The sequence below is a fragment of the Sipha flava genome, unplaced genomic scaffold (assembly GCF_003268045.1).
Source record: "Sipha flava isolate LNK unplaced genomic scaffold, YSA_version1 134_pilon_pilon, whole genome shotgun sequence".
NCBI lineage: Eukaryota > Metazoa > Arthropoda > Insecta > Hemiptera > Aphididae > Sipha > Sipha flava.
In genome coordinates this window covers 2,419,471-2,481,313 of record NW_020271760.1, presented here as the reverse complement: position 1 = coordinate 2,481,313, position 61,843 = coordinate 2,419,471, and the positions used below count along the sequence as shown (strand labels likewise).

At 28.8% G+C, this 61,843-nt stretch overlaps 2 protein-coding genes across 2 annotated transcripts in view; both read left to right on the top strand.

The window, feature by feature from the left end:
- Positions 1–7,427: 7,427 nt before the first annotated feature.
- On the top strand, positions 7,428–49,137 carry LOC112679338 (pancreatic triacylglycerol lipase-like). The gene is made up of 12 exons (XM_025549107.1): positions 7,428–7,804; positions 24,340–24,387; positions 33,931–34,059; positions 35,973–36,127; positions 39,024–39,143; positions 39,587–39,733; positions 43,465–43,690; positions 45,312–45,556; positions 46,350–46,476; positions 47,031–47,157; positions 47,235–47,441; positions 48,736–49,137. Exons 3-12 carry the CDS (start codon positions 33,936–33,938, stop codon positions 48,857–48,859), a joined length of 1,602 nt encoding a protein of 533 aa, XP_025404892.1. The 5' UTR covers positions 7,428–7,804; positions 24,340–24,387; positions 33,931–33,935; the 3' UTR covers positions 48,860–49,137.
- Positions 49,138–57,617: 8,480 nt separating this feature from the next.
- LOC112679301 (heat shock protein 70 B2-like) overlaps positions 57,618–61,843 on the top strand; it is a 9,945-nt gene continuing 5,719 nt past the window's right edge. Inside the window, exon 1 of the mRNA XM_025549051.1 lies at positions 57,618–57,791. Coding sequence (XP_025404836.1) covers positions 57,618–57,791 — 174 coding nt within the window. The remainder of the gene's footprint in view (positions 57,792–61,843) is intronic.

The window sequence follows — 61,843 nt, the reverse complement described above, 5'->3', positions numbered from 1 at the left end:
ACACACACACACACACACACACACACACACACACACACACACACACACACACACACACACACACACACACACACACACACACACGTAGATGTTTGTAAACAATAGGAAATATAAATAAACGTGTTTCGCATTTTTTCCCCCCTGTGCTATATTCTTTAAACGTCCCATAGATCTTTATAAACATCATATTGTACATCACTTTACATACTAGATGATAACAACAGATACCTAAATACATTTGGTATAGTTACACAATTGGCTCCTACATTAAGTCTTATGATTTAAGACGTTTGAGATGTCCTTAAAGTTATCTAATAGTTGTGTGGCCAGTGACGTGATACGCATGAACAATAAAATCACTGTGTAATTACGTTTGTGCATGGCGAACGAATACCGCGAGGTTCCTAACCATCTAGTTGCGTGTATTACATCGTAGAATAACGGTGATCTAAATGTTTGTTATAACGTATAGATGTACCATCTAATTAGATCTCACCGCAAATATGCATCGATATGACTTGATTACGATTGATTTCTAGGAAATAAAAAGCGTAGAAAGATATCAAAAATTGATTAAATTCCTACATTATACGTATATGTATTATTATAATGTATACGTTAGAATTTTAGAGTTTACGTTGTTTACGACCTTTTTTTATCGACGCCTAAATGTCAATTTAGAATATGATGATAGTTATATCACATCCAAAAATTAATGCATAAATGGCTTATATTCTGCCTGGAAAATATTTGATTAAAAATTTAACCCAACTCGAAGAGCATTAATTATTAACAATCAAAAATATTTTTTTTTTGGTCAGTGTGTTTTTAAAAATTATTTTTGTATAATTTTGAAGTTATTCCTACATTCAAAATTTTATCTTAAATCAGTATTTTATTATAGTTTTTTCGTAATACTTTTAAGGTTTTGAACTGGAAATTAATATTACAAATTGCATGTTGTTAACACTTTTAAAATTAAAATTTGAGACAGTAGCAAACTGTTTAAAAACATTTTAAGTTTAGATGGGTAACTATATTAATCTATACGATTGTTTATTTATCAATATTTTTTTAGTTAAATTACGTTCTAGAATACGAAATCGAAAGCACATTTTGCCATTAAAAAAGATAAAAATTAAAAATGACTACTAATAATGTTCACCTATTTTAAATTATATAAAAATAAAATTTGGTTAGGTAGTATAAAAATTCATTACAGAAAATATACATAAAATATATTACTATTTATTACATTGGTAAAATAATTAACTAAGACAATTATAAATGGTAGTTATTAACTATTATGCTGTGCTAAGGATTATTAGTTTAGATAAAATGTCATTACAATTTGTTACCAGAGAACACTATGGTTAACAAAAGTTGTGAGATTTACGTAAATAATGAACAAGAGACGCATTAGGTTTAAATTTAAATTATATATATTAGTTGGTCGTCCGTAGTGATATATTTCGGTACATGATTATTGAATAGAAAATTCGAAAATAATTAGGAGAAGTAAAGGTATTCGTTGGTAATATTTACAAGTTATATTTATTATGTATTATTATGTATTACGTACGTACCAATATAATTTTTTGAGTATTATGCTCGAACTAATATTATGCATAGTTTTAACTATTTCAAAACTCAGCAGGTTCTATGATTAAATAATAACTATTGAAGCGTTTCGAATTTGGATTTGTCAGTATACTTATATATTAAGGAGTACACAGACATACACATTTATTTTTATCGCTTCATATACATATATATATATATATATATGATCACACACGTAGGTATAATTATTATTGTTGTTAAAGTCTCTACGAATGTTCAGCGCAGCCATCCGGTAGTATTTGTGTTATGCTCGCCTATTTCTGTAATATAATAGTCTTCATTGTACAGCCAAAACCGTAATGACACGGTGAGTGATGGCATAGAAATCTACTCATATATTTATTTTTTATACAGAAATATGAGTGTATAATGGTTATAAAATGTATAATAATAGTAATGATGTGCTATGGGTAAACATGTAGAATTTTCCGCATTGTGAAGTAACGAGAAAAGTATATAGATATATATTATAAAATGTATTATATCATTTGAGATGATAGTAGCTGGGAAATAACTGTCTAAATACGCAGAACTTATCTGTTCACATAATTGATACGTTCTATATTTTGATTTTGGATCAATTCATAACTAATTTTTACTTAAAATTTGTATTACATTTGGAATAAAGTTCCTGATATACGACTGATAAAGACTATTTAAAATATATTTTTTGAAAATATTAATTAAATATAAATTTGAAAACTATTTAGCTTTTAAATTGTAATATTTTATTTCAGTCGGTTGATTATCCTGCGCACAATTTATTTAAAATTCGAAACCTATCAAACTATTAAACATCTAAGCCGAATAAATTAATTTCCAGAATATCGCAGAAATTTATCGTTATTCGATCTTATCCATTTCACGTTTTTCGCGGTCGGTCGTTGTTCGGTTTTAAGTTAATCTATAAGTTGCACGACTTTTTTATACGATTTGTGATTAACCGTACATCGTTCGATAATTATAATAATCAAGGTGTGTTGAGTATAGTACATTGTCTTTGTAGCATATTACCACCTACGAAAATCAAAAAATTAACAATAAACTTGCAGATATTATGTTATATTTAATATATTACATGAAGCGTTTCTTCAGGAATTTATATTTTAGTCGTACCTACTCGTTCTCCTTTTCTGAAAACTTTTTCGCATTACAACAGCAACTCGTCTTTGATGTTTTCTTCGAACCTTAACAAAGGTGTCAAATTAATTATTTATTCCAAGTAAACTATTTTGCAAACTTTTAATAGTAATAACTATATTCTTATGTATTTTGCGTTTCCAAACGATGGCAGTACAACAGGCGTACTATGGCATTGTAGTGATTTTCATTATGTACGAGAATAATAAAATAAAATAAATAAAATGCAAGCATGGTATATAAAGCTTGATCATTCGGAAGTTCTACTGACTTCTGGTTAATGTTCCTAAAAATTTCCTTATCCATGCGCATTTATTGTAATTTTTGTTTCATTATTCTTTCTGACCTAATTGTTGCTTTCCATCACTCTGATTTCATATTTTGTCGATTCCGTTCTGATGACATGGAAATTAAACTTAGTATCTGGTTAATTTTGTATGAGAGTGATTTTATGTATTAATTATTAAATTAGGGATCAAAGTAGCTCATGGGTTGTGCAGATGAACACGATTCGCACATAACATTTGTTTGATTCATGACAAATAATATGTTTCCACATGGCCTCTATTTCGGGTGCTGTCATCCGATTGCGTTACTTTACTGAGGATCAACTCATTCATGTTTTCCCATTGATATAAAAGTTTTTAATTACTTAAGAATTAAACATTATCAATACAACGAAAGGGAAGGAATTTCTATGTTCTGTTAAAATTTATCAATCCCAATAATTTATTAATAATAATAATGAATATTAGCGATTTGTGTAAAACGTAAGTATAAGTTAATATACGCAAGTTAATAGTTGTGTATGACAAGTTATAACATTATAGTTATAAAAGTACTTATTAAATTTTTTTTTTATCTTTTTTTACCAGAAAGTCTGTAAAATTTAATTTTTATATATTAGACACAAATAACGTAGTGAAAATATTTTAAAAAAATAACAAAATGTATGGATACCTATTGAGTACTTATATACTTTATTGTGAAACTTATACAAATAAAAAGCTTATTTTAATAATGACTTGATAGATATTAAAAATGTAAAATTAAAATTAAAAACTAAATTAGTTTTTTTAATTTCACTAAAAATTAAACGAATTTTTGAAACCTATTTATTTTATAAATTATTTTCATCTGCACTTTGATTTTGTTATTAATTTATGGATAAATGTATATTAGTATTAAACAATCATAATTATAATATAATTTTTTTGAATTTTTAATATTTATTAATTGGAATCGAAGAACAGAATGACTTACTTCTTCGTTGCAATAAAAATAGATTTTAATTTAATAATTTTAAAATTAGAGATTAAGATGTGAGCTTGTAAATATTTAGGTACCTATAAATTAATTTAACTGATGTATAGCAATAATATATTGTACATTGCAAAATTACTATATTTTAAAAATGTTACAGTTTTAACGTGCATCAGCATCAAAGGTTAAATTTTAAATAATTTTTTTATTCAGTAATAGAAAATATTCACTTGAAAATCTTAAGCCTAAGCATTGATATTTAATACTTGGAAGTATCCAATTTGAACTCAACTCTTCAGTTTTCTCAGACTATAGTTTACAATCTTATTTTGGTTTAATTTTTATATAATATTCCAAAAACAATTATTGTTCACATAGCTTATTACATCACTAGTTTAAAAAAATATGAAAACGTATAAATATGTGTTTCAACATTACCTTATAAAATATAACATATAATTTTGTATATAAATGTATATTTGTTGTAATTAGTTCCATCGAATTAAACTTTACATCTGTTGATTTCGATTTGAGTTTTGATTATGATGAATACGTAGTATACGTAACTTTCATCATGCAATATAATATTATATATTCCTCAAATGTTAGAACTGTTACGAATATTAAGATTAGCGATTTGCTTTAAATATGTTTAATATAAAATATTTTTACCTATTATCATTATTTAAATATAATTAAATTTAGGAACTTAGATCAATTGGAATAATATTCAGCGTGTAGTAGATACAACCTAATTTAAGTTATTTTTTCTATTTTAAATGATTTTATTTAAATTCTATTTGTTTATTTATTTTTTACTGTCGATAAAACGAGTTTTTATTTGTGTAAACTGGGTCGCAAATATTAAATTGAAAATAGTGAATCGTATCCCAGACTCTTAATAAAATGTTTTATTTTAACTCAACATTATATAATGTTGTTGATTATTGCAAGTAACCTACATTAGAACGGTGACTTTACGAATTGCTCAGTTCATGATGTCGTTAAATATTTCGAAAAAAAGGAATTGTTGTATTTTTAATATGTGAATAACCATCGAAAATAAAACAAAATATTGATTTTAGTGATATTTTAAAAACGAATATCATTGTATTATAATCCTAATCTACACCGTAAAGTGTTAATAACATGATTATGGTTATTGTGATTAGATTCCATTCATTTTTGTGATTATGTACGAAGTATTACTTAGCAATAACTTTCATTGCTAAAGATTTTATTGCGATTGTGCGAGTAATTAATCCGAAGCAATAGTAAATGTTAGGAATACTACAAATATACAAAATAATGTATTGAGGAAAGACTCCAATATAATTAGGTACAACGTTACATAAAATATTGTCACTCATTTGCATTTATAACATAATATTCCACATTTTTCTTAAATAAAATGTATTAAGTTTTATTTATTTTAAACAGTGTAATAAATAGAGAATAATTATTAGATTTCATGGTTTCAAAATATTATAAAGCTATATAATATATGAAATTGAGTACATATTGTATCGATGTTTTATAAGAAATTAATCCGACGTTAAATATATTTAGAAGAATATCATTAGATTGTTATTTATGTTTACTGTTATAAAATTATTTTGAAAAAAGAGGATTACAAATCTAATTGTTTTTTTTCCGCTATCGCGAATACATATGTAAGATATTGCATATGATATTGTGCCTCTAGTTTGTAAGTTATTTATTGTTACACAGAAAAATTATCTTTACAAAATCTTTTACGGCAGTTATTTCAGCAGTAATTTCTATCATATTATTATTATTTCACATTTATCTATTAAATATTTAAATTATGTTTTCATACAGTAATGTTTTATTTTTAAAATAATGGTTAGCACATTTTAAATAGTAAACAATAATTCAATTTACATATTTACAGTCAATGTAGGTATATAGTCATAAAGTATAATTATAATTTAATAATAGAGGTATAATTAAAATTATATTTATTAAACTATGTGTCACGTGTCACCTACACTAGAAGGAATCGAATGCATTTTATATTCATAGACAACATTGAATAGTTTTTATTTTTTAGTCAAACAATAATTATTAAATCATTAAAACAATTTAAATTGTTACAAATTATTTATTTTAATTCAATGGATTGTACTTGCATTGCGTTTTGTTAAGCTTAAAATAATTTTACAACTAAAAATGAATAGATAATTGAGTCACAGAAATATACTGGACTGTTATGTAGATTTCAATTTTGATAAAAATAATAATTTTCACAAAATGTTAAATTCATTATTGTGTTATATAATAGTTTGTAAATACATTTTTAAATATAAATTTCCAATTGTTCTATTCAAACCTGAGTCTACAGGTATGCATTGTTAAGTTCTCTAAATAATTATCAAATTAAATTGTTTATTTTTTAACTATACTTGATCAGTGTAGTTGAAATATTAATTGTACCACAGTAATATCTTAAGAGTTTCATCAAAACTTAATTTTTTTATGTTTATGCAACATTAAGGTTTCATTTTTATTCTTTAGTCAAACACGAGTATTGTTTTCATGCAATGTTTAAAAGTAACTTTTGAACTGTTATTATTTATTATTATTATTATTATTCACCAAAATCGATGTATAGTTTATGTAAATTAACATAACCGTATTCGTTCATAAATTATTCTACTCATCCTTTTAAAAAAAAAACTATATTGAAAACCCTGTAGCAGTAATAATGCTTTAATTTTCAAATTTAAAAGTCAAAGTGGGTAAAACAAATGTTATTATTATTATGATATGATAATATATAATTTGAAAATGTGTATTTAATTTTTTGTGTAAACATTACAGGGTACGATGTTCGAGTTCACTTTATTCACATAATAAATTCTATAATAATTATACGAAATCAATTTGGTTCGTTGAACAAAGAGCATCTGAACGGATCATATTCTATCTGATTGGGATAACAGTTGTGATGATTTGCAAAATGAATTGTTCAGAGATTCCAGTCGACGTCTGCATTATATTTGATAAAATATGTCACGATTGAGGGGCGGCGCCTCCTACTATACGTGTGACCTACCTTAAATTCTAGTCAAATTTCATAACAAAAACAAAATATTACTTTTTATGCCCCCTGCCTCCACGTCCAAAATGGCATCGTTATGTTATGTGCAGTATTTTTCCGGGAGCATAAGAGAATAACAGTAATAAAAAGAAAAAAAAAACATCAAAAACAAATCAGATGATCGGCTAAGCGCGCTACACCGTTCACCTGACCCAACCCAACCGGTCCTCAGCATTCAAGTCACGGTACTCTTGCACACAGACGTAATCCAAACGTACGAACGCCGTACCGTTGTTATAGTGGGGCGGCTGAAATGGAAAGCGATTCCGCCGTGACGCTTCAGTATCCGAACAGACATAATGTTTGATGGACAAAAGCAAATTAGATAATAACGATATAAATATACCGTGGCTCGTAGTCGTAATCAGTCGAAGCCGTCCGCGTGGTTTATCCGTCGTTACCAGTAAATTTTAAACTTTTTTAAAAAAAATAGAAAAAAATTTTTCCGCTCTTTTTCCACGGAACCGTTTTCGAACAAAATTAATTATCGGTTCAACCGTCGACCGTGTAGTAGAGCCGGTAGAAAATCAATAAAACAAATACCGATAATGTTTGACTATCTTGGATTCACGAGTGGGACGAAAACTACGAACCCAGAATCCTAGTAATATTCAATCGGGTGAAAAATATGGAATTTGGCATTCACAACATCAGGTAAAGTACTGCAGTCAATATATGAAATAAAATTTATGAAAATAGGCATTTAAACTGAGTATATAATAAAATACCGAAAGGTATACGATAATTTTGTATAAGTTATAAATCTTCCCGGTAGCGCATGAAACATAATTATTTCTAAAATACTTATTTCAAAATACCATATGTACCATAAAGATCAACATTTTATTTAACGAATTTATACAAATTTATTGAATACAATTTTTTCCTTTTGTCTATACTGTATTTTAAAAATAATTTTAGATTTTAAAAATTTGTTATAATATTATGTTTTCTCGGTTATGATTCCACTCGGTTATCATCATAACTATGCATTCAATTCGGTTTATTTATTTTTTATTTTTAAATATCATTGTCAATTTATTTAATACTTACTATAGTGAGTGTTTTAATCGGTATTGAAAATAAATTATAACAACTATAACATATTATGTATTCACAGAAATAAATAATTAAAAGGCTAACATTTATTAATATTGGATAATATTTACTTAAGTAAATACGTTTAATCAGGTAAAAATAATTACTATCGGTTTTTCGACAATGTCAAATTTATTTTAATTGAATTTATTAATCTGACGGCGCACGATTAGAGTAATATACTGGTAATATTGTATTATAATGTAAACTTTAAATCAATCAACGATCCAATAGTGAAAATTGTGTTTCTGCGAAAGTTATAATAATTTATGACTGTTCTCAAAATATTATTTATGAAACACGATTTACATTATTAATAAGCCACAATCGTAAATAGCTGCGAGAGACTGCGCAAGTGACTATTTGTAGTTGAGTAAATCTCAGTTGAATACCACATTAAGGACATGTGTGGTCGGGGGTCGGGGTATGGAGTTACGAAAAAGAGTGAACGCAACGATGGACACTTGACACTTGCACAGGTGTATAGTATTGTGAAAACGGTTTTAAATTTATCCCATCAGCTGTTAGAGTGCTCCGACCAATTCGCTCCGAGATAACAGACTGCTTATATCAACACTTATTCGAGAACGGCTTGTTCGGGAATTCGCAAACAGAAAAGAAGGTCGGACGTGATATGATGTAAACCGGCCAAGATAAATACTGTAAATCTGGTTACTGATCCTCAACAACTTTTATTTCGCATAATATTTTTTCCCCTCTCCGAGTGCAACATATCAACAGTAATAATAATACGATCGCTGTGGACGAAAAATTACCTACTCTCACTACACGTGACCAGGTGCAGTGGCCGTTGCGCAACGCCATATTATAAAAAGTAAATTGAATGTTTGACGAATTATATCCGGGCAGGAAAATCATGCATAATTATTTGTCCGTGCGCGCATTGAGTTCTACCGTACAAACTTAATTTCCGATTCGGCGCAATCGCGTTCGCATGGACATAGGTCACGGGCGTAGGTCTACGATAATAATTATGTCTTCGATTTTTCAATTCGTGACCCGTTCATAATTCATTTCCATGCGATCATAACACCGTATTCACTTAATGTCGAAAACCATTGAGAATCGCGGTTCCTGCAGGACGTTCATATTTTATTTTATTTAGACTTCAATTTTGAATACATAGTACCTAATGAAGAATACGAAAAATATAAATACATATAATATACGTTTAATTTTTATTGGTTACGAACGATGATTCATTAGAATTTATTTATATTATGTTGGGGAACATTTTTTTCTCCAATACACTCGTATTCAAAATGTTTCGACGTATTGACCTATTTAATGCTGTAAATTAATATTACTCGTATCATGTTTGAACTACTAACCGAACGCTTAAATATTATAATCCATTAACGTATAAATTATAATTTTTTCGTCATATCTAATAAAAATAATAAATTCCAATTCAAACAAACATAGCACACTGAGAACAGATACTTGGAGTAAAAAATAATCAATGCTTAATATATAAGTATATATATATATATATATATATATATATATTTTAATGGCTTTGTGAAAGAACTTTGTTAAATGTACTCATATGTAATTGAATTAATAAAAGGTTTCTTCACAGTTTGTTGAAGTCTATTACAAAGATGTTGGTTCTTTACAGATGGGTCCTAACCTACATAAAACTATCTTGTAATACGCGAAAATCATGTTTACAATTTTATAAATTAATATAAATTGTATCCGTGACAATGTAATTCAATTGTACATAATGGAAATGCACTAAAAAGTTAATTTGCGGTGCATGATTAATTGTTATGATGTACTAACTACACGTATATGTTGTATACACGCAACGTAATAATTTAATAATATATCGTGTCGCTCATCAACTTCTTCAAAGTACGTTTAAGTGTCTTATTTAGGAGTATCATTTCATAAAGTTAGTTCATGACTGTATATAACTTATACTGACATTAAATTCGTACCGGTGCACGTTATGTTTCAATTTGTCATAAAATATTGTAAACGTCGTTAACGCTTGAAACCTGATAGTATATAGTGGAAGATTATATACAGTTAACGAAACGAATTGTAGAGATAAGAGTAGTTAAAAACACGATTTTTCAAGAGACTTAACCAAGAGCACTTCCGTCCTTGCATATTGCAGTACTCACAACACGTGCGAATTTCGTTCTTATTATAATAACGCATACAATTAGATAAAATTCACATTATACAACTTCATTGATAAAATATAAATAAAAATATTTCGACCGGTATACCCTGCGCTAACGGGTGTTTTCACTTTCAAAAACAATTTCGTGGTCGAAGGTCGATCGCCTCCGGAAGTTCATTAACGTCACTCATAATTGCCCTTTAACGCCGCCCATACGTGTAGACGTAGTATGTGTACACTTCCACTTGAAATGCGGTATTTTTTTTAATTTTTTTTTTTTTTGTTTACTTTCTCTACTCTGCGGTTACGGAACAAGGGCACGTGTGAACCGAAGAAATTTTTTATTATTTACCATAATTATTTTACATATTTTATTTTCGAAAATACTGTATATTGTTTTACAGTTGTTTATTTTTATTGTATACAGTTCAACTGTGCATAATTTCTCGTTTTCTTATATTTCTGTACAATGGGTAGACATACTGTACTATGTACTAGTGATGGAAGTATCTTGTAAAAACATGTAGTCCGATAACGCTTGAAGGCAATTCTAAGTGTATTTTATAATCATAGTATGTTCAGGGATAGTAAGTATATAGACAGCCATAACGGTTACAATCTTCTTACAATTTTATATATACATAACTTGTTGTTTTCCCCTTAGGAAATTCATATAAAAAAAATATTTACTTACAAATAATTACATGATAGCGGTATATATTTTTTTTAAGTAATTGATTTAATTATAATTAAAAACTATTAAATAAGTAATTTTAATTAGTATTAATATTTATTAATTTAGTGTTCTTGTGCATTAATAAATCAAATACTTAATTTTTTTAAAGGTGAATTTCTATATTTACATGTATTGACAACATTGTGAATAAGTTATTACTACTGAAACTTTTAAATGATAACAACAACATACCCGGTTGTTTTTTTGTTGCAATTGAAATCTATCCATTAAAAAGCATTTGAATAATTCCACCAGTAATTTATTGTGAACTGGGTTTATTATTAATATTTTACCATTCGTTCCTTCGTTTTTAATTTAAAGTTCTTTTACTTAATGAAAACGGGGTTTAAATGTACCGTCTAAATATTTGGGTCCACCGCTTTCTGAAATTTTGTTTATAATACTTTAATTGATAAATAAAAATTCTTATATTATTTTTAAATTAAAAAGTATTAAATTCTATTTTTAGTAAATACGTATTTAAATACGAATTATTATATGAAATATAATGTGCTTTGTTATCATAGTTCAATGCTTTCATACTTTCACGGAAATCGTTTTGAATCAAAGCCATTATATTGTCCGTTTACCATTAAATTTCGAGAAAAAATGCAAGTATCAAATTTTACTATATATTCGAATACTTGTTGATCTGATAATCTTAACAATTAAACTAAGCTAGCTAAGCTATTTTAGCGATTTATAGTCATGGATTACCATGGGACATATACAATATTATGGATAGTAAATATTATCATATTTTATAAATTTATAAAATGTTGTTTTATGTATATAAGTATTGTACTTTTTACAAGAATACACAAAAAGTTGTTGAAGTGGAATGTAGATCGATTGCGAATCAGTATTTGTAAAAATACCTAATTATACTTATGCATATCAACAATTATCAATTTTGATTAATCAGTGTCGAATAGTCAATGGTTCACTGCAAATAGTAAAAAATATTTTTTATTTTGACCGACCGATTAACAAATCACATCCTTGAATCTCATCGAACCACCCTATTAATATTGTACGTCTTACTATATGTTATACAATTATATAATCTAATATATGAGACTATCATAGTTCAACTTATACATAATTTATGGCGTGGCAATTATGAATAAATAGTGTACTTGACCGATTTTTTTATTTTTATGTAAGCAAACTGTTTATAAAATGCACGCACGCTCATCATAGTAAAGTTCTTCAAAAATATCCAAAAATAATTTGTCTGAAGAATGCATTTTCGGTCAACAGTTGAAAAGTGAAAACTCGTTTACACTGCCGGTATACATTAACTATTGCCTTATAGCATGCGATTTACTACCACATATTATTTGAATATTTAATGTCGTATATTATAACGTTATAATTATTAATTATTACTTTTTTTTGACGTTAAATTATTGTACTCGTATAAATAGAACATGTATAAAAATAAACGTAATAAATGCAATACAACGATATAAACGAATGTATCATGTTTCTTATGTACTATAATTAACATTGCCTGAAAAAAAAAATCAGTATGACGATAATAAAATTGTATTACTACTCGTAGAAGCTATTTACTCGTAGATTTATATGAGCACAAATAATACACATTTTTTTATTATTATCCTTTTTTTTTTCCTGAGATCTTACGTTTTGATCAAATACAATTTTCTTATTTATAACGTGTCTAGTTTCTGATAATAAAATAACATATCTACAACATCTTGACAGGTTATTACTTATTGTTATGTCGATCTTTTTCTATCCGTACAGGTATAGACGGATTACATCATGAAATAATATAGTTGTTTTACAATTGTTTAAGATTAGAAAACCATGATTTTCTAGCATTGTATTTTTAAAACAAATACAGCTGTATTAGCTGCGAGGCACTATAATATCTTAAAATATTCCGTAAATTGAACTTATGAGATTCAGTACGGATAGTTTTGCTATCATTGAACGAAGTGAACGAAGGAGATAAGCCTATTTTCAATTTACATTACTTTTCAAGCTATATAATTTATTTCAATTGATGTTTTGTTTTAGAATTTCGAACCCTCTTGGGTAAGTTATTCACTTTAGCTTCTTAAAATTACTCGACGTTTAAGAATTCAATAGATTTACATTTTAGTTTTTACATCGTTTTTGAATTAAATACTTTTAATTTGATTTTATACATAACCAATAGCAATTAATTTATAGAAATACATTTCTTATTATTAATTAGATACTTGTAATAATAGTGTTTATGATCTGTGTTTTGTTTATGTATAATGTATAAGTTTTTTTTTTTAATTTTGCTGTTAGATATCTAGAAAGAAGAAAGATTAAATTGTTCGAACATACCATTATTTTCGATGTAATATTCATAAATCTAACCAAACTGATTAATCAAATATGACTTTAATAGAGAAATAGTGAAATAACGATTAACAATGTTAATTAATTATTAGGCATCATTGCATTCAATTAATTAAAGTAAAATATTTTGAAAATTAATTGTATTGATTTTATTCATTTGTGGTATTTAATTATATTTTAAATTTGGTATTTACGTATTTCTTTATATTTATTAAAATATAATGTAAAATGTAATTCTACATTATGAACAACGATGATGAATACATTTTTATTGAACGATTCTTTAATTATGATCTGAGAATTTCCCTTTGTTATTTAAGGAATAGATTGAATTTAAAATGTTAATAACGATAAGTATCTTAATGCCAGGATTGGTTATTTAAAGTGAAGTACCTTTTGTTTATTTGGTCGAAATAAAGAAACACTGAAAACAAGTTGACATTTAAAGTTTTTAATAATAAGTTTCAGAAGGAATTAAACGGAACATTTTTAGCTTGATAAATTCTGCATTATATAGTAATTCCAAAACAGTTAAATTTTTAGTTTAATAGTTAAAATAGTTAAGTTATATCGATGTATATAATATTATATGGTTAAAAATATTATCGATATCATAAATTAATTAAATTAAAAAAAAATGAATTACATTTTTTTAACAAAAGGAAAATTATAAATTGAAGAGTTCAATTTATTTTGATCCAATTTTATTAAAAAAATATTGGCTGTATTTACTAAAATTTTAATCTATTTTGTTATCCTAATTATTCGGTACATTTTAATACATTTGTAGGTGTTTCGAGAATATATACGTATTTTTTAGTTATGCATTTTTTGTTCCTTAAGTTGTTGAGTTTGCATGTAAATTTAAATCGCAATATTATATAGTGAATTTAGACTATATTTTTTTCAAATAAATCATATAAATTTGTTTTCATAATATTTGTTTTCTTGGCAAAGTATTATAAAAATATAAACTGTTTTCCGTTATGTTACTTGAAGACTTCTAATTCAAAACTTTTTTATCAAAATTATGTTTACCAATTGTGGTGGATTAGATTTATATCACCGGTTAATACCAAGCCTTACTCTAATAACACATGATAAATTAACAATCCATTTTTCGTTTGTTATACGTAAGCGTGGAAAAGGTTTAAGTTATATCTAAAATATTATAATAATAGTAAATAAATTAAATAACAGTTCGTTGAATAACTGTCTTTTGTATTTATCAGAAAGATTTTGGAACCGTTTAACTTTTGGCACAAAAAATGCTACACGCGTTATTACACAACGATATTGTGCGATTCAAGCGATTTAATCTGAAATCATCACCGTCGTTCTTTCAGTGGTCTTTACTGCGCACATAATAATCGATAGATATGATTATCATCTCGATAAAAGTGTTTGATGCGCTTTACAATGACAATCGATTTTTTTTATCGATTTTAATGACCTGAATTTTTTATTTCAATCATTCTCCTCCCACCTTCTCTACTCATCCCATGACCCATATCGTTTCATTGACGCGTGCACGTTTCGCCGTACGCGTACGAAGTTAATAATAATAATATCATCTTGCAACTACCATAAGAGTTTTTGCAACTGTCTCTTAAATTTCACATATATATATATATATATTAATACAATCAGTGTACTAATAAAATAACTTTGTCCTATTGATTGAAAAACAAATCGCAATACGTTCTTTGGAAACAAAACGTGCATTGATAGGTGTATGAGTTCGTGTGTCAAAAAACGAGCCAAGTCACCTAACGAATTCGTTAAAGTTCGCACGTATTGGTGAAATGTTGAAATGTTAGTTTTGAAAGAATAAAAATCGTTATAATAATCCATATTTGTATTGAGCAACTATTGGGCATCCTTAACAGGTGCATATTTTTAAAACATAAAAAATAATTTTTTTATCAATTTAAAAATTTACATTTCAGAACTGTATAATATATACGTTTAAATAGGAATGTAATATACGTAGTCTATTGTGAACTTAAATTGTTTCCATTAAATTACGAAGACGTAGATGTTCACGAACATATTTTTGAAGTATCTACGAGTATATTTGTATATTCAAACTGAGTAAAATTGATAATCGAAAACTATAGTTATCACGGATAGTACATGCACTCGTAGTATAATAAAACATATCAAACTTAACTTAATTGTATTAAAATCAAGAATCATCTAACAGTATTGTAATTACAATCACATATAGTAAATAGTTAATGCATAGAGTCAGATTATTATTATTTATATATTCACGAAATCGTTTTTATCGGTTGATCGATTTATTATTGTGTTCATATCAAAAACTTGTAATACATATATTTTATTATATTACTAAATATTTATTTAATTGAAAATATAATCCGTACTAAAAGAATTTAAAGGAATCATGCACGTGGGCATTAAACTATTCAAATTTACTGTTAAAACGAACTGTCTTATACTATTTCCGATGGCTTGATGAATATACATTTTACTATTTCCGTTCGTCCTTATGAAAATAACGACACTGGTGATATGAAAACAACTGTAAGTCCGTGTAAATCTTATATAAAATATAGTAAATAACCACATATATATTTGAGTAAAGCACGTGGTATGATAATTATTACTTGAGCAGATCAACAGCTTTAAATAGCGTTGATTAAAATATGCATTCAATTACAATTACAAATGAATATTTCATCAAATATATGTTTTAATCAAAGCTAATAGCGTACGATTAAATCTGATATTTTTGTTATTTCATTTTTAAAATGAAATCACTAATTTTTACATTACACATAACGCTATATATTATACACGTATAAAATGTTATCATAGTGTATGGTTGTGATTTGTTCATGCCTGGGAATCGGGAAGCGAAAGAGAAAACTACTCGCCCCCGGTGTTCCATCATTTTGAAATGCCCACGGTGGCCGCTGACCGTAGGTACACTGTATATATTTAAACACGCTCGTAATACTTTCTAACCGCTGCCGCGTTAGCCGATACAGCTGTCTTAGGTCTTCTATACCCGTATTACAATACCCCTCAGGTCCGCGGCGCAGAGGCGTATAAGGCATATCGAGTGCCGCTGCAGCCGGAGAAAGTCATCCAACTGCAAGGTGTTTGGGTCCAAAAGAACTTGTCATTTGAATCGATCGGTTTTCACGGTAACATAAAATGTAGATATCGTTCGGGCGTTACGATCTCACCGTTTCGGCGTCGAATCATCGGTCATCGCAAATCGACATTTTAACAAAAAATGAAAATAAAGAAACCGACAGACCAAGACTAGTGAAAACAAATCCGAACAAATGGTATTGTATTGTTGCAACTAAATCAGTTCCATCGCCGATCGACGCTTTGAAATGGAAACATAACGTTTTTGTCAAACGAATTAATCGTCATCGCGTGTAATGCGGAGATGACAACCCATCATTCGAAGGACAATTGTTGATTGCTATCATGAACCATGGTTCGTAATGTCTAACTTATCGATATCATGTTGTTCCCGGTTTCGTACGAGAACGACGGTCTACCGGGTTGAATTACGCTTTGCAATTATTGGACTATAATGTCAACCGAGATAAAGCGCGAAAATTTTCTGCCCATATCCGTCATCTGTACACATGCGAAACGCAAACCCGAGATCGACGCTCGTTGCACGTCATTCCGAGTTCATTTTTACGCGTAGATAAAATTGTATTTTGGGCTTCGACGTCGGCACACCATATTATTCCGTCGAACATGATGACAATACGATTTCGTTTGTTACGGCGCGGTGCGCATGGTATACCGTTATCGTGTTCCGAAGCGGCGAAGGGGTGTGGTCTCCGTCCCTGCCACGCACCCCTATCCACGCGGTGGTAACGAAAAGTCGCACGCATCCGACCGGTACAATCCAGTGCACACGGGCACACATAAACGTGTCATGAACGCGCGATGAGATACGAATGGGCCGCGTATAACATTCCCGTACTGTGTTCCACACGCGCGTGCAGCGAGCGGGAATTTCGTCGAGCGACGCATACTGTTTTCGCGTACGGTCGCAGAACGCGTTGGACGGGAGAGGGAAACACTGTTATTGACGTTGTGCCTGGGACTCGCGCGAAGAAAAAAAAAATAAATCGAAAAATAATAACAAACGTGTCGACGGTAGTGCGGACAATGTGTGTAGGAAAAAAAAAAGCCAGAAGAAATTCCAAACGCGTTCCGGACACGGTGAGGTACGCGCGCGCGCAGTGCCTACGCCACCGCTGCTGTGTTTACGTCGGTTACGCGCGCATGCTCGGCGTATTTGTAAAAAAAAAATCGGTTACCGAAACAATGGCCGTAACGTCGTTAGCCGACCGTCTGTCACACGCGTGGACCGCGACAGAAAAAACAAAAAAAAAAAAACGGAACCACGTCGACCTTCGGCACGGACAGTTTGCCACCGATACGGTAACGCAGTACCGGTAGTTGTTTCGATCGCGGTAACAACACTTTTCGGTCCGTCCAGTTACCCGGCGAAAACGCATCGGTCTTGCGCGAGCCGTAGTACGGGCAAGTACGTGCACGGCGATTTTTAAGAAAAAAAAAAAAAAAAAATTTCGCGAATCTCCGGAGCGCCCTTATGCCCACAACTCACCCCACCCCCTAGGCCAGACGATGTAATTCCGGACTTTTTGCCTTTTTGACTAACGCTTTTTCCACCCGTCCACCCGTCTGTCCGTGCGCAGTGATCACGGCACGGGCGCGACGAACGTCTTCCGAACACCGGAAACATACGTAAACGGTCGGCCAACGATACCTTTTTCATCAGCTTATAAATGTCAACGGAATCACTATTTGCGTTATACGAGAAAAGACACGAGTTGAACACTCGCCAAGAGTAAAATACGATTTTCGTTCTCGTAGGAATAACAAAATAATTGTTAGAAAAATGGAAAAATGCATTGTTGATCGAATTGTTTTTTTTTTTTTTTTTAACGCAATGAAATTTTTTTCTATAAAACACCGATAAAATATTATTTTATGTTTAAACTGGAATGGTGGATGCGAGTCAGTCTCGAACAACAGTATTTCGTGATTGTAGAGGGTGAAAAAATTACCCTTTTACGCTTCTTTCGCTTACGACTGGACTGTATTGTTTCGTTAGAAAAAGAATCGTTTTGAAATATTATTCCCGCGGCGCGACCGCGCACGTTATCAGACGTTTGCTAATAAATGGTATTAATTGATCGTTTTAACTTTCACGATCCTAATAATAATAATAAAAAAAAAAGAAAATTTGAATAACTACATCGGCTTAAACTATTTCGACTACTTCAAATACCGTTAATTATGTTTCGAACCCAGAAAGATGCACATATTTGGTATACTCGTCGTATTATAATACACTTAAAACCACCTGTTTCCCGTACTCAACGTCCTATGGCAGTGAAAACGAACTATCATTTCTACAGGCATTATATAACAGTACACCACATTGTTGCACCGCAGTAGTAATGTAATGATTTTTTTTTTCTTTTTTCTATTTCATGAGCCGTTACTGTTGTATTATTATTATAATGTAATGATGTAAAAAAGTTGGCTCATAATAATATCTTTGAATATGTATATATACGTATTTTTTTTTTCATGCCGATTTATCACTGTATTATCACGATTATAGAAATAATACAATACGTCCCATTGACGATGTTCGAAATAATAGGGCTTCAATGGTTGTGGATGTAAAATTACAGTAACTAATTAATATTCACCTGTGTGCTGCTGTAACGATACAATACCGATATTGATAATATCACGTTATATTATTAGTATTGGTATATTTATTTTTGCGAAGATAATAAGCAAGCGCACCTAAGTAGTAGTGTTGTGGATTGATATTCAATCGAAATATTTGTAAAAAATCGGTGCCCAATGATCGACGAGTTAGTAGGGACGACTGTGAATATTAAAATATGATCGCAAACGTTCGATTTTAAATCCAAATAGCTTAATGAATAAAGTACTGAATAAAACGTTAGTTGCACGAAGCCATTGATTTAATAATTTTAATGCTGAAACTTTTGTATTTTAAAAATGTTATTTTCGGTGTACTATATCGTTTTTTTTTTAAATAGCATAACCTGAAAATGTTTACACGCATTTATGAGGTTTTAATATACCATTCACGTTTTTTTGTACAGATAATATTTAAATAATATTAGTAATGTGACGGTAAATTAAAATTTTCAATTAGAAACAATACATGATTACAATTCGAATTTTAAACGGTTTCAGCGCCCACAAAATTAAAAATAAGATAAAGGGTTTTTAAAAATTATTCGCAAAAAATATTAATATTAAAACTAAATACGAATGTCACAGTTTATTAGGTCATAAGAATCAAAATTGTAAATTTTTTTTCAATTAAAAAATTACAATTAAATATTACATCTAGTATGTGTTATCTATATTAGGCATTTTATTTGAGTATTGAGTCTAAAATTAAGTTGCAACGGAAAAACTAATCAGTATTTGGTAGATTTAGTGGAAACACATCATTCACTATATAATTTCCATAAATATTATTTTGCAAGTTACGTGCTTATACTAGATTTACCAAATAGTAATTGATAAAATACACAGTAACTTCCGTAAATGTTACCTATTTTTTTTTTTTTTTTTTTTTTTAAGTAGAATGTGATTTATAAATTTTGCATAGTTAAAGAAAATGATTTATGAAAGAAAATTAATGGGCGGAAAAGTTATTGGTTTAAAATCTTCGCAGGAGTTGATGCAGTATATCGAGTGTGAGCGAAGAAAAAAAAAAACTATAAACGTAAATACTTTGTATTTTTTCATTATTTGTATGTGAATTAAGAAAAAACAATTTTAACATAAGATTGAACATTTAATTGTAGATATATATATATATATATATATATATTGGAAAATATTGTCTTTATACACACTATACATAATTAAAAAAAAAATGTCGTATGCGTGGAATAAAAAAAAAAAAAATTATAAACTAAATTCATTCTACGCTTCTTTCAGAATAAATTACAGTATAATATAATATATGATGAAAAAATTATACACTTTGTGTATTATATAGATATACGAATGTCGAGTTCTTAAAAATCTATTTAGTTCAACAAAAACAATGGAAAACGACGTTATTAAATAACAATATGTACTAATGATATTACATCACTGAAGTATTAATTAGTACATTTACCATTAATTTTACTACTATTTAAGTCTCTATTTTTAAACTTGAAATGTTATAACCTATTAAAAGTATATTTATAAAAAAAAAATGTTCATTATTAGTTAACGATTATCTATAATTATACGTACTATTAAAAACTGTTCTATATATATTATCAATTGCCATATTTATCAATATAGAATAACATGAAAAAAGATTACCTATAATATGTTGGATGATTTGATATAATGAGTTAAGCATATAATATATATATATATATTTATATTCAAGCACTTATATTTTATAATTATTTGAAATTGAGAGCTTATAGAGAAAATTATAAACCTGAAGGTTATTTAAATTATATATAACCATTATTTAAACATCAACTATTGTGATTGAAACTTTAGCATTTTCAGTATGAATAAAATAATAAATATAACTTTTTTTTCCTATTTTCACATTATTCTTTCGCGTTAAATTAATAAACATTTTCATTTTGAAATATAAACAGTTTTCCATTTTAAATAAATTTAAAGTGTTTAATTAAAAAAAAAAAAAAAAGTACCAATAGAAAATAAATAAATAAATTTTTATTATTTAAATTAAAAAATTAAACGAAAGTTTAATTATTATTTCCATAATATGATAATTTTCGATAATATATTATGTATCATATTATTAATACCACAAATACTTATGTATTTGTTTTACAATACGATATTTATTTTAAATATAAACGTTTGCTTATAAACGAGTTAAAGAAAAAATTCAAGTTCAATATTTTTCTTAACAGAATCATTTTAAATGGTGAACTTACATATCTAATATTAACTAATACCATTATTATTTGGTTGAAATTAAATTTTAACAATTCTAATAAATTCTATTAAATTTCAAAATATTTGAATGGTTAGCATCACGCATTCGTTTTGGTTTATGCATTAAAATTAAAAGCTCTAGTCTTCACAGTTTACATATGATATAAAAAATGTAACTACAGTTCACAGAATTTTTATTCTTACCTAACTTAATTATTGTACTGTAATATTATGATCGATGCAGTTTTAACTTTTGATCATATTACATTGTTTGACTGATAGAAAGTTCAAAGTAAAGTTTTTTCCATTTTGTTTGTCTACAAAAAAAAATATAAAAAACATTTCATTCTGATGTATGAGATTATTAAATTATGAATGTATATTTTTACTCTTGCGCCTGTGACCAGTTTTTAATAAATTACGAGTGTACGACTTATTCTGTGAATTAAATTTTTTTTTTATTCTATTATTTGATTAAAATACCCAATAAGTACGAATATCTCGTACTGGCACACTGAGAGGAATAAATAAGTAATTTTATTTAAAAACAAAATTATACACTTGCCAGCATATTTTCCTGAAAATCACAACAAAGTAACATTAATGTAATATCAACTAAAACAATAACATCTGATTTTCAGTTAAAATGCAAGTCGACGGGGAAAAAATTATACAATTTTATCTACGAAAATATCACATAATACGTTCTAAATGTTTTTAATACTAATGTGTTTCATTACATTATAAATAGAGCAATGCATAATGTTAGCAGCTGCTATGTCGATGCCTAAGTATTGATATCAAATTTTTATATATTTCAATTGTCTATTATATTCGAATGGAAACAAATTGAGTTTTCGTTTGCATTATGCACGTACGATATTGTTGAAAAAAATACGAAGTAACAATAATAATAATAGTACCAATATAGTTTTTTTTTGTTATTTGTCATAATCGCGTATGCAGTGTAACAGATTGAAATTATTGTTAGACGATGTTTTTCTCTATAGTTGCGTTACACGCTTTTCTTTCTACCGGAAGTCTTCATCTCAAGTCCTCAAGTTTTTTTTGTCACATATCGAACGACCAATATGAATAATACATAGTGTAATATAATCTCATTATTATTATATTAATATTAAACATTAATCGACATTTTTATAGTACATAATTTAATTTTCATAATAGTTTATAATGTAATAATTATATTGATAAAGAATTTCATCGGTGTAAATGTTTTGCAGAACACCCATATTAAATTTTTCTTATAATTATAATTTCTAATACTTATATGGATTATATTTAAATCCACGAAACTCGTACTTCTTGTTAAAATTCAAAATACTTGAAATAAATCGAAAAGTCCTAAACAATTACAATTTTATTCACAATTCACATTACATTTAATTTTGATGAATACAAACGGTTTTTCCTACAGACATAATAGTTAAGACACTTTAGTTTTGAAAATGTTTATTACATTCTCTTTAAATTAACCAAGTATTTAATTTAAAAAAAAAAATAATAAATTATGTTAAATTGCTTTGAGGTGTAATCGATTATTTGTACTGAAAAGTTTTAATTAAATGTTTGTCTTTTATTTATGTTTTGAAACTTTTAAATAATTGTAAGAAATAGCTTTGAAGTTCTAGAGGAAGTTTTAAACTAATAATTACTTTTTAATGCAGTTTTTTAGTGTTGGTAATAGGTATTTTGCAATTAAATCATAAACCAATTCAAATTAAAATCTTTAGTGATGTGTATTTTGATGAAATTAACCATAACGTATTTTTAATTTTAATAAAACTTTAAAGGTAGCATATAATTTTTTATATATTTTTCAATGTTTTTATTTAATTCTCTTTGATTAAAAAATAAAAATGAGTTATTATTTAATAGTAGCTGGATTTAAGTTTAATTTATTCATAATAAATTATAAACAATCATAAAAATTATGTACATATATTATACTCATACTTGGAGAGTTAGAGTTTTTGTTAACTTCGAAATATTTTTATTATTTCATAATTGGTTATGGTTGACAATTATTTTAGAAATCATACGACTCTTATTATTACTGACATAATAACCAACTTAATCACTAAAACAAGAATACCTGAATTTTCTTTGAATTAGAACAAACCATCAAAAACCTATAGTTAAAGATAATGTAATTTTTGGATAGTTTTTAAGTTTTTATAATATATTTTTAAATCTGTTTGAAAACAACTCATCTAATGTATCAACTAGTAGACAATTCATATATTAAATTATTCACATTTACTTCTAAGGAAAAAGAAAAATAGGAAAAACAACTTACTAAATTTGTAAATCTAATAATACTCGTACTTGTCTCGTAGATAATTTACATTACTGTAATATTTACATTATAAACGTTTAATTTTTTAGTATATTTATTTTAACAAGATTATGTCTGATAAATACAATTTGATTTAAATGATTTACCTTCCTTAAACTGGGCTTGGATCCAAAGCCAATGACCAACTTGTAAGTAAAATTTTAATGTTAGCAGTTAATATTAGAATACGAATATTGTAAATATAACATAATATTTAATTTTAAACTGTATCAAATATTTGAAAATAATATGTACTTTTGGAAATATATCATAAACGATTTAATAAATATCACGAATATTTTTATATTTATGTTTACAGGTTACATCTGAAAATTTTAACATTGACTTACATGCATGTAATATTTTATTGCGCTAAATTATGAAAACTGGAAATCTTGTTACTGATTTTTCATACAATCTGTGTAAATTATTTTTAATTTGTATTTTAATTTTGTTTCTAGATATTTATCTGAATGACACTCTGTAAAGACAAGGTTCTGATTCGGACGGTGAGTTTAATTGCGATGAAAATGCATGATTTTATTATAATTAAATTTTCGGTTAACTATAAGCATATTGCTAGTTCTATTGTCATGTTGTATTTCTGATGCCGATTAATATACCTACGCTTAAATATAAATTTACATTGTATGGTTTCATTAGCCCGTCTGTTTATCTAAGCAAGGCTGATTGATAACCTTGACAAAGGGTATTGAAATATACTTTGCTCAGTTCAATTTACTCATTACTTTTTGATTTTATACGAATCAATGATAATCCATTGACTTCATTCATGAGCCATTGAAGTTGTACGTGTTACGCAAAACTGCACAACAGTGATACAATTGACCCTGTATTTTATCGTATATTACATTAGATATCTATTTTTAATTTTATTCATAACTTATGTATTCGATATTCAATGTGTTAATTTTGGTCTAGTTATGAATAGTGTTCGTTTGATAATTCAAACAGTATTTGGAGCACATAGGGTATACTATTATTGTTTTATAATTTTAACGAAAAAAAACCTTAAAATTAAATAGGAATGTAAGACGCTATATACTTCATACGTAAATTTTAACATAGCGTTTAGTAAAAGTTTTCAATTATAATTTCGAGTAAAATGATTTACTTTTAATGATTTTGATTTGAACTATTTGTAATACTGATAAATATGCATTATATACGTACACGGGAATATAAATTTAAAATTATTTTTTAATTACGATAACAATTTATTATTCAATTTAAAATCAAACAACCAGATTTATTGTACTATTTAGTATGTAAAAAATTTAAATTATGTTGCACTCGAAGCTCAACTTAAAAAAGCATTATGTAAGTGCGGTTTTGGTACGGTTACACATACTTACATATTATCTTGCAGAACACTTAACGGGATAAAGATTACGTACTTGGTTTTAATTTTCTCGCACGCAGTAATGTATTGTTTTTGCATAGCTACTCAGCCGTTGAACCAAACTTAACATCTCTATTCGCATAATGGAATTGAATGCGTATCAGAAAAATTGTAAAATATAATATTTGATAACTTAAATTTTCGTTTTATTTATTTTCCGCATATTTAAAAACTAATAAGTTCTACGATTAAATTGCTGCTAGGAAGAACGTATTGCATGATGGTTCGTTGGAATTTAGTATTGAATAGTATAACTTGCAACAACTTACGTAATCTAATTATTGAATAATTTTATTGTTTCTCTTGGTGTTTCCCTATAGCTAAACAATTTTACTCGACATAAAGATTTATATTCTTAGAGATATATAGCTTGTTTAGTGGTACGGAAAGAGTCATGGTTATGAAGAGAGAAACCCGGGGGGTTGAGAGGTAGTATATTGGAAGCCTTACAGGGAATAATAAACTCCTTCAAATGTAGGTAATGTCCTATGTGGAAATAGTGTTAAATCCTATATAAGATAGTATGAACTCCTATACTAAGGCTAAAAAAAGCTTTACTACTAAAATGAAAATAAATAAATTTGGTTATAACACATTTTTTTATGATCCAAAAAGAAAAAAATCAGTTCTATTATTATAAATATAAGAAAAAGCTTAAGTATAAGTAAATTATGTTATGATACATATTTTTTTTTTATGCAAAAAGAATTTAAAGTTATTTAATACTAAAAGCTTTTTACCATTTTGAATGTATATAAAATCCATTGTAATTATTATTTTATTATTATTTTACAAAAATATTACTGATTCCAACGATGTACGCAGAAAATACACGGTTTATTCGGAGTATTTTTGTATTTTTGTACTTAATTGAATGTTCGAGAATCTTCGATATAACCCTAACAAAATATATATAATACGTGAAATTCCCAGGTGTTTGTACAAGTATACATTTTTAGTGCAGTGATTAAATTGTTTATTATGAATACACAGTAATGTCCATCGTGTATATAACGAACAACGAAACGGATACAATTAATTTTATAAAATATTAGTACAATGCATATTACACCAGCTCGATAATGAGAGAGCGTCGTATTATGTGACAGACTATTTTTAAGTATATGGCGTTTATGTCATGTAGCTTTAACTCCTATCTAAAAAAAAATTCTATGTAAGAGTGTACACTGTATTTTATTAGCAGGTTAGGATCTGTGTAGGAGATTACAATATGTTTTAAATTCAGGTTAAAATTCATTCATGTAGGAGTTTTCATGCAACCTTATTTTGTGCAGTACATCATTAATTTTTTCTGGTAATTAATTGTTAGGAATGTAGTATTGCAATAGGTTTAAATGGTGTATAATAGATCATTTTAAATAACCATTGGAAAAAAATAGGTAAATCAATTATTTACAAAAATTATATATTTCATTATTTTGAATTATTTTTTATTTGTTTTGTGTTTAATATATATTTATAAGCAATATGTAATATATTATAAAATAATTCCAAATGACGAGTCAACGACTAATTGAAAATCGATCTGCTTTACAAACGCTGATTGTAAGCAAATGTTTGTAAATCCAATCCCGAAACTCTTGTTTGTATAGGACATGCTTGCGCCGAATTTTATATTATATTTGCATTTCTGTAAACACTGGTTATTATTGCAATATGATTATCATATCCCTAAATATCTTTATGATTATAAATTTGTGTTTATTAAATACAGATTATTATTACAATCGCCAAATATTTTCATAATTATCTTTCTTATTATAAATTTACGTTTATATATATATATATGCAGATTATTATTAAAATTTGACTATTATCCAATTGTTATTAATATTATTTTTATTACTTAATCAATGTTGCGTTTATCGATAGTGCCATAAATAAACGCGGATCATAAATAAAATGTATTCTTATTATAAAATTTACATTTACCTAAACGGATTATTAATATTGTTCTTATCATTTCAATTTAATATTTTAATTTACTTCTCGATAGCGCCAATCCAGTGGGTATAAAAACCCCGGTAACTTGACGAAATTTACCATTCACCTTCTTTCCGAAATCGGAATAAGACCTACCCGATGCGACTTGCACGACTAGAAAGAAGGTTTCCCCCTAAAATTGATCGAGTGGTTTTGCGAACCGAGCAATAGTGCTATAATTGGAGTAATTCTGGCATTGCACCGTGTGTCAAACCCGTTTTCTATCATTACGATATGGTATGATAAATATTTCTTGTAATTCTATTTTTTTTTTTTTTTTAAGTACTTGCTGTCATTACGACAGTTTTATCATAAATAATAATTATTATATTTATGGTTAGTTTCGTCAACAGGACAGGATCGATCATCGTTGATTAATGACAGATTTTTATTTTTAAAAGTCCGTTGATGCACTACTGACTAAAACAGAATATGCGCAGGGTTATACATTTTTTTGGGAAAAGTGCACCTAATACCTAAACTTTTTAGAGTAAATTCACATGAAATTAGAATTATATAAAAAAAAAAAATTTAAAAAGCATACTTACTTTCGTCTAGTTAAAATTAAAAACAATCATTGACATAATATTTAAGATCCTTAAACTTACTTACACAGTGGAGATCGTATCGATATTTGCTTACTAAACAACCGTCGAATTAAAATGCATTCCACGTAAGTGCACCAACAATAACACTAAAAATAGAAAAAAATAAATTTAGATAATATTTTGTATAGTCCATTTAATACTGAGTACGATAATTGTGCAACATTTTTATGGATTCTAGTTTATATTACAACTACATAAATGTTTTTCTCGTTATTGTGTAAAACAGACAAAAGAACTATTTAGTCCTACAGAAATATATACTTAAGATCATAACATTAATGTAATATTAATAATGTTTTTAGATATTATCAGCTGTGGTTAGTCTGAAAAAAACGATGCAAACATAGGTAACCATGCAAAACGTTTTTAACGTTGTTACAAAAATGCTTGATTGTTTGTTTAATATGTGTACGAAATCTTAGGTGTAATAGATTAATTCTTATTCTTATTAAGCTGTTATCGTTTTTAAAATGATTATTCGATAAAGATTTTTATACATGATCCCTACACGACGTTTGTGAATCATATTTCTTTAATCAATTGTGTTAAATATTTTTATATATATTTTATCTATTTATTTATAAATATAATGATTAAATGAATGACCTCAAATTAATCGAAGTTATTTGCTTAAAATACTCATTTTTTTGATATTTTTCATGAACGACAATAATTTATTATGGTATCGACTTAATTGTTGCGCAAAACCATATAAATACATTTCACACAGCAAATAAATTTCTGTAAAACATAATTATAATTTATCGTTTTCGAAATATTTTAGTTTTAAAATTTTATAATGATTTTAATGACTTTAATTAACTATTTACATGAATACCAATGATCTGTAATTATAAAAATCAAAAAAATTAAATTAATTTTTTATATTAATAGCTACATGACGTAATATTTGGTGTTATATTTTTTCAGTAAGAAGAGAGGAGTGCAATGTCTCCACTTGATAAGCGAATGACGAGCTTTTAAACATTTGCGTTGGTTATTACACGTCATGACTAGACACGTACACAAAAAAGTATTTTGGGGGTAGGTTTAAGTGGTACATTTTTATACTTATATAATAAATGTACCACTTTTACTCTATAAAAACATATTTAATCATTTCCCTAATACTCTTCTTTGAGTACGCACTTGGCTGTGATGATACACATAAATTTAGTCAGTGTAGGCTCGTTTCATATGAGCTTCGTATAAGTATATAATATACTTACGAGTATAGTCTTCGTAGTACAATTTACATATTACTACTTAGTATGTAACTAGTTCATCCATATTACATTTTGAATGGATAAAGCAATAAAAATATATTCAATAGTAGTACCTAATATATAAATACCAGCCTATAAGAACGGATAATTTATTTATATTATTTTTATAAACTTGGTTAATTAAAATTTTAAATGTTTCTGCAGTAACATTATTAACTGGCTGTATACATAAATATGCATAATATGCATGTTTGAATATAATATTGGGACGTGGCATGTTTTAAATTGATATAACAATGATTTTGTACTATGCATTTATAATATTAATACATATTATTTTTTAATTAATAAAAACAGTCTTAAATGATTAATACGTATTGATTTTGAAGAATCTAAAACCGTTTTGTAGTAAGAAAATAATAACTGATTTTTATAGGAGTACATAAATTTTCAGTTTTATTTGAGAACGATTATAAGTGAATATAAATGTATGACTTTCTTATCTATTTTAATATCATATTTAGAATAAGAAATTAAAATACCACAAATATTCATAATCTGAGTTCTCTCTTTAATATTTTTCTTTTTACTTTAATCTAATAATTTTAATTAACAAATAACTGTTAATTTAATTATTTATTCGTTTAATTTAAAACAAATAATAAAGCGTTTAAATCATTAGAAATTATTTTTATAAATTATAAATGATATTAGGGCCTTTTTCGAAAGATATTTTACTACTTTATATTATAGAGTAACCGTTATAACTGCGAATCCAAAAAAGCGAATGTCAAAATAGCGACGGCAAAATAGCTAAAAGCCATAATAGTGAATGTTCAAAACAGCTAAAGTATATTATTTTAAAAAAAATTTAATGTAAAAAATAAAAATATATTAAGTATTTAAAAAGTGTATTATTTCAAAAAAAAAAAAAAGATATTAAATTATATTTATAATTTATACTTGTAGTGATACATTTTTTTTTTATTGGGTTTTGTCCGCTTATATATTGTTCTACTTTCATTTCTGTGTTAGTCTGTTCTTGTTTGAACCCTTCTATGAGTTTCCAAAGTGTTGAGTGACATGATCCAAGTAAATGATTAAAACCACGATTCCAACCTATATAATATGTAAAAATCTATTAAACATACTTAATATATTTTAAATATATTTATTTGAAAATATTAATTACCTTCGACAGAATTATTAGTCTTTGGCAAGTCTATCGAGTCATAACAATTCAATTTCCAAAGGAAATGTTGGACCTCTACGTCATTTGCGTACAGTCTTTCCAAGCCAAGTATCTTCAAAGTAGTCCAATAGTGGTTGAAAAAGTTCTTCGTGTTCTATGTAATAATCACTTTAACATAAGTGATCAAAACTTACTATTACGTCAGATACTGGTATATAAGTATGTGATGGTAACAATTGTATTTGAATACAAAATTCTGCATCAGTTAGATATTTTTCGTGGATTGTGGGTATCAATTGTATTTTTCGCCATACACATTGACTTAAGTGAAAGTGGCAACCACGAGAAATTATATTGGGAAAATTTTTCTTAAATTCCAATATCGCACTTTGTTCAAAGTCAGTCATAATAGTCTTAGGATTTAATGGTATATGCGATTTTAGTGTTTTGATTAAATAAAAATATGTTGCAGTACTTTTATCAGGTAATAATGCAAAAACTATTGGTATTACAGTATTATATTTCAATACGTGAAATGTGTATATTTGAATATATATTATTATATAATATATAATAAATATTTGTATATATGAATATAGAAGGAGCGCTCTTAAATGTACCGCCGGCAAACCAATGTTCAGATTCAGACATTAACTTTAACCCTTAACTTGTACAAAATATTGAAATTCTATTTTTTGTAGGACCGTTAATTTCGTAATTATCAAACAACAAAAACTTACTTCCATTGTTTGTTTGTTTATACATGTCTGGTATTTTTCCTAAATCTTTCAAAGTTAGTGGATTAGGTGGAGAGCGTTGATTACGTTGCCTAGTTCGCCGAATAATTCTTTTAAGATTTGATACACTTGTGAGATTGCCTTGAATGACATTTGATGACGCCGTTATTACAATATCACTAATAATTTTACTTGGATTGTGTTGAGTAGTTAAAGCACTTTTTTCATTACTTCAGTTAATTTTTTGACTTCGATTTTAGCTGGATTGGGGACATGTACATGTTTGAATGAAGAATCTTTAATAACCAAATAATTTCTAAATGTTAATTCTATCACGACATTTTTCAACTTTCGCACATTTCCAGTATGAAACTTCGCCGTTTTTACAATCCTTCCGATACAAAAACCCATTGTATTTAACGAGTGGTTTATTTTTTTGTGAAATTAAATATTCGATATTTTTAAACAACATATGTGAAACTATATAATATACTAAGTATGCAACTGCGATACTGAGCGGTTAAACATACACTGTAGGGATGGGCATGGAATCCGAATATCTGAATTATTCGAATATCCGGTTAACCAAATCCGGATTTGAATCAAATTCTTATCCGGATATCCCGAATTATCCGGATTTATGAATTTGCTTTTTATGTGACTTCAGACTTTCAAATATTTTTAATGTATGGTAAAATAAATTATTTTATTATAATGAAAATTTAACAAAATTTTATATTATTAAAATATTATTAGTATATAAAAATGAGTCATTGAACAGCAAAATCGAGTTGAATAATCCGGATATTCCGGATAATCCGTGAAATCCGGATTTACTAAATCCGGATTTGACAAATCCGAATAATTCGGATTTTTGAAATCCGGTTATGTTCACCACTAATACACTGTCGCTGTCGAATATTATGCTTATATCTAATCGACCTATTTTATTAGATATTATATCTGGTCCAACCGGACAATAATATTGGATAACCCAGCTATACAACTGATTGTCATTATCTGCATCTTTATAACGTAATATTATTACTACAGATAAATAATAAGAGTAATAATTTTAAAATAATATACTTTAGCTGTTTTGAACATTCGCTATTATGGCTTTTAGCTATTTTATACTTAGCTATTTTGCCTTCCCTATTTTGATACTCGCTTTTTTGGATTCACGGTTGAGACGAGTTACCATATTATAGCAACAATATTTGAATAAAAAAAAAAAAAAAATAAATAAATAAAAATATTGAATAGATATACAAAATCATTATATTTATTTATTAATTTACATGCATAGTGGATTCCGTTTAATGTGGACACGATTGGACCAAACCTATTACTACATTTAGCGGTTAGCCGTATAAAACCAACTAAGTTAAAAATACCCATATTTTTAATATCGAATAATTTTATTTTGCACACGTAAGCCATAAAATTATAAAAAATGTTAAATTTATGTAAAATGTAAAATAAACTAATATATAAATAATATATATATATATATATAAAATAATAATGAATAGTATAATCTCGGGATGCATAATTTTTTAACAGGTTTACGTTTTTAAGTGTTTAAAGAAAGATACTTCACTTTGACCAAAATCGTGATTATTTCCTTGAGGAAAAGATCTTTTTGAAATAGTCGAAAACTTTCATGATCGTATGAAATTCAAGGAAAAACTTAAATTATTGTTGCCAAGCTAAAGAAAGAAAGCTACAAGTTAATCGCTTTATTTTCTTTTTTCTTTTTATTTTGTATTGCTCTCGATATCAGTCCTATACATTAAATTAACAAAATCCTATTAAGGCTTAAAATGTATTGATTTTTATTACTTTTTATAAACACAATATCATAGATAAGATGGAACCCAATTGTATTTGTTGTCAATACATATTATAACGTTACGATAAAATAAATATGGCCAGTATAAACCTAATTGAGTGCTCATATTATGTGGGTTTTTTTATCTTGTTAGTCTACATTGAATTTGGAACCAGACTATTTTGTCATATTACTCGGATGCCCATATTAACCGGTTACCAAATTTGGTAGAATCCATTATAAATCAAATTAAATAATATAAAATATATCCTAGATAACTCAAACGTGATAAAATGTATAAATTCAGCCCAGAATTCAAAACGGTTTCGACCTTTTAAAATTTGACTTTCGATCAATCCTTTCTTAAAGCAATATAATAAGTATAATAATAGTTAGAATATACCCTAACAATATACGTATATAATATATAAAACAGTAATGAATTTTTCGAGATAAGATTATCAATATTCTGCGTTGTTTTAGGCGCTGTAATCTCACTTTGAACTTTTGAAGTGGTCGTTTTCAAATACTGAGGATTTACAATATGTTCACTTCTTCCTCAAGTTTTTTTTAATAAGAAAATAAGTACATCGTTGTAGTCAAATGTACATTTATAAATTCATAACTTTGTCGATAGTATTCTACTGAGTGTATACAAAACATATTCTCTGAATTAACGTTTAAAGCTTTCATAAAAACAAATGATATAATTTATTATATGTGTAAATATTTCATTTGTAGCTTAAAAAAAACATATTATACTAATTAGCCCACTCGATTAGACGATTACTAACTCACACGCACGCACACGTCGTGTTTGATATTTTGATAAAATCAAATTTATGGCAGGCGACGTATTTATAATAATAATTCTTGAATAATCCATACTCTAGCATAACATATCGTTACTTATGATCCGGCTACAACAATAGTTACTTAGTACGCGACAGGATATCTGTAATGCGTTTTGCGTGTACTTTTAATAAGAATTCAGCGTGCTCATGAATTTTTTTTTTCTATGTCTGCAGGAGGTATGGTCCGAGGTCATGTGGCTTTGTGCATAGCGACGCTTGCGACGTTTGTGCGGTCAGGCACTGCGGGCATTCTCGAATGGGGACGATCCAACCACATAGAGGTCAACATACCCTGGTTACCATGTAAGTTTTGGGTGAACACCGTAGAAAATGATAGAAACAGTTTATCTGTGTTTACTAAATTGTGAAAGGAACGCGTGAGCATTCCGCTTGAGTTTTATTTGCCACGTTTCAAGCAACGATTTACAATATTTTTATTTTCTCCAATCAATCCAAAGGTTAGTTGATGTTTCTTTCCTTTTTTCCATGTCGCTTCTAGCTCTGTCAAGCACCCGTATGTTTTCATTACAATGTTTTTTAATTCTAGTTTCACGAAGAGTGTTTTAGGTTTCCTCCGGCTAACCGTCTATTTTACTTTCTATTAAAGCGATGATCCAAAAACTATACCTTCTATGACTATACTATAATTATCATATAATGAACGAATTTGGGTATCTCTGTTTATACCGAAGAAGTTACGGTGTTTGAATGAAAAATATGGAATTCGTTGTTTTTTAAAAGTAACTTTAGAAAAATTATACTAAAATAGATCCAAGAAATAAAAAAATACTAGAAAAACTACTTTTGTGTATTGTGAAAATAGCTATAAAATATATATGTATTAACTATACTATATTATAATATTTTTGTTGTAAAACGAAAGTGTGTGCTTATTTCAATATTTCGAAGACATGCGTGTTTTTTGCAGATAATTTAATTTTCAAATTCGTGATATATATACGATAGTATTATATATTGTATATTATAAATATATGTATATTATATATTGTAAACTATCGCTACAGCTTACTATATTGAAGAATTGTTTGAATTGGTAGTATATTTTTCATAAAACGAATGCCACATGTTGCCATATTATATCGTATTGGTCTGTATATAATTTTTTTAACAACGAATATTCGACTTGGAAAAAAATACAGTTTATGAAGATAAATCAAATTACCTTATACATCATACTTGGTCGGTGAATATTATAATATATAGCTGTACGCAATTTTTATCTTAGAGTCTTGAAGCTAAGATCGAAACGATCTCGTCCAATACCAAATAACACTTTTGTTCCAATTTTTTTTATTTAAATATTTGTATAGTATTAATTAGTTTGAATTTTATGAGCTATTAAAATATGTCCAATTCAGAATTTCAGTTTTATTAGAGCGTCTAAATATTTTCTAAACACAATATGCTAAACGTTAATTTTTGTTGAAAATGATTGTATAATTTGTACTAAATATGTTTTTATTAGTTAGTTAATGAAAAAAAAAATGTTTATATATTTATAGACGTCACGATGATTCGTGAAAAGTGATCTCTGGTTTTATGTTTAAAATAAATACATTTCATAAAATGGGTGATTTAAAAATTAAATTAAGTATGTTTTGAGGTCAGAAACCTACAAGCAATTAAAATGCATTATTAAAATATCTACTTTAATTTTTTTTTCTTTTTACTCTGTTGTTTAATCGTTCTCTTGTGATATGCAAGTACTTGTAGTTTAGTAAATTTTATTTTATCGGGAACGCAACCATAAGAGAAAGACAATGCATGTTCGTCTTTCAGTTTTATTTTTCATGGGAAAGTATTTTAGTTATTTGTTACTAGTTGAAACACGCGTTAAAAAAATATATTTAAATATATTATTACTTTTTTAATGTACACTCGTATTTCTTCATCATTTTAGTTTATTTTTTATTTTAAAATAATTTCAAGAAACTTTTACGAGCTAAAGATAATGCGAGTATAATTTTGAACAATTTATAAAATGTTGCCTTTAATAATTTTTATATGTAATCGAGAACATTTTTTTCGTCAAAAAGTAATTACATTTTAAAGAATATTGAACGCAACGAACTATAATATATTATAATAGGTCAACTATTTATAAGCGTGTATTTAGTACTATGTACATTTATAATAATTTACAATATTCTTTATAAAATATAATAGTCTAATTGTTCTTACGTTCAAATTTTTAGTTGAAAACGAGACAAGATGTTACGACGAACTAGGATGTTTGAATATCACACGAGATTGGTATCATCTCATTTATCGGCCGTTCAACGTGTTTCCATTAGCGAGACAAGTCATCGACACTCGATTTATTCTATACACAAGAAAAAATCCTTTGCAGGTAATCATATAAAAGTACTCTAAAATACATTATAAACATAAATGTGTAGGTTTCGTAAATGTCGTGTTGTATTTAAAATATTTATGGTTTTAAATTATATATATTCTAACAAGTGCAATATGATTATTGGTTGATCATTTATTTGACTGCTGTTCGCAGTTAATTTTATAAATAAATAAAAAGTACTTATTCAATAATTATGAAATAGCTTATTAAATAATTACTATTTATTATAATTAAATCTAATCAAATTCAAAATTCAATTATTTGAAAATTAATCATTTACAATGAGCATCGATTGATGTAATGTTTATATATGATAACTCATTGAAATTGTATAATAATAGTTATAGGAAGTTATATTTTCAACAATTAAAAAATAAAATATGGTTTATAAAACCAGTAGGTACGTATATTTCAACATAAGTGTATTATTCTTGTTAATTGTTTTTCTCTTTCCTTTCACCAAAGTGTTACGATTACACACGTATATTTTATGTTGCTTATCATACAAATTATAAAATAAATTATATCTAAGTTTTCATTTTCATCACTAAATAATTACTTTTTTTAAAGAGAAATATTTAAATCAACAGGAAATTCTTTTGAATTGTTTTTTATAAACATCAAAAATAATAAGTAGAATTTAAATGATGATTTAAACGTGATTATTTATAATTTATTTATAGTCATTACACTCAAGTCACAATTAGTTAGAAAAAAAAAACAATTTCTGTTTATACTGTGGAGAAATGTTGAATATTTCAGTGTTATAAATTTGAGATATTTACAACGTTTGTTTTTCTATAAATATTTATTTATTATTTTTCTCTTCTAGTCCCATATAAAATAAACAAAACGGGATGTATTTATTTATCCATTTACGTTGTTGCATAAAATAAAAATTTATTAAAATAATATTATTGTATCAAAAACTATATATAATTATTAGCTAGAATATAAAAATATATTTTTTTGTTCAACCAATAATAGAATATATAATAAAAAAAAATTACTTTGCCTACAGTTATGTTTATAAACTCTACAGTCGATTAATTTATTATTATTTGTCACTAATTTGCATTATTATTAAATAGTGTTTCATATTTTCATTACATAAAGGAATGTTTCCTCGTTAACTAATTTCAGATATCTGTATTCCATAGAATCGTATTGAATACACGACGGTAATAATTAAATTAAACTACTGTTTTCGAGGTTCCATAATAGTTGTCATGGTGATTTAAAGTAATGCTAACAGAAACGAAAAAAAATATTAATATCAAAACGTTTGGCAATACCATTCTGCGTAGCGTTTACAATATTAAACGTAATATACTCGTATTATATGGTATTACTATTATATTCATAAATTGATTACATTTTATATTAATCTGATATCACACTATACAATGTTATGTACGCGTAAATACTCGTATTTATTAACACATGTGGTCCTGATTTGCTAACCATATTAATTTGAATTACATGTTCATTAACGTTACGCACGTTTCACTATAGGGAATACACTATTAAATCGTATAATACACGTAGGAACCATCTATTATTGCAGGATGTTCCTTACTTATTTATATGTTATGTCCAACATACTAAATACTCTCATTCTTAGTTCTAAATGTGTCCTTCTTTGGTCGGCTTTAGCAATAGTAATAATTAGGGCCTCCACAAGGAAGGGAGGCTGATAAAATTTGAGTACAGGGGCCCAGCTATTTTAAGGGCTCGTTGGCCCGTTGAAATTTATTTGTAATTTTTGAAATTTTAGTAGAAATACTTATTTTACAATAAATAATATTGTAAAATAATATTTTATATATATATTTAGTTATTTTGATAGTTCAAAATGCGGTTTAACCAATGATTACCTAGAAATGAATGAATTGGCTTCGGCAGTAAATTTTGATGATATCATTACTGAGTTTGCTGAGCCCAAAGCCCGCGAAATAAAATTTTAACCTAAAAAAAATGTATTAAATATAAATTAAAATGTACTTGTTTTTTTCTTTCTTAATTTAAATAATATTGTAATAAAAAAACTAAAATAGATATTATTCATGTTGAAATGCTTATGAATCTTGAACTTGAATTGGTATAACGATAACACAAATATTATTCCTAAAATTGTTATGTATATATATATAAATAGTAAATTGTATTTTTGGAAGTTTTATAAAGGGCCCGCACCAACATTTAGTATAGGGGCCCGAAATTGTATATGGGGGGCCCTGGTAATTACTATTACAGTAAATAAAAATAGTAACAATGCCTGTGTTTGAGACGTTGATAATTCGTTTAATTATTGTTCGAGTTAGAGTGATAAAAAAAAATTATAATGTATGATTTCTATAGATGTTTATTTGATTTTATTTTAAAATTCGTGTCTAATTGAAAAATATATGCATAATACCAAAATTATTTCACTAAAACAGAAGAGTATTAGGGAAACTTAATGTTAATTTTTAAAATTTACATACCTCTAAATTAATATCAGCAATCATATGGCTTTCTTTGTAACATAATAATAATTAATATTTTAACTAAAATATGAGTTGTAAAATGTTCATCTGTCAATGTTTATAAATTTTGAATTTCAAGTTTTAAATTATTCTGTTGGAGAAAATATATTTTAAAAGTAAATTTCATGAAAATATAAGGATAAAAAATGATCTATAAGTAAATATAATTGTAATATTGTATGCCATAGTTAGCAATTTAATAATATTAATTAAACTGAAATAATAACTTTAGCCATTGGACGTTTCAAATAGCTAAAACAGGCGCTTAAAAAAAATTAGTCTAAACTGCAGATGAAATAAATCTCGACAAATTTCAAGAATGAAACCAGAAACTGATTGATTATGTAAATGTTTCGTTTTAGGGCCAGATGCTGAAAGTGCAGTCGGAGAAAACTATTCAAAAGTCCAATTTGGACCCTAAAAAGCCGACGAAGTTTATCATACACGGTTTCATCGACACGCCTCTGAGTAATTGGGTCAAGGTAAAAACAATAATACAATAGTAATAAAAATAATATCACTTTAATTTATTCGTAAAGCAATTAATTCCTATGATTTTCGAAAACAGTGCCACTATTTTTTTAATTTTTTTTTTTAATCACGTTTTATTGTTTAAAAAATAAAATATACTTCTGATTCCCGTTTAGGGGAAATAGATAATTGTGTTCAATAATGATTACGAAACGCAAATGATATAATATTATTATAACCTCGTAGTGGCGATAGCCCGTCCTTGAGACGGTAAAAAAAGCGGTCGATATTATTAAAATTTTCGTCCACAATAGTGCGACGAGTATTCGGATCATTGTGGCCAATATCGTTTGTGGGGGGATCTTTTTGATACGAGCCATAGTCGAAGATAAACATTTTAGTAAATTACCGTTCAAATTGTTTGATTATACCTTTTTTTTTTTTCCCCGTGTAGGAAATGAGAAGAGAACTGCTGAAACACTCCGATTGGAACGTCATAGTGGTCGACTGGGCGGGTGGGTCGTTACCTTTGTACACGCAGGCAACGGCCAACACACGACTCGTGGGACTGGAAATCGCCTACTTCATCAACTACTTAAAAGTAATGTAACGGATTCGATTTGGTAATATAACACTTGAACGAGCACAGTAGCTCCTATACTGTATGCTGTCGCCGATCCTTTTTAACACCGCACACCGATCGATTTTGTTTGTTTTATTGATTTATTTATTTATCTTAACATGATGTCACCTCTTGTCGACCGTTGTGGTTTGACCAAGCGAGAACGTATCTAGATTAGATAACGGTCACATAACGTAATATTGTTTTAACACCATATTACAAATGGTAACTGATACGAATACGATTTATCTAGACGAAGCACCCGGGGATTCATTCTTTTAACTTTTACACCTTTATATTATAAAAACACGGTTTTACTGAAATCTTTACGACCACGATTATTTTTTATTTTTATTTAGTTGTCTTTACCACGTTATCAATCAACAACATGTTTACAATAATTTTAATCTACCAATTATGATAAGACAATTACAGTCGTTTTTTGTTGACAGATAACTGTAAAGAAGTAGGTACCTATCGTTTGGCGTTTCATAGTAACCGTGGTTACTGATCAATAACGCGTTTTTAAACTTTTTTATCGATATGCTTTTGCAGAAATTAGTTATACGTTATAAATAACGTATATATTATTACAATGTTCGGTAGAGTCACATAGAGATGATAAAAATAAATTATTTGGAAACTTTTTCTTTTCATCGTGGATAATCTATATATTACCATTGGCCCGTTTAGAATTCTAGGTAATAAATTATAAGACAACAAAATTTTATTTCCAGATAAGTTTAAAATTTCGGTACTCTCGTGATTTCGTAGTGCATATAACATCAATCCGTCCATGGTTGTATTGGTTAAAGGATAATAATATACGAGTAAAATTAGTTTTTATTTATTTATACAAAGTGCTAGTGCTAAGTTGTTCGATTTTTATTTGGTTGGTACTCGATAGCTCTACACGGTTGTGTCAATCACACAAAAACGTAATACCAGTAATTTCACAGCTGTATGGATATGGCACATTATTCTGTAGCCTCGAAACAAATAAAATAGTGTGATGTACATGATTTTACTAATGTGAAATATGTATTACGTACTCGGGCGTTTCAAGAAATTGAATTATTATCTCGTGTTTAGTATGTTCTTTCACCCGTTCATCCGGGGTACGTTCAAACACTTTGGATTGCTAAAATTAATATAACAATATTAATATAATAAAATAACCCCTAAACCTAAATGGCGTAAAATATTTTGTTGCTAACAAATTAAAATTATAAATAACAATATTAAAGAAAATTGAGATAGATTTTCAATAAAAAATCTTTTATCATTTAATATGTATAATCAACATTAGATTTTTTTCTTTAAAAGTATAAACTTAAATAATACAATAAAATTATTGTAAATCGTTATTAATCTCACATCTGTGTGCATTGTATTATTTTAACATAATAATTAGTGTACATTCGTCTTAGTACAATACAATCTGAAAATCTCAATCATTCTCATAAGCGCAAAAATAATCCTCATTAAATTCAACTCAAAATAAACGGAGGGCACCAATTTATGCCTTTGGTGTGTGTTGTCACGGTTACCGATACCGTTGTCGATGTTAAACAGATATTCAATACCTTTATCTAAAAGTTTACTTTAATTATTAAGTATATCGTCATTTCGACGACATAACATTTATATTAAGTCTTTTATCATATTATGTTTGTCCGTATGCAATTATTATATTATTATGTACAGTTCCATATGATATATAGTAGGCCGTATTCGTCACATTTCGGTTTGGTTTAATACCAATTTGAACTCGTCAAATTTTACTTACCTATAGAATTTCAAATATTAATGGAGATTTTTATTTTTAATTCATGAATCAAAACGCACAAAAACTATCAACGTAAAGTTTACTTTTTCTAATACGTTATTTAATTTAATAATAAATCATTTGAAACATTTCAGAAGATCCATTTCGATTATTTTATCATATTTATTTATTAAAATCTTAAATCATTTCATTTGTACAATTTGGATTTAAAATAAGATAATGAAAGTTTGATAAAGTTGATTTCTTGCAACTGGTTATTGTAATCAATGTAATATATTACATATTTCAATGAGATACGGCCATTCGTGAAAATATAATGTCTATCTTATTCGGAAACTTAAAAATAATAACTACATAATATATGAGTGCTACAAAATTTAATAATTGTTTATGCACTGAATTACTACTGGTTTACAGAAAGTGTGAGAAGTGAAGAAATTATTTACGGACACGTACACGAATATTCGATTGAGAGTTGTTATGGACAAATAATAATGAATGCGTTGAAATAAAAACGTAGTGCAACTGAAATGTATATGTATTAATACGTGTTTTGAATATTAAATTAGACAGTTCATCCAAGGTTGTTTACCCCGAAAACCACGCTGTTTGTACATTATGTTTGTGTCTCATACGGATTCCAACGTATAACAAACAGTATACATCGCTTTTAATTATTTTTGTATTCTAAATCGCGTCGATAGTCATGGATATTTTTCGGCCCCGAGTATAATCCTATCGGGCTTTAAACGGATTTATTGCTTAAGCGTGTGCGAAACCGCAATATCTCATCTTGACGTTGATTTAATCGTCATGCGAATCGGTTCGTATCAGATTGTTCTTAAGTGACCCGGACTTGATTATCAAAACAGGAATTGGCGTTTCCGGCGTTTAGATCGGGTCGGACGACAGCGAATAATGACGTGGGTCTAAAGTGCGTTAAATCCATCCGCAAAATGAGATTAGAATGGGAGACTGAAATAAAAAAAAAAATATTTACAATAGAATACATATTATATGTACACAGTCAAGTTGCTACAGTTCCATTTGAATGTACCAGTAGAGAAACTTAAGTTAAAATAACAATCTAAAACGTAATTCGAACTGCCGAGAATTTTTCAACCAAACGGATTGCATATTGTCTAATAATATTTATCGAATTATCGATTTCATATAATTGCGCTAAACATTATATTTTTTAACAAAATTCGTCACTATAATGAATCGCTACTTATGTATATTAAATCCAATGAATAATTATCAAATAAATTATTAGCAATTATTTTCACAGTCTATTAGAAACTAAGGACTAATTTGTAGTCAACTAACATTGTTTAGATCCATTTAATTAATTCTTCTGTTAAAATCGTTTGTAATATTGTAAATTTTGATAAATAATGTTATAAATTAGTTAATGTTTGATGAAATTGTTATGGTATAGGCTATTGATAAAGATAATAAATTATCATTATTGAGATTATATTTTTTGTTGTTTTTATCAAGGCACGGGGAATATTGTCATTCCATTTTCCCTTGACCTTCTCTAAACCATCATAATTTATAGTGATGTTCTCTCCTTCTTTTGTTTTATTGAAGTGAATACGGGGATTTTTATATGTAAAATTAATAAACTACTTTACATTAAAAATGCACAAAAATGCATCATTTTTGACGACTCTATCTCGATTACTCTACGTTAATTCTTAACTGAAAACAATTCTGATCCGTGTAAAAACGTTTTTTATATTTATGCTTAAAAAGTGACTGCAGTGAACTATATATAATACTAATAAAACAATTACGTCGATTTTAATGGATATGCAACGTTCTAATCACTGTTTATTTCGTTATAGTATTGCATCGTATTGTTTTAGTATTTTTTTTCTTATTGTCTGTTTTCCATTTATTTGCCTCGTGTTAGGATAACGTGGGCTTAAATCCGAAACATGTTCATCTGATAGGACACAGTCTGGGCGCTCACACCGCCGGTTACGCCGGCGAACGGATCGAAGGGCTGGGCCGAATCACCGGGCTGGATCCGGCCGAACCGTACTTTCAAGGGATGCCCTCGCACGCCAGATTGGACCCCACTGACGCACAACTGGTGGATGTCATACACACCGACGGATCGTCCATATTTCTATTGGGTAAGCGTTGCGTGCAATAATATTACTAAGATAATATTGTATAATGAATTAACCGAATTCGAATAATTGTGCTGTCGACAACGGAGACGGTAAATGTAAAGATTCGTATTAGGTTTCACAAAAATATATAGCTCGTAAAGATAAATAAATCATTTATTTTGTTCCCACAAGTCAAGAAAAAGTGGTTGTCCGTCTAGTGACAATTTTTGTTGGAGTCCGGAACAATAAGACATTAAATAAAGTTAAAAGAAAATAATATTTTATATTATTTACTAATTATTAATAAAATGTTTTTTTTTCAATAACTAACTACATTAATTAGAATAAACCGAGCGATAAGTCCGTGTACGATATGTTTAATAAAATATTAAACTTTTTCATTAATAATTATAAAATTCATTTGAAAAATGTAATTAAGGTATTATAAAGTAAGATATGCGTTAACGGTCGTTGCCTTCTACGATCAGTTGCTGATCGTTAGTCTAATGTATAATCCTTCTCTCTACGTGGTGTATTTATACATGCATCTATATCGTATATTACATTCTTTTTCGGAAATAATGTTTGCAATAAGATTTTTCATATTTTTTTTTTCGTCTTACTAACAGTGTTAAAATTGAAGATGATTAGGTTTCAGACCCTGATTCGGTTTCGAATATCATTATAACTCCGAGGTGACTGGTGTTGTATTATTGGTTAACCGCATATAATATACAGCAAATGCTATAAACATTTATGACGGGATGGTATTTTCAGATTTATATGGATCAAGAAAATTAAATGTCCTTGGTATGGCTCTTTTATATACATCCACAACAATTATTATTTTACGCTATTTCGCTTTGCTCAATTCAGTAAAAAACTCAGTGAATTGAACCGTGGGGTACCCGATAAATGAGTTCAAATGTAGTCAACGTCGCCATTGTGAAGCAATGCCATAGCAATCGCTGAACAACAATCTCTCAATGACAATTAATTTATGTTTGTAAATTCGGTTGCTCTATATTATGCCATATTGTGTTTTGATTATTGATGATTTAATTAAATAATAATCCGTGGCTAATACGGCTTATTCAAATTATAGTACCTGCTAATTAAAAGTAAAACGCGCATTGTTTCGAAACGTATTAATCATTTGGTACGAATTATCAATTTTTCTAGTTTGAAGATAATTAAAATTAGAGAATAATTGTATGTCCTTAGATAGTTTGTAAATTAATTGTATGTTTCCTATTATATTATGCATTTCCGTGTATAAACCATTCGGAATAATAAAAATCTTCCATTTTTACTGACTTACGAAAATTACTTTAAAATATGTAATATATTTTATAATTTAAATTTTTTATTGGTTTGGTTGATTTGTTAGTTTTATTAAAATAAATTATATTAAAAGAAAATTATTTTTATTTATCAATGCTACGTACGATAACGAAATATTATGCGAAATAAACGGGCCAACCGGTTGGCATGCTGGTATATTAAACATTATATGTTAACTAGGAAATTAACTGCTAGAATAGGGCTATTATTCCTTTATGCTATTGTTATAAAATGTATTTAATCTGTCTCTTAAACTCGGTTGAATACAGCAAACCTAAATTATATTTATTTACATTAGGCTATGGGATGAGCGAGCCATGTGGTCATATAGACTTTTATCCAAATAACGGTAAAGAACAGCCTGGATGCGATCTAACGGAAACCCCATTACCTTTAACTCTCATCAAAGAAGGAATTGAAGAAGCAAGTCGCGTTTTAGTTGCTTGTAATCACGTAAGAGCCATCAAACTTTTCATTGAGTCCATAAACTCAAACTGCCCATATATTGCACATAAATGCAACTCGTATCAAAACTTTTTACAGGTAATTAACATTTTAATATGATAAATAGTTTTATACAGTTTTAGAATGAAAATAATTATGTGGTTTATAATCGACTGATTGGTATTCATATTCAAGCCAAATTATTGAATTTAATTATATTTATTAAATTGCATAAACATATAATTAATTAATTTAGTGTATCTTAACACTCTTTGAGAGTTAATTTAGTACAAAGAATATAGTATATAATAACATTGAAGTACATATACTGTTTTTAAAATTAATAATATTATTTTTGGTCAAACATTAAATACTAAATAATACTTAGTTTTATAATTATATGTGCACATATTTTTAGTTTATTGAGGCTATAAAGCAAAAAACATCTAATTTTTGTATTATTTTTAAATCGAAAATCAATGTTTTTTTTTTTTTTTAAAAACTGATCAAGTTTAGAACCGTTTTCGTTTTAATCGTCTAAAATCATACACATTTTAATTGCATTATGTAATCGAACAATTTACACATCGCTAAAATAATAATTTACATAATTTTAAATGAAAAATGTTCAACACTAGGATTTTGTTCTTGGATCACGAAATGCGTATGCAGTAACAAACTGCATACGCAATAAACGATAACAGATTTCAATGCACCATTAAGCGATCAATCTGCATGAGTCGAATACTTAAAACTACGTATTAGTATCAACGAAGTGAGATTTACGATGAATGCCAATTTCCAACCTTCATTAAATATAGTTTAAATTTATTTTCTAGCCTCGCTAACTTAACGCGCTCCCGTTCAGAGTTTAATCATCACTGTGTTTCAGGGTAAATGTTTCTCATGCAAAGAAAACGACACTGGGTGTGCCATAATGGGCTTAAACACGGTGAGACCAAACCACGCACCGGGTGCTAAGTATTTCATTTCCACCGGAAAGGATACACCGTATTGTAGTGAGTAATCATAAAATATGTATACGCTCTTTGTTTATTGAAATCGATGATAAAACTAAAATACGTTTAGGGAATTATTACTGGTTCTATTGTGGCAATGCATTAAGTTTGAAAATGTTAAAGATTTTAAAATTCGCAAGCGTATTTGATCGGTAAAAAATGCTCTTTATAGACAAAAATTATCAAATGCAGTGCTCAGTACTAAAAATTCTAAAAATAAGTTATCTGCGTCATATTGTTTATTTTTAAAGTTATTTAATGTATTATAATTTGACTGTCTCAATTTGTATTCATTGATCGATGCAAACAAAACGTTTTAATTTAATTTTAAATTCTCAATAAAATATATACGTGTCTATATACATTTTTAAATATATGTACATTATATACATACATACATACATCTGTACATACATTTTTAATATACATGTAATTATTAATTTCTATCGAATTTTTCAAAGTACAAATTCTTTTAATTAGTTGTTCACAAATAACAACATTTTAAAATATTATAGAAATTAATCATTAAAATACCGTACATTAATAATGTTTAGGACGACAGTATAAAGTAATGTTGGATTTGGCCAAACCACCTAGAGCCGAGTCCTGGGTTCAAGGATTTATGAAAGTATCATTGCACAGCGACAACGGTGTTATAAGGAACTTAGATCTGACTCCCAAGTAAGACGATAACACTGCAATTTCGACAACGACAATAAGTAAATTACCTAATGGTTATACGTTTCTCAATGTTACAGCGGTTACGAACGTATGGAACACGGAACTAGTCGGAGCTTTGTGGTCACTCATCCGGATGACATAGGCCAAGTGAAGCGAGTAGAGTTTTACTGGGAGTACGATATGGACGTGCTGCAACCCAGGTCCATATGTTTTTTCTGGTGTAACGATCATCTCTACGTGTCCAGTATTGGTGTCACGGAAGCAGACGAAGATGGCAGTAGAGGGTACGATGAAAATCTATTGAAATACATTAATCGTTTTTATAGCTTGATTCGGGGGTAGATTAAAAGTAATTTCACTATTGTGAGGGACAGCGTGGGAATATTAACAAACCTATTTAATTTTTTTTTTTAAAAATCGCTTAAATAGATAGAGCGGTGAGAGAGAGAGAGAGAGAGAGAGAGAGAGATAGCTTTGTATTAAATTCGTATCTTACCAGAGCTCTGACTATTAAAAAATAATATTTGACTTGTTATTAGACATAATATTAATAATGAGTGTGTATATTATTATATTAAATAGCAATTATGGCAAATTATTTCATTGTTCTGATCTTAAATCGATAGTTAATTTGTTAGTGTAATATAGACGTCGTAGATACTAGCATACTGTGCACGCTGATATACGCGTATCTCATTAGTGCCCACGTAATATACTTCATATACGTAATTAGTATTGTAATAATCTTTGAAAATAATATTAACATTTATTTAAACTCGAAATACATACGATAAATAATATAAATAATATCTAGTTATCGCTACGCCATCTATTAATCTATTAAAGATTTAGCAGTTCGAGTTTAATTTGTTTGATATCAAGATAAATGTTAAAATAAATGCTCCGTATTTTCTGTTGGCACGATTCTTAAAAATGTTTCAAATGACAATAAAAATAGAACTTAAATATTCGAACAATTAAAACCGATTGTACCTATATAGTTAATAGTTTATATAGCGTGTATAAAAAAATAAGAATAATTCCTTCCGTCTTACTCGTTTGTATGATAGTTCAATCGTTTTAATTAAAAAGCTAACACTATCATAAGTACTATAAAATAAAATATAGTAGTGCTAGAAAAATTATTAATATTTTATGAATCTTCAGGTGTATTTATGTAATTTACACACATACAAACGACAAATGAAATAAATATTGTCAAGATAACCGAATCAAATTAACGAGCGAAATGAAATATTACACCCACTGCAATAGTCAATGCGAGCTTACGAAGGAATAAATCTAAAATAATATTTTAATTTTTAGTGCTCCATACTGCTTGACCAGAAATATATTATCGTATTTTATGTGTGCTAATACTTAATAAAAAATCACAAATCCAAAAACATTTTAGACAGTTGAACCATAATAATAATACGACTAACGAAATAAATATTGGACACTAAACGCATTATCTGTGGAGGGAAGAAGATCTAAAACATACGAAACAACAATTTATATATGTTGTGTAATACCATTGTGTTGAGGATAATATCATATTTGTTGTTTAATCTTTAGAAAACGAGGTGTCCTGATGGATAGTAAACTTTGCAGTCAGGGTCCCAGGGAGTACGCTGATATTGCGTCCAGGACGTCAGCTGTGTTCATTGACAAATGTGAAGACCAAGAACTCTTAAACTAAATTAAATACTAAATTAAATAACTTTGTGTGCGTGTGTGTGTGTGTGTGTGTGTGTGTGATTTTTTTTTTGTGCTTTTCTATGTGAAATGTACATAAATTATATAGATATGCATAATATGTATACACATATTTTTAGTGTGCACTTTTGCAAATATGATGTACAAACATGTGTGATAAAGAGATACCTACCTTTAAATGTTATACGTTTTATATCAAAACTTTATTGTTATACGATTTTTATGATGATAATTATATATTATACGATGTTTCTTTATTTACATATAGCATTGTGTTTCTTTTCCCGGTGAACCATGAGTGAACCAAAAGCTGTAGCGGGATTCAGGCTCAAACGTGTATTACACCGAAAGTAATCCGTGAAAATCGTCGTGCAAATGTATCAGGTCGTGACGTGATGCGGTTTCATATTTTATCTAGAACTTACATTGTTCTCTTCGGTCACGAAATTCGATCAAAATATCCGATTTTCCCGCGGTTCATACGCACATCATCGACACCGCACGTAGTTATAATAATGTGACTACGATTTTCTAACCGATGGTATTATTTAAACGTATACATGGACATACTCACGGGGTGACAGCCCTCACGGCTCAACTTCTAATACATTTTTGTATCCCCCACCTCCAATAAAAAAATCTTGAAAACGCCTCTGAATGTATATTATTATGCGAAGCGCGGAATTTACAGCGAGTGTTCAAACAAGAAACGCGACAGTTGTTAGGTACATATACGCGAACCAAATCGATTTTCCCCTGCATTATCAATTTGTTGTCCTGCAGCTCCTAATTAATTATACGGTAACAACAACATTATGCAATATTTTTACCGGTCATAAAACTATCTAGTGCGATTTTATGGAAAAGTTGATTTTTTTTATTTCCTGTTCCGATGCCTATCGTATGAATTTCTACACTACAGTTTTACGAAACTCGTGACCTAGTGCCATCTAGCTTTCTACCGTAAAATCTAAATCGCTCGCGCATCATGTAATTTAATGTAAAAGGGACCGCATCATCGTTTAAATCGAAGCCTAAGCCTCAAGAATTCGGAGTTTCAGTTACGTCAAACGGGATTAATTATTCATTGTTTGTAACGTTTGCGTACCAATCGAAGGTATTAATATGGAAAATTATATTTCGGAATAATTTTTTTTTTTTTTTTTTGCTAGCAAAGTATATAGGGTTGGTTTTTAATAAATTTACTGCAATCCTTAAAATGTTCATGTCTTTTAAATTAAATTCAGTTTTGTTTAAATTTTACATTATATTAAAAAAGGTCTTTCAGTTTCGTTTAGTTTTTACAGATTTTATACAAGTTCATTTTTTATTTGTTTTACTTTCAAAGTTTTATACTGATATATATATTTGTAGATTGACTTCTAATAAGTATATTAACATAAAACTATACAATATATAAGATAAATAACACTCACGTCACTAATGCCGTTCAGATAATAACACTACTGACGTCGGGCTTATCGCTTTTTTTTTTATATTCTTCAAAGTCATTAGACATTACGGGAAATAAAAACTTCTTGAACCTTTATACTGAACTCACGGTTGAGTGCGTATGTGAGTGATTTTATTGTATATTGTAGAACGGTTTAACGTTTGCATGACGATTATAGTATTGACAGGTGCGTAGCTAAGAAGAACAGTGTTATGTACTATATCCATATTTATATAATCAATAAATGTTCAATTAACTCATCAACGCACAAATTAAATCTATATATCTAGAGACATAACATTTTAGTGGTATATATTTCTAATAGAGTGGGGTGAGACAAAAAGTCCAGCCCTAAGAGGTTGAAAAGGGATAAACATTTTTTTATATTTTATCAAAATCTTCGGTAAAATGAGTAAAAAGTAGTTTCTAGTTTCAATATAAAACAATAAAATATTTTTAATTTATATTGTTCGATTAAATCGATCAAACAAATAATTAAATAGGTAGGCCGAAGGGGATTTAGTTCTTTTACTTCTCGTATCGCTTAAAAAAGTCTCCTTTAGCATTTCTCCGAAATGTTTACTGAAACGCTCAACTGTTTGTTAAAAATAATCATACACATAAAATGGTTGAAAAATTGGCTTTGCAATTTAGTTGATTCCACTAGATCTTAACCTGGCGTTAGTCGCGCTATGGTCAAAATGACCACACTTTTTTTACATGATTAATAAAACATTTATGTTTTATATTTTAACCATTGATACTCGGTATACCTTTCAACAATGTTATTAAAAATGATATTATAATATTCCAAATATATTAAATTTCGTATAAATATAGAATAAATTAAGATAAATATGATGTATCATTAATTGCATTAATTGGGGTAATTTCGACCAAGTCGCGACTAATGATGTTATTATTTTTATTATTACGACTAACATTTCCGGACTTTATTTATATTATTATTTATTTTATTTATTCACTAGCCGACCGGTCACAGCTTCGCCCATGATTGGTTGTTTATTCTGCCTTCGGACCATGATATGTAAAATTTTTTATTCAAATATTATTGTTTAATGTGATCGACAAGTAAATAAAAAAAACGGTTAATGAAAACGGATTGAAATTTTTTTAGCGTTATAAATGATAAAAATAAATACAGATAAAAAAGAAATAATTTATGGTTGTTAAAGAATTTGATAGAAGTTGATGAAGAAAAAAAAAGAAAAAAGAAAAAAAAAAGAATTAAAATAAGAATTTTATAAGACTTCTGAGAATATGATGTTTTTTGTTGTATTTCCTGTTGAAATTAAAATCATAAGATGATTCGGTTCCCCAGTTCGAGAAAATGCCACGTATAATTGCCCATGTGAAAAGCACTCTGTATGAAGAACTACGCCAACGTACTTGAATGTTTGACCTTGCGCTTTGTTTATGGTAATGGTAAAATAAACTTTAACCGGGAACTGAAGCCGTTTGATAGAAAACGGCAAGTCAGAGGGAATCATGGGAATTCTTGGAATAAATGCAATTTCTCCTTTCCTTTCCCTGTAAGAATTACGGCTTCTATAATATTATTTCGCAACGATTTTATTTGTAATCTTGTACCGTTACATAAGTTCGGTAGTTGAATATTACGTAATAATGTAATTGGAGCACCAATTTTTAATTTTAGCTTATGAGGAGGAAATCCCGAAGGAGAAAGAGTATTGAAAAATTCTTGTAAATAATTAATAGCATCATCTATTGATGTAACTGTATCAATAGATAGATATTCACGTGAGTGTCCATCGAATTTTAGAAGGATAATATCATTAATTTCTCCTGCTGTTACATATCTCGGAGAGATAATAGCTCTTTCACATAACTACTGATAAGATTTATTGGACAGATTAAAAATATCAGGATAAACTGTAGAAATCAACTCTTCCACGTTATTGACCACCCGTCCAATCGTGTGATTGACAGAAATGTAACCACTTTCATTTTCTAAAGTTCTATTTCCAATTTTCAACAACTGTGCTGGAAAAATATCGCCCCCTCCCCATAAATAAACTCTCATGTTTGTTTGCAAATAAAGTTTTTCAACATAGTTCCATATAGGGGAAAATTATAAGCAAGCTTTAACGACATCAGCTCGAGTACTTTTAGGCATTACTGGTAAGGTTTGACGGAAATCATCAGCGAAAACAAATATTATGCCACTATATATTATGCCAATATAACTTATTATTACACCTAAGATCTTTTAATGTTCGATCAATTGCTTCGGTATGTGATCTGTTACTCATTGTACACTCATCCCACACAACGAATGAGGTTTCTTGAAGAATTTTTCCAAGAAGGCTATTTTTACGAATCGGACAAACGTATTTTGTATCAAATAATATATTTAATGGTAACTTGAAAGTCGAGTGAGCAGTTCTGCCGCCATTAAGGAGAGTTGTTGCTATATCAGATGAAACTACTGCTAATGCAACTTTACCTGAGGATCTAATTTGAGCCAACAACAAATTAATTAGGAATGTTTTTCCTGTACCACCCGGAGCATCTAAAAAAAAACTCTTCCTTGATGATTCATTACGTTTTCTGTAATAACATTAAAAGTATATTTTTGATCATTTACTAATATTGGTAAATTGATTTCTACAAATTATTGTAATCGGTTATTATCGTAAGAACGCAAAATTGAGAATTCAAAAGTATCAGATGCATTTTCATTTCGACAGGTGAGTTCATTCCAAATTCAGTAAAATATTTTTCAGACAGACAAACAACTTTATCTTCTATTTTAATCAAATCTCTATTAAATATTTCATCAGAAAAAGTAAATTGCAAATCATTTAATCGAGTGCGCTCTGTGTGAAGAATATCTTCACAAAAATCATTTCTGAACTGTTCTCACAAAGATTGAGGTTCAGACGGTTAGCAGAAAACTATGATTATTGCGAATAATTTTCTTAATTTTGAAGGACTTTCTGAAAGAGTTGCCTCCACTAGAGCATTTTTCTATTGCTCCCCATTTTCTAAAAGCCCAAGAGCAAAACAGGTAGCTTTAAAAGTCACGTGAATGACTCCATCAAAGGCCTTCAAGCTTTCAAATGAAGTAGGACCTTGTACATAATTTAGTAACAATCTTAAATGGAAGCACTCACTTTGATTTGGGTGAATCGTGTAAATTCTACCAATGGTAGTGTCCATTTTTATTCCTGGCCAACCTGGAACAGCTTTTCCCATCTTCTCTATAACCAGCCTCTGCTATCATCCCAGGTATAATAAGAAGGAACTTCATGATAGAACAGTGTTTTCGCAAAATCATTATGTGAACACAGTTCAAAAAATGCAGTTAGTGTCGTTTTTCTTGGATTTTCAATAACTTGATGAAGATTATTAGCATTAAAGAAAACACGCTGTCCATTTTCTAGATGATCAGCCAAGTGCTGAACTGTCGGATCTCTATCATGAATTTCAAAATTGAAAATTCTCCAAAACGTTTCAGAAGTACATATGTATCGACCATTCAAATAATTTGTAATCTCATCGTTTTCATGATTAACAGAAAAAGTAGCTCTATCTGATCTTTTATTAATATATTTACATATGTATTTTATCTTTTTAACTGAATGACAGTATTCTACGTTAATATGCGCATTAAAGCACCTAGATAGCACTGGACAATACGGTACAACCCAACGGTTGTCAACCACGACTTCTGTTTGACCACGAACTTTTAATATTGCAGTATAACCTCCATCATCTGGTGATCTCCGTCAGTAAGTCGGATAACCATCATCTCCAGTTTAAATATCCTTGACCAATTTGTGAGTGTATTTCTTACTACATTTTCCATTATTCATACATGGCGATCTAATATTTAACTCGCCGCATGGGCCATGAATCATATTCTTGCATACTATTTCATGAAGTATAGGATCTCTGTCTTTGTTTGGTATCTCGGCAGGAATAATTTTATCAATTTTATCTGGCTGAATTTTCGTTTGTAACCACAAAAGAATGTGGCAGTGTGGCAAACCTCGTTTTTGCCTTTCAACACTGTAAACATAACAATTTACATCACCGAAAATATATTTATTTTTTAATACATGCATAAATTTTTTTAGTTTGGTATAGGTACATATATATAGGTATATACAATATAGGTACAATTGTTTTTAATTTTTTATGAACTTTTATGAACTTTTTTACTGACAAAAGTGGTACTAAAACCTTCAGCAGAGTGTCGGGTTTCAGTCAAAAAAAAATTTCAGCCAAATCGGTTCAGTAGTTTTCTCGGTTAGCGCGGTCGAAGAAAATAAATAAATAAAAATAAATAAATAAATAAAACTCGTACATTGCTTTTTTAAATTAGGTACCCAATTTATATGCAGGGATGTAACTTTCAGTTTTGATTTTTTTTCTTTGTAAATAAAGTTATAAGTTATTAAAGTTGTATGAAAATTGATTTGTCTTAATAAAATTACTAAACGTGTATGAAACAACGTTTTTTATAATTATATTCTAGACAATTATAACGCGGTCAAAAAGACCGCGGTGCGACGAATGACTTAATATACACTAGCGCAACTAACGTCGGGTTAAACAGTGTTCTACGAACAAAATTAACTAATATTAAATATAAATTATTAATTATACAGTAATATATATACGTTTTTAATAATTTTTATTTTATTAAAATATATTTATAATATGTTATTTAAGACAGTGAGCAATTTACAAGTTTATATATTTTTACGGCATATGAAAAGTTTGCAGAGGAAATTGTTCACTAACTACACATTATATATATATATATATACCTATTTATAATGAATTATCTAGTAATTTTATGAGACTTTTTGGAACGCTGAGAATAATATATGGATAACGAATTCATTCTGCCATTTGTTGTCACTTTAAACCCTGGTCGAAATCCAGTGTTATGTTTTTTCAGAGTAGGTTAACGGTAATAAGTAATAAAAGTAAGTATTTATTAAGTAGGTAAAAAAAAAAAGTTTCTTATTGATGGTTCTTGTTAATTATTTTTAGGCAGTAGAGATTAAAAACGCAGTGAAGGAGAGTACAAGAATTAATGATAAACAATAGGAATCACAAATTAAAACACTTAACAAAAATTAACAATGTATTAAAAAATATACCACAAATGATTTGTTTTTCAAAAAAACTAAAAACTTGACTAATTACTAATTAAAATAGTTTCCCAAAGAATATTAACTTCCAAGTACTATCGCTTGTCAACATTGTTGGTGGTAACGGATAAAAATAAAAATACACATTTCAATTTTCAATTTTAATTCTACGAAAATAAAATTTATGTACAAAGATAACCAAGTTAAATATTATAAAAAATTTATCTACTTATTAGTTAATTTCAAATTAATTCAAAATTTTACGAATATTTTAAAATTAATTTCAATGGTTTGAATACCGGTTTTCAGTTTAAATCTATCTTAATTATTCCCCTAGTTTCGTTTACAGATAACAACCTGCTTCGTATATATGTCGGGTTTTGGATTTCGATTTTTATCAAATTTTGAATTTCTCCCGCGTACTCCGAGTTTTTGGACAGGATTTAAACCTGTTTTTAATCACTAGATAAAACGTTTTTGGACGAACAAACGACTGAAACCAAAAAGGTCGATTTTCGCGATCAATTTGATTCCTTCCCGAATACGAATGGCTGTATCCAAGTTGCAGTCAGAGACGATTTTTGAGACAAGGACATATAACAGCTGCGGTCACGCGAATTGTAGTTAATATCTTAGTTGTAGTCATATACCTATTACTCATCTGTAAAGTTTTTAGATAAAATAAATAAAATTGTATAGCTCAATAGTACAGTGGCCTACATATAACTTTTGTATGGGGAGGATCAGTTGCAAATAAATTATTATGGAAGGAAAATTCTTAAATCTAAGTACTTGCACATTTAAATAATAAATAATAAAATATATACTCGTATATTAAATGTATCAAAATAATAATTAACAATAAATCCTTGAATTGAAATATTTTTTTGTTTCCCTATAATTTCTTTACATTAATAACATTATTTTATACAATTTTCAAAAGACTTATGAGAGGGGTCTGATCCCCCCTTGTATATGTCCCTGCAATAGTAGAATAATCACAAACTAGATGATCACCAATCAGTGGTACGGTAAAAAGTTAGTTACAGTGTTAAACGTAAGGCAGTGGAGCAGTTGAGCGAGTGTCCCTCCAAAATTTTTCATTCTGAGATATCAAGTACTCAGTGTACTGGGATCAAATGGCGTTACATTGATTAGAAAAATTATACACACTGCAAGAATGAATGTTCACCTGAAGTTGCCTTGTGACTTTTAACAATTATATTTAACACTTCGTAACGTAATTAATAAAATGCGATCCATGTGATACATGGATATAAAAACAAAAGCAGCTCATACGTACTTTTGTTTTTTCGTTATTGCCTAGTAAATTACCTTGTAATACGTACAAGACTATATTAGATCACCTGAAAGGTTGTTTGTCTGACTATATCCCAAATAGAGTCTTTAGTGATTTCAAACCTACATAATAAAAATAGTATAGACAGTCCTATGTCTGTTTATAAAATGGAAAGGAAAATGTTGAAACTTTTTTGGAAATAAAATAGCATAGTATATACCATATTTACTAGATATATATTTTGAGTGACCGCAACTAGTATACACCGATACGAATATAAGGGCGAAAATACGACGGAAGATAAACTTTAGAATTTATTCACAGGTGGTTTCGTATTGTAAATCATGGAAAATAGTGATCATTTACTTTTATTACGATTTTACTCTTCTTGCAGAAGATGATTTATGAACGATTAATAATGGTGATGATTAATAACGTATCGTATTAGATGCTGAAGTGGATTTCACGTCATTGTGTCAACGTTAACTGGAATATCGTAAACCATAGACGGGCTGACGTGTCTAGCCTGAGGGGGAGGGGTAGCTGATGGCATGGAAAAAATATTTTGATGCACGTTTAGTTGGGCGAAAAAAAGAACCATAACAAACACTTCGTACACGCTACGTAGGCGTGGTCGTGGTCTATAAATGGACCGGCGGTGATCGCGACCGCGGTAAAAGTATAAATACCGAACGTTCGGCCTCGAGCGTGTTTTTTTCGACAGTCAGACGCGCGAGTTGATTCCCAACTCCGGACCGAGTGCGCCTACAGAGATTCTCGCGGCCTCCCCCGGAAGATCCCCGACAACAATCCGTATCAATCCCTTTATCGCGTGAAAATGAGCAAAGTGCCGGCCGTGGGTATCGATCTGGGAACCACGTACTCGTGCGTGGGCGTGTGGCAGCACGGCAAGGTGGAGATCATCGCCAACGACCAGGGCAATCGTACGACGCCCAGCTATGTGGCCTTCACGGACTCGGAGCGGCTGATCGGAGACGCGGCCAAGAGCCAGGTATGTAGCGCGTGCGGATAACGGGCGCGTCGGTGAACGGGTTGTATTAGACGGCCCAAGGGTGCGTGATCGTAAAACGTGTCACGGCGACTTCTGCAGATACGCTGACAAAAGCGGCGCACTTATCACTGGTGTGATAAGTCCTACCATGGTAAGGGATCGGTTTATAATTATTGATTTTATTCATAGTTTTTTCATTGCATTTTATTGTTTACATTATGTTTGTATTTGTCTAGTAGCTGTACGTAATAATATGTTTTAATATGAAAAATCCAATGGGTTGCAATGGAAATTTATAGATTATTTACAAAAAATTAAAAGTTCAATAATGCAAACGATTAATATCAAAATAATATAAAAATAAACACAATCACTTAGCACTACGGTTTGAACCAAATGGTTTATTTTCATTTACAACTACAAGACTATTATAAGTACAATGTAAATATTAAAATACAATAAAATAATAACAAACAAAACAATTAATTATAAACCAATCAATTACCGCGGTATCTCTGATCGCAGCTGTACGAGCGTAGCGAAGGGAGTCGGAATATTTAGGAAAACCACTGCGACATGTTTTACGATTTCGCGTCCGGAGTGAAGTTCCATCCTGCACGATCGAACCGGTTAATACCGAAATAATTGAAATCAACGCATTACGTTTCGTGCGCAATTAAGGTAGCATCGTCGTTATTGTACGGCGAGTACGAAATTACTCCGTACCGTGGTGGAACGATGAGAAAAATATTAAAACATACACGAAAAATCAATATTTGGTTTTGCGTGAATTAGGTAATTCTAGATTTCGGCCCATGTTATTAAATCATTGGGATACGAATATACCATCAGGTTACGAAAATATCACGATAACATTTGATGGAAACGTTAACTACCTGTAATAACACATGTTCTGGATGCATAGAGAAAAATGTCCTTGATAGAAAAAATATGGTCGAGTCTACAACATTGACGCAGGACTGTTGCAGGATGATGAGACACAGGCCGCGTAGTAACCGTCTGATTGATCGATATTTAATATCACAGTAGCAATGATAAATTAACAATAAAATAGTGGCAGATTTAAGGAAATGTAGTTTCATTAGCGCTCGTATAATATTTTAATTATAGTATTATAGTTACGATGCATTTATAGATTAAATAACCTCATTTAGTTTTACACTTAGAGTTACAAGTTCATTTTCACACTTGTTGCATCCTTCTATAATAATCAAATTTCGAAAAATTTAAATCTCAGAAGTTGAATTATCAAAACCATATATATTTAATATATTACTGAAAATAGGTGGAAACTATCTCACCCAATCTACTTTCACTAAAATAATTTTATTTAAAAACGTTGAATATAATTATCGAATAAAAATAAATAACTACATATATAGTTATTTATTTTAATTCGGAAAACTAAACTACATATATAGTTTAGTTTTCCGTTTTAAATGTCTAGTTGATAATTATTGTAAATATGATAACTGCTAGGCTTTCAAAATAAAATATATTAGATTTTCATTCATAAATAATTAATGTAATAATTTAAATAATTTAAATGAATACTTTTTATTTCGATTTAAAAAAAAAAATAAATAAAAATATTTTCCTATCGTAACATTTACGCAATATCATAAAATAAAATAAATTAACTAATTTTGTATTACTTTAATTACTATTGAACATATATTAAAGCTTTTTATTTAAAAAAAATAAATACACTCAATTTGCTACGCGTTTTTCAAGTATATTTTGAGTGTCGAAAAACGCATCTAAAGAGACATAAATATAAAACTAAAACTATTTTTATGCACGATTAACATTAATATTTATTAGGTTAATTTAACTGTTGTGTAAACAGCGTACAGTGTAAATGCGATTAATTATTCACAAAGTCATGAATTATGTACGGATCATTATTTTATAATACATAATGATTAAAATTCACGGAAAAAATATGTTTAAACACTCGTATATTTAACACATCATATTTAGCACAATAAGCCTAGTTGAAATTAAACAAGGAAAATTTCAAAACGCGTTTTGAAAACAATGAGCGAACTGGAAAGTTTTTCATACGTGGTCTAAAAACAAAAAAAAGAGACAAAACACGCATTTCCCTTTGTATTGTGTAAAAAATACCCCCTTGATTCCTGTAAATTTCTTCGTATTATTTTATTACTTGTTATGTAAAGCATGTCTATGTAAATTGTTTATTAAATTAAAATCAAACAATATACTACGTGCGAGGGATGATGCAAAATATCGTGAAAACACCTAAAACCGGAGTGGCAGGAAACCCATTGTTTCCAGTTTGAAACTTTGAAATCCAAGCCGTTCGGGTCGTTAAATTTCAAGAGTAGTGAATAGCGGAACAGGATTATTTCGATTTCGGATACACTAGCTCTAGCGGAGTTTTTCCTAACCCCGCGAGATTTCTTCCTAGGTACTGGACTGAATAAGAGGATAAGGCGATGAAATAGTGAAGGTTACGTCGATTTCATATATAATTAGAATGAAAAACGTACAGATTTACAAGTTCTTAAGATAAAAAATAGTAATAAAAAAAAAAAAAGAAATCGTGTTTGAAAAACTTTTTACAATATTACACCCGAACCGAAGCGCTCGAGATTTTCCGTCCAAAAGACGTTTCCCAGACGATTTCATCGTCTATATTTATGTATACATACGCGATGATATTACGATGAAACGCAGTAACGACGATGATATGTCGTTGAATGTGAATTTCATATTTTTTTCGCCGCGCGCCTACAGCGATCGCGACGGCGCGTCATCGGATCTGGGTGGCCGGCACACGAAGGCGTACGACGCCTACGCGGTGCGACCGTCGCCGCTGCAAGGATACGAAAATATCTCGATGACACATTTTATTTAATCGTACGAGTGTAACGATCCGGGCACACCGCGGGTCTAATTGTAACCGCGGTTCGGTCTTATCCGAACGTGTACCGCACGGGCTCTATTTTCGGACGGCCGAACGATGACGACGACGATAATAATAACAACAAAAACGGTCGAAAATCGCGAACGGAATCCCCCGCGCTCGGGTCGAAACCGTTTCCCGTTCGATATTACCAAATCGGGACCCGTTCGAAGAGAAACGCATCGCGGTTCGTGCATAAAATTATCGCGCAACACGTCGACGCCGATGCCGTTTCGCGTGACCATAGACGGACGCGGCGATGAATCATCCGGTTCCCATGGTCCGCTCCGTTCGATCGGACGCAAAACCGAAACGCGCGTTGCACCCCGATTGTGTTGACACCACCAACGTACTTATATTATTGTAATCGTTGTTTCGAACAATTACACCCTATTGCGCCAATAAACTTATTGTAATTATTGTTATTGTCGTTGTAAGGTCCGGTTACCAAAATACTTCGTTGGTTCGTATTACACTGACCGACTTGTGTAAATTTGTGTATACTTAAAACTAATGAAAAAATGGGTAACTCAACAACAAATGGTAACTCAAATAAATTTTAGTAAAAAGTATAGATATAGTATATGATATAATGAACAGTAATATAATAAATAAATTACGGTCCTTTTTGGCCCAACAAGTAAAAAATATGACATAATAAACAATAATATAATAAATAAAAACTCGCAACTTGATGGAGCGCAAAACTGGTCAGCCGTATCTACCTATCCCTAAAATGTATATAAAAATTCACGGTTCTCTTGGCCCAACAACAAATAAATATAAATAATAAAGGCGATTAGCGCACGTAAATATAAAAAATTCAAATTTCTGTCGATCAGCGCTAAGTTTTGGTTCAATAATAGGTATAATAATAATAATATATTAATAAATAAAAAACAGTGGTGATATGCGCCCACGAAAATAACATTATAATGAAAAATAGCGAACAAACGGCAATTCGCGCCCGCAGTAAAAATAATAACGACACACGTATTCGATGGCTGTGTTAATTAAAATACTAGCAGCCGACGCGGAGGCACATGATGTCGGACTTCATATCTACATATTATATAATTCACATAGCATAAAATCAATA

Coding starts and splice junctions, on each gene's coding strand:
- LOC112679338 (XM_025549107.1), top strand. CDS start 33,936: ATGGTCCGAGGTCATGTGGCTTTGTGCATAGCGACGCTTGCGACGTTT. Junction 36,128..39,023: donor CAAGAAAAAATCCTTTGCAG/GTAATCATATAA, acceptor GTTTCGTTTTAG/GGCCAGATGCTGAAAGTGCA. Junction 46,477..47,030: donor AAAGGATACACCGTATTGTA/GTGAGTAATCAT, acceptor AATAATGTTTAG/GACGACAGTATAAAGTAATG.